Consider the following 72089-nt stretch of genomic DNA (forward strand, 5'->3'; position numbering starts at 1 on the left):
GTTGACACTGCAAGCGGCTCGCACTATGCTGAGCACCGATTGTGCTCGAGCAAATTGATGCTCACGTGAGTGGTTTACATACGTAAAGTACGCAAACTCCGAACCCTGTTTTCTTTTATTGTAAAGTCTGTATGATACAAACACTGGGTTTGCTCATATCTACTTTTGATGACTTCAGTCATGTGACCAAAGGTCTTTTTCATTGCAGAAGTTTAAGGCTATGTGTCCATGTTGCTTTTTACCTGCTTTTTCAACTGCAGCATTTAATGCCAAAATGGATGTGTTCTGCTTTTCAAGCAGTCTATGGGAATTTGGGTTTCTTGTGCACACTATGCTGTTCAAAAAGGTGCCTTTTTTGTGGCAGAAATTTTGGCAAAAACTCAGCTTTGCAGTTCAAAACTCAAATGGCAAAAACAATTGGCTGCAGTTTGAACAGCATAGTGTGCACAAGAAACCCAAATTCCCATAGACTGCTTGAAAAGCAGAACACATCCATTTTGGCATTAAATGCTGCAGTTGAAAAAGCAGGTAAAAAGCAACATGGACACATAGCCTAAAAGTTAAACAAGACATGCTGGTACGCAGGACTGGCAGTAGTGGACAGGGAATGCAAACTGGGCAATTTCCAGGACCCCCATTCTGCTAGGGACCCTAGCGTTTATATCCTAATGTCAGAAAGGTCCTGAAGCAGTATTATCACATGTGAATAGGTTGTCACCAAAAGGTCTCTTAGGCTATGTGCGCACTAGAAATAAGAATTATTCTTACTGTTAATTCGGTTTCTAGGACCTTCCACGACAGCATAGGAGGTTGTCTCTCCACACCCTAATTGGGACAGGAAGCACAAGAGGTTTAAAAGGACCCTCCCACCTCCCATAGCCAGTGTCTTACAAAGAACCCATAGCATATGAGAAGTACAAACACATCCAGGAATATCGAGGATAAGGGAGGAAATTACCTGCTGTCGTGGAAGGTCCTAGAAACCAAATTAACGGTAAGAATAATTCTTATTTCTCTAGTCCCTTCACAACCGCATAGGAGGAATACCAACAAATTGATACCTAGGGGGGGACCACAGCCTGCAGGACCTTCCTGCCAAAAGCCAAATCCCTGTTTGAATCCAGATCCAAACGATAATGCTTCATGAAAGTATGGAGGGAAGACCACGTAGCCGCCTTGCAGATCTGCTCAGGAGAAGCCCCTGCCCGTTCAGCCCAGGAGGCAGAGGTAGCCCTGGTGGAGTGCGCCGTGAATCCGGTAGGCGGAGAGAGATGCTGAGCGAGGTAGGCGTCTCTAGTGGCCCGCACAATCCAGTTGGCGACGGTACTCTTAGCCACCTTCCTGCCCTTATTTCGACTAAAGGGCTGGATGAATAGGTTATGATCAAGACGCCAAGGTGCAGTAACATCCAGGTAGTGCAACACTGTCCGACGAGCATCCAAAGAATGAAACACTTCCTCACCCGGAGTCCTAGGATGCTGACAGAAGGAAGGCAGGATGATGGACTGAGAACGGTGAAAATCCGAAACCTCCTTGGGAAGGAAGGAAGGAAGGGTCCAGCTGAAAGACAATGCTGTCATCTCTGACGGTCAGGTAAGGCTCCCGAATAGACAATGCTTGAAGTTCCCCGACTCTACGAGCAGACGTAATAGCCACAAGAAAGGCAGTCTTGTGACAAAGAGAACGGATGTTACAGGAGGATAGCGGCTCAAAGGGAGACTGAGACAGTCCGGTAAGGACCACATTGAGATCCCAGCGAGGCGTCAGGACCCTCTGACGCGGACAGAGTCTACTAGCGGACACAAAGAAACGGCGGATCCAGCGATGATCCGCCAGAGCCGTGTCAAAGACTGCACTGAGTGCCGAGACCTGAACCTTCAGGGTGCTAGGCCGAAGGCCCAGGTCTAATCCACTCTGGAGGAAGTCTAGAATCTGCGCAACGTTAGGCCGGAGCGGGTCAGGAGGCCGAGAACCACACCAGGAGGAAAATTTCATCCAGATATTATTGTAAATACTATTAGTCACTGGTTTACGGTTCTTCTGTAGAGTAGCCACAACCCTGTCAGAAAGTCCCTGGGCCCTCAGTGCCCGGGCCTCAGAAGCCAGGCAGCCAATTTGAGTTTCTGGGGATCCGGATGGAAAATCGGACCCTGGGATAGTAAACTGGGGTCGGAACCCAGGAGGACCGGTCCGTCTATCCCGAGCGTCAGGATCAGGCTGTACCAACTCCTCCGAGGCCACAGAGGGGCTACCAGGATAGTTGTGGCTCCGTCGTCTCTGATCTTCCTCAGGGTCCGTGCGAGAAGAGGAAGTGGGGGGGAAAGCGTAGGCGAGGCAAAAGGACCAATCGTGGCAGAAGGCGTCCACCCCCAATGCCTTGTCCCGAGGGTGCAGGGAGAAATATGTTGCGACCTTGCGATTTCCCGCCGAAGCAAAGAGGTCCACCTCTGGAGTACCCCACCTTGCCACCAGAGAGCATAACACCGCTTGATCCAGACTCCATTCCCCCGGATGAACATCCCGACGACTCAGGAAATTTGCCTGAAGGTTTAGGGAGCCCTTTAGATGTACTGCAGAAAGGGATAGCAGGGACTGTTCTGCCCAGTGGAAGATCCGGGAAAACACAGACTTCAGGGCGCCCGATCGTGTACTGCCCTGATGGCGAAGATGTGCCACTTTGGTGACATTGTCCGAGTAGACCAGGACATGAGAGTCCCGGACGAGATCCTGAGCCGCAAGGAGGGCTTCCCTGACCGCCCTGAGCTCCCGGTAGTTGGAGGATTGGGAGCTGACATAAGGACTCCAGACCCCCTGAAATGGGGAGTTTGCCACCATAGCACCCCATCCCCGCAGGCTGGCATCGGTTGTCAGTGTAACCAGGGGCGTCTGAGTCCAGGCAACCCCCACCTGCAGGTTGTTGGGCCGCAGCCACCAGAGAAGGGATGAGGAGACGGTCCCCGAGAGGCGAAACCGTCTGTTCAGGGAGGACGGGAGTCTGTCCCAATGCGCCAGGATATGATCCTGGAGACACAGAGAATGGGCCTGAGCCCACCTGACTGAGGGAATGCAGGACGTCATAGAACCCAGAGCCGACATAGCCGCCTGAAGGGTCGGGCGAGCCTGACGGCGAAGCTTGGAGATTTTGGCTAGCAGGGCCACTCTGTGGCCCTCCGGGAGAAAGGATGCCTGCCTGTCGGAGTCCAGCAGCACTCCGAGAAACTGCCGAGTGGAGGAGGGGTGCAACTGTGATTTTTTGAGATTGGGGATCCATCCCAAGGACCGAAGGATTCCTAAAGACTTCTCCACATGGCTCCGGAGGGTCTGAGCGGAGGGAGCCACGAGAAGAAAGTCGTCCAAATATGGAACCAGACAGATACCCTGCAATCGTATGAAGGCGACCACCTCTGCCATGATCTTTGAAAAGATCCTTGGAGCCGAGGAGATCCCGAAGGGAAGTACATTGAATTGGAAATGAAGCACTTCCTCCCCGTGTAGAACCGCAAACTTGAGGTATTGCCTGTGACACGGATGGATGGGCACATGGAAGTAGGCGCCCTTCAGATCTATGGAGGCCATCTGGTGGTGCAGACCTATCGGGGAATAGCCGATTTCACGGACTCCATCTTGAACCGCCGGTACCTGACCTGCCGCTTGAGACGCCGTAGATTGATGATAATCCGGACGTCGCCAGACGGCTTTCTGACAAGGAAGAGACGGGAGTAGTGGCCTATCCCTTCTTCCTGACTCGGGACTGGGGAAACGACCCCCGAGTGCAGTAGCTCCTGAATCTTTGCGTACAGTAGAGCCTGGGAACCCTGCGACGCCAGAGCCGTGACTCGGAGACCCGGAAGAGGGGGGGAGATGAATTCTATTAAGAGACCCTCTGAGACGATCTTCAGAACCCATTGGCAGGAGGTGATGGACCGCCACTGGGGAAGAAACGCCGAGAGTCGTCCCCCCCCCCACCCGAGCCGAGTCACTGCTTGTCCTGCTGAGGACGTTGTTGATGGGGAGGGATGAGGATGTTTCTCCCTCTACCCTTAGGATAGCTTCACCGGCCCGCCTTCCCTTTCCCTCTGGGATGGGAGGCCTGAGGCAGCGAGGGACGAAAGGACCGCTTCCTGGGGGGTCTAGGATCAGGCAAGGCCTTACGATCATTCGCCTTGTCCAGAATATCATCCAGGGCAGGCCCAAACACCAAATCCCCTTTAAACGGAAGGGAGCAAAGTCTCATTTTGGAGGTGGAGTCTCCACTCCAGGCCTTAAGCCAGAGGGCACGTCTGGCAGAGTTAGATAGAACCGAGGTCCTGGCCGCCAGGCGGACTGATTCCACCGAGGTATCTGCCAAAAAACCGGTAGCCTTCCTAAGTAAGGGAAGGGATTCCAGCAACTCATCCCGAGGGGTACCCTGGGAAATATAAGCCTCCAACTGGTCTAACCACCTAAGTAGGGACCGGGACACACAAGTGGAGGCAATGTTGGCCTGAATGGTAGAAGATGATGCCTCCCAGGATCGCTTCATGAGGCCCTCTACCTTCCTATCCATCTGATCTCTAAGTTGGGAAGTATCTTCAAAGGGAAGCGCCGTTTGTTTAGCTACCCTAGCCACCTGTACATCTACTTTGGGGACCTCCCAATGTAACCCAGAAGTTTCCAGAGGAAACCGGCGTCTGGGCTCACTCTGGAAACGCTTCTCAGGAAATTCCCATTCCCGAGAGACAATATCCAGAATATTGGCATGAACCGGAAACCCTAATTGTTTGACGGTTTTCAGGCCAGCAAACATTTCATCCTGGATAGAGGGAAGAGACTGCACTTCCTCTAACCCCATAGTACTCCGAACCGCCCCAATAAGATCCCCCCCCCCAAATCTTCTGAGGGAAAAAGGAAGGACTGGTCAGACCTCCCGGAGGAAGAACCTTCATCGGGACCCTCCGAGGCGGAATCAGCATCCTCATGATCAGACTGAGCTGACTAGAGTTTCCTTTTCTTTGGGGAAAAGGGGCCAGGAGCAGGGAGGGAGGCTAGTGAGGCCTGAATCTCCTGCTTCATCATGGACCGTAGTTCGTCTACCAGGGACGGTTGTTCAGCCCTATAATCTGGTCCGTACATTGTTGGCAAAGCTTCTTATCCCAGACTGCAGGTAGCTTTTTTACACAGACTGGACACTTTTTAATCTTTTCAGTCCATTCATAGCGGTCAGGCTTATCCGGTTTATCGGACTTCTCAGACCTCTCTGACTTCTCAGACTTTTCATTTTTGTCAAATTTCTTAGTGGCCTTGTCCTCCTGGAAAACACAGACCAGAAAGAGCCATAAATATCCGCCTGAGACCTATGCATGAGTGACCACCCCCCCTCCGTACTTACTGTGGCAGGGGGAACACTGGGCTCTGCAGATGCAGCTGCAGGGGAAGACATGTCAGGGAGCACAGCAGCAATCCTTACCGTGAATCTGAAGTCTTCAAGGCAGCCCTTATGCAGAAGGGCCTGCCCCCCCCCCCCCCCAGTGACAGGGAACGTTCCCCGCCTCCTGCATCCGGTCCCTGACAGGCCGTGTCAGCGTCGGCGTGTCCTCCACGCTGCCTCCGCGACTGGAAGTGCCCGTCCGGATGTTCGCTAGACCGGAAGTCCCGCCCGCGGTAGCACTTCCGGATCGCCCAGCAGCAAGCATGCAGGAAGCGGCCGGCGGCTCAGGGAGGACGCCGGCCGGGGAGCTACACAGCCTGCATCGCCTCAGAGGAGTTCCGGAAGGCTGGAGCAGCAGTCCCCCCACAGCGTGAGGGAACAGTAGGGGAAGAGCGGCGAAGGCCCGACCGATACTACCCGGCTTAAGGTAGGAACAAACAAAAAAAAAAAATATATACTGTAGTTCGCCGGCCACCACAGCATAAGAGAAAAAGAAAACCTCCCCATGCCCCATGGGGACAGGAAAGACACTGGCTATGGGAGGTGGGAGGGTCCTTTTTAAACCTCTTGTGCTTCCTGTCCCAATTAGGGCGTGGAGAGACAACCTCCTATGCTGTCGTGGAAGGGACTAGAGAAATGTGAAGTTTCTCAAGAAAATTTCTTGAGAAACTTCTGGGAGTGAAAGATTTCCGGCCCTCCGGAAAAAATCCGCACCAACTCCGCATGCGGATTTGCCGCGATTTTCCCACGGGTGGTTCCCTGCAGATTTTGCAGGCTGTACTGCTGAATTCCGCAGGGTACCTGCGGAAAAGAATTGACATGCTCATTTTCTCAAGAAATTTTCTCGAGAAATTCTTCTCAAGGAAATTTGAGAAAAATCCGCACAGCTATTTTTTTTTTTCTCATAGAATTTGCTGGGAAATGTCTGCACAAAGATTGCAGACATTTCTCAAGAAATTTCCGTGGGTAAAACGCACTAGTGCGCACAGAGCCTTAATTGCAGGAGTCTTTGGCTGAAGAGGAGGCAGGAATGTATGTGCAGGGATTAATACACACAGGGCTTGGAAGTTATGATTACGTTCCAGAATGTAATATGACTATATTTGATTAAATGTTATTATTATTTTACTCAAGAATACATGTTGTTCATGGAAAAAGACATCCCCTGAAAATAAGCCCTAGCCCATCTTTTGGAGCAAAAAGTAATATAAAACCCTCATAGTGTTAGGGAAACACTGTAGTTGTTCTGGCCATATCAATATAATCTTTTCGTGAAACCTTAATATCTGAAAAAGTGATACTTACAGCTCAGGCTATGTATTTACACACGACCGATGATATATTCTGCAACTGCCCCTATTAGGCTATGTGCGCACTGGGAAGAAGGGAATTTTGTTTACTTACCGTAAATTCCTTTTCTTCTAGCTCCAATTGGGAGACCCAGACACTTGGGTGTATAGCTTATGCCTCCGGAGGCCACACAAAGTATTACACTAAAAGTGTAAAGCCCCTCCCCTTCTGCCTATACACCCCCCGTGCATCACGGGCTCCTCAGTTTTGGTGCAAAAGCAAGAAGGAGGAAAAAATTATAAATTGGTTTAAAGTAAATTCAATCCGAAGGAATATCGGAGAACTGAAACCATTCAACATGAACAACATGTGTACACAAAGAACAACAGCCCGAAGGGAACAGGGGCGGGTGCTGGGTCTCCCAATTGGAGCTAGAAGAAAAGGAATTTACGGTAAGTAAACAAAATTCCCTTCTTCTTTGTCGCTCCATTGGGAGACCCAGACACTTGGGACGTCCAAAAGCAGTCCCTGGGTGGGTAAATAATACCTCATAATAGAGCCGTAAACGGCTCCGTCCTACAGGTGGGCAACCGCCGCCTGAAGGACTCGCCTACCTAGGCTGGCATCTGTCGAAGCATAGGTATGCACCTGATAGTGTTTCGTGAAAGTGTGCAGGATCGACCAGGTAGCCGCCTGACACACCTGCTGAGCCGTAGCCTGGTGCCGCAAGGCCCAGGACGCCCCCATGGCCCTGGTAGAATGGGCCTTCAGCCCTGAGGGAACCGGAAGCCCCGAGGAACGATAAGCTTCGAGAATTGGTTCCTTGATCCACCGAGCCAGGGTTGATTTAGAAGCCTGTGACCCTTTACGCTGGCCAGCGACAAGGACAAAGAGTGCATCCGAGCGGCGCAGGGGCACCGTACGAGAAATGTAGAATCTGAGTGCTCTCACCAGATCTAACAAGTGCAAATCCTTTTCACATTGGTGAACTGGATGAGGACAAAAAGAGGGTAAGGAGATATCCTGATTGAGATGAAAGGGGGATACCACCTTAGGGAGAAATTCCGGAACCGGACGCAGAACCACCTTGTCCTGGTGAAACACCAGGAAAGGGGCTTTGCACGACAACGCTGCTAGCTCAGACACTCTCCGAAGTGAAGTGACTGCTACTAGGAAGACCACTTTCTGCGAAAGGCGTGAGCGAGAAATATCCCTCATTGGCTCGAACGGTGGTTTCTGAAGAGCCATCAGTACTCTGTTCAGATCCCAGGGTTCTAACGGACGCCTGTAAGGAGGGACGATGTGACAAACCCCCTGCAGGAACGTACGTGCGTACCTGTGGAAGTCTGGCTAGGCGCTTCTGAAAAAACACAGAGAGCGCAGAGACTTGTCCCTTAAGGGAGCCGAGCGACAAACCCTTTTCCAATCCGGATTGAAGGAAGGACAGAAAAGTGGGCAAGGTAAATGGCCAGGGAGAAAAACCCTGAGCAGAGCACCACGACAGGAATATCTTCCACGTCCTGTGGTAGATCTTGGCGGACGTTGGTTTCCTAGCCTGTCTCATAGTGGCAATGACCTCTTGGGATAACCCTGAAGACGCTAGGATCCAGGACTCAATGGCCACACAGTCAGGTTGAGGGCCGCAGAATTCAGATGGAAAAACGGCCCTTGAGACAGCAAGTCTGGTCGGTCTGGTAGTGTCCACGGTTGGCCGACCGTGAGATGCCACAGATCCGGGTACCACGACCTCGGCCAGTCTGGAGCGACGAGGATGGCGCGGCGGCAGTCGGCCCTGATCTTGCGTAACACTCTGGGCAACAGTGCCAGAGGAGGAAACACATAAGGGAGTTGAAACTGCGACCAATCCTGAACTAAGGCGTCTGCCGCCAGAGCTCTGTGATCTTGAGACCGTGCCATGAATGCCGGGACCTTGTTGTTGTGCCGGGACGCCATTAGGTCAACGTCCGGCATGCCCCAGCGGTAACAGATCTCCTGAAACACGTCCGGGTGAAGGGACCATTCCCCTGCGTCCATGCCCTGGCGACTGAGAAAGTCTGCTTCCCAGTTTTCTACGCCCGGGATGTGAACTGCGGATATGGTGGAGGCTGTGGCTTCCACCCACAGCCGAATCCGCCGGACTTCCTGGAAGGCTTGCCGACTGCGTGTCCCGCCTTGGTGGTTGATGTATGCCACCGCTGTGGAGTTGTCCGACTGAATTCGGATCTGTTTGCCTTCCAGCCACGGCTGGAACGCCTTTAGGGCAGGATACACTGCCCTTATCTCCAGAACATTGATCTGAAGGGAGGACTCTGTCTGAGTCCAAGTACCCTGAGCCCTGTGGTGGAGAAAGACCGCTCCCCACCCTGACAGGCTCGCGTCCGTCGTGACCACCGCCCAGGATGGGGGCAGGAAGGATTTCCCCTTCGACAGAGAAGTGGGGAGAAGCCACCACTGAAGGGAAGCCTTGGCTGCCCTTGAAAGGGAGACGTTCCTGTCGAGGGACGTCGACTTCCTGTCCCATTTGCGGAGAATGTCCCATTGAAGTTGGCGCAGGTGAAACTGCGCAAAAGGAACTGCCTCCATTGCTGCTACCATCTTCCCTAGGAAGTGCATGAGGCGCCTCAGGGGGTGTGACTGTCCTTGAAGGAGAGATTGCACCCCTGTCTGTAGTGAACGCTGTTTGTTCAGCGGAAGCTTCACTATCGCTGAGAGAGTATGAAACTCCATGCCAAGATATGTCAGTGATTGGGCCGGTGTCAGATTTGACTTTGGAAAATTGATGATCCACCCGAAACTCTGGAGAGTCTCCAGAGCAATGTTCAGGCTGTGTTGGCATGCCCCTTGAGAGGGTGCCTTGACAAGCAGATCGTCTAAGTAAGGGATCACCGAGTGTCCCTGAGAGTGTAGGATTGCCACCACTGTTGCCATAACCTTGGTGAAGACCCGTGGGGCTGTCGCCAGGCCAAAAGGCAGTGCCACGAACTGAAGGTGTTCGTCCCCTATGGCGAAACGCAGGAAGCCCTGATGCTCTGGTGCAATCGGTACGCGGAGATAAGCATCTTTGATGTCGATTGATGCCAGGAAATCTCCTTGGGACATTGAGGCGATGACGGAGCGGAGCGATTCCATCCGGAACCGCCTGGTTTTCACATGCTTGTTGAGCAGTTTTAGGTCCAGAACAGGACGGAAGGATCCGTCCTTTTTTGGCACCACGAACAAGTTGGAGTAAAAACCGTGACTCCGTTGCTGAAGAGGAACAGGGATCACCACTCCTTCCGCCTTCAGAGTGCACACCGCCTGCAGAAGAGCATCGGCTCTTTCGGGGGGCGGAGATGTTCTGAAGAAACGAGTTGGAGGACGACAGCTGAACTCTATCCTGTAACCTTGAGATAGAATGTCTCTCACCCATCGGTCTTTTACCTGTGGCAGCCAGCAAAAGCGGGAGAGCCTGCCACCGACCGAGGATGCGGTTTGAGGAGGCCGAAAGTCATGAGGAGGCCGCTTTGGGAGCGGTTCCTCCAGCGATCTTTTTAGGATCTGATCTTTCTGAGGCCTTTTGGACGAGGAGAATTGAGACCTGCCCGCGGTCCGAAAGGACCGAAACCTCGATTGTACCTTCCGTGGTTGAGGTCTGTTTGGTTTGGACTGGGGTAAGGATGAGTCCTTTCCCTTGGATTGTTTAATGATTTCATCCAATCGCTCACCAAACAAGCGGTCGCCAGACAATGGCAAACCGGTTAAGAACTTTTTGGAAGCAGAGTCTGCCTTCCATTCACGTAGCCACATGGCCCTGCGGACTACCACCGAATTGGCGGATGCTACCGCCGTACGGCTCGTAGAGTCCAGGATAGCATTAATGGCGTAGGACGCAAACGCCGACGCCTGAGTGGTTAAGGACACCACTTGCGGGGCAGATGTACGTGTGACTGTATTAATCTGCGCCTGACAAGCTGAGATAGCTTGGAGTGCCCATACGGCTGCGAATGCTGGAGCAAAAGACGCGCCGATAGCTTCATAGATGGATTTCAACCATAGTTCCATCTGTCTGTCAGTGGCATCTTTGAGTGAAGCCCCATCTTCCACTGCAACTATGGATCTAGCCGCCAGTCTGGAGATTGGAGGATCCACCTTAGGACACTGGGTCCAGCCCTTGACAACATCAGGGGGGAAGGGATAACGTGTATCCTTAAGGCGCTTGGAAAAACGCTTGTCTGGACAGTCTCGGTTTTTCTGGACTGCCTCTCTGAAGTCAGAGTGATCCAGAAACGTACTCAATGTACGCTTGGGAAATCTGAAACGGAATTTCTCCTGAGAAGCTGACTCCTCAATTGTAGGAGCAGGGGGAGAAATATCCAACACCTGATTGATGGTCGCTATAAGGTCATTCACTACAGCGTCACCTTCAGGTGTATCAAGGTTGAGAGCGGCTTCAGGATCAGAATCCTGATCTGTTACCTCCGCTTCATCCTCCAGAGAGTCCTCATGCTGAGACCCTGAACAGTGTGATGAGGTGGAGGGAATTTCCCAGCGAGCCCGCTTGGGCGGCCTGGGACTGCGGTCCGTGTCAAAAACCTCACCCTGGGACCTATGGGTCACCCCAGGGGCACTTTGCTGATCCAATTGAGGGGGACCAGGGGTCAAAGATTGAACAGTGCCCGGGGCCTGAATCACCGGTCTGGACTGTAAGGCTTCTAGTATTTTAGCAGACCATTTATCCATACTCTCAGACAGTTTGTCAGCAAAAGCTGCAAACTCCGTCCCTGTCACCTGGATAGCAGTGGTAGCAGGTGGTTCCACCTGGGCCACCAGTAGCAGAGGCTCCGGCTGAGTAAGTGCCACAGGGGCCGAGCATTGCACACAATGAGGGTCAGTGGAACCTGCCGGTAGTATGGCTGCACATGAGGTACAGGCTGCAAAGTACGCCTGTGCTTTGGCACCCTTGCTTTTTGCGGACGACATGCTGTTGTCTCCTCTGAGAACAATCCAGGAGGGTATATAGCCAAAAATCAACAGAGCGACCGTACAGTGCAAATGTATAGCCTATAAGCCTAATATATATATATATATATATATATATATATATATATATATATATATATATATATATATATATATATATATACACTTCGGTACTCAGTGGGGCCAGCACCACAGGTGCTGCTTACCGACCGCTCAGAGCGGTAATGTGATCACCAGATTCCCTGCCTGGGTCTCCCTGTGTTGTCTCTCCTCTCCAGCGTCTGAATCGCTGACAGGAATGGCTGCCGGCGTTCTGTGGGGAGGAGGGGACCGTGGGCGTGCCCAAGAAAGTGCGGGAATCTAGTGCCCCAGTATACTGAGTGAGGGGGGAGGAGGATACTAATGTATGCTCCAGCCCTCAGTGCTGACGATCTGTGCAGCGTCCCGCCCTTCCCCTGACTGGCAGGCCTGTGGGCGGGAATATGCGATACTAGGCCGCAGAAGCCGGGGACTAAAGTTATAAGCGTGGCCGGCAATAAGCGCGGTCGCGCGGTAGTCCCCGGCGCACTAACACACCCAGCAGTGCTGCAATGTGTATGGCACAAGCGCTCCATGCGCGGTCCTTACGGGGACACAGAGTACCTCACAGTAGCAGGGCCTTGTCCCTGACGATACCCAGCTCCTATCCAGCAGATTCCCAGGGGCTGCGGAGGGAGCACGGTCCCAGTGCCTGGAGACCGATCAGGATCCCACTTCACCCAGAGCCCATTAAGGGATGGGGAAGGAAAACAGCATGTGGCTCCTGCCTGTGTACCCGCAATGGGTACCTCAACCTTAACAACACCGCCGACAAAGTGGGGTGAGAAGGGAGCATGCTGGGGGCCCTGTTATGGGCCCTCTTTTCTTCCATCCGACCTAGTCAGCAGCTGCTGCTGACTAAGCTGTGGAGCTATGCGTGGATGTCAGCCTCCTTCGCACAAAGCATAAAAACTGAGGAGCCCGTGATGCACGGGGGGTGTATAGGCAGAAGGGGAGGGGCTTTACACTTTTAGTGTAATACTTTGTGTGGCCTCCGGAGGCATAGCTATACACCCAAGTGTCTGGGTCTCCCAATGGAGCGACAAAGAAATGAAATTTCCTTGCGTAAATTCCGCAGGCTCTCAAAGATGTTATCACCTGCGGAAAAAATCCGCACCAAATTCCGCACCAAAATCCACATGCGGATTGTCGCGTTTTGTTGCGGATTTGGTGCGGTTTTTCCACAAGCTGTTCCCTGCGTGATTTTTACATTAGATTAGGGAAAACCTGCAGCTACCTGCGGAAAAGAAGTGACATGCACTTGTTTTTGCTGAGGGATTTCCGCAGCAAAACATGCAGCTGTCAAATTCCACCCAGTGCGCACAGGATTTTTTTTTCTCCATAGGATTTGCTGGTTATTCACTGCAGAGATGTTATGAACATTTTCTGCAGCGAAACAAGCAGCAAATCCGTGGCAAAATCCGGTAAGTGCGCACATAGCCTTAAAGTTAAGCATTGCTTACCCGTCCATGTGTTTTGCTGCCAAATCACCCAATTTCTGCATCAATATTCCACAGGTCTCACCCCACCTATAGGAAAATATTTCTGAAGGTTATGTGCACACTGCCTGAAGCAGTACTACTACCCATATCCTCCTCTGTACTTTCCACTATAGTGGTGAGCAGCTTTCTACTGTGTTTTGCTAAAAAGACCATGTCTTTATATATTTTTTTTTTGCCCTGAAAAAAGCAAATGCCCCAAGGCTGGCTTCTTAGTGAAACATGGTTGGGGGAGAGCCCCCTCCCCCCCTAACTTTTCCCTTCCCAGGAGAATCTTACTTACCAGACCCTGGGTGTCTGCATCACTCCCAGCTTCTCCTAAGATAGTCAGAGGCGCTCCCAGCAGGTATGCTGCACATGTTCCTTCACCGCTTCTGGCAAATGTTCTCATACAGATCACACACTTGCCACATATGACTATACAGATTGCTTCTACCCACTAGGGGAACCTGATATGCAGTGCAGTGGAGCTTGAGGACCTGCTGAGGAACCTCTGTGTATGCACTGCAGGTCCTCCTGTTCGATGTCTGGTGAGCATGATTGCTGGGTTATCTTCTTTCTTGAGGGTGTCTGTTTTCTATAATGAAGTGTCCTGCAGTATTCAACTTTTTGCTCCATGGACATGTATTTGAACTAGAGCTTATTTTTGGGGTAAGGCTTATTTAAAGAGAACCGTTCAGGTCCTATATGCATTCTAACCTAGAAGCAGGGTGATGTGTGGTCTAGTAACCCCTTCCTACCCATCCCTGTGTTGTAATATTGTGTAATATGAATGTATAAAAATGTTATGGGTTACGTATATAAAAGAGCAGAGGCTCTAGCCCCCTGGCTGCCCCATCGCCCTGTGGGTGTCATACTATGGATTTACATGAGTGATGTCCCCGTCGCTCCTTGAGATCCCACGCGTATGCACTTATTCCTGCAACTTTATTATCCGGGTGCTTGCTTCTCAGCTTCAGACACGCACTGCACATGCTCAGAAGACTCCTGTGGTTCGGGTCATGCACTGTCTCAGCTGTTTACTTGCCGACTTCAGGAGGTGGCTCTGCACATGACTGGAACCGCAGGAGTCTGAGCATTTGCAGAGCACCTCTGAAGCAGATTAGCAAGCACCCAGATAAGAAGGCTGCGGGATCTCATGGAGCTACAGGAACGTCGCTCATATAAATCCATGGTATCACGCCACAGGACGATGCGACGCCCATGAGGATAGAGCCTCTGCTCTTTTACATACGGAACACAAAACATTTTTATTCATTCATATTACACAATTACAACACAGGGATGTGTAGGAAGGGGTTACTAGGCCACACATCACCCTGCCTCTAGGTTAGAACACATAAGGGACCTGACAGGTTCCCTTTAAGCCTTATGCCTAAAATTCCTGTTTATTTTCAGGGAATAAGGTAGGTGAGGCTACGTGATAAATGAGCATGCTGCTTCTAGCAACCGATTCATGGTTTACCAATCCCAAAGTCAATAAAATGAACCTGTCTGATGCATGCTGCCCCAATCATGGTCAGCATCTATCTGGACAGGTATGCTGGCCTCTGAATCGCTGCAGCATTTGTGGTAACACTTCTATAGCTGCAGGGGCCTGAGGAGTGTTTCTAGTCTTACAGCCAGTTGCTATTTAGATGTATGTTTTTCCTCAAACATTGAAGTATTAGAATACTTGTCTGTGACCATACAACCAAGTGACTATACATTCTGGCTATGAGTTAGCAGCATGTATAAGCTGAGACATTCCCTTGAAAAGTAGTGGAACTTTAAGCAGATTCTGGGCAAAATGTACCATATTTTTCATTTTATAAGATGCACCAGATAAGACTCGCCCCAAGTTTAGAGAGAGAAAAGGTAAAAAAAAAACAAACAAAAAACAGTTTTATAATCTGGTGGTGTCATACCAGGGGGGCAGTAGCTGTGGTAGAGGTCACAGGAGGCAGCGGCGGTGCAAAGGGGGTGGGGGCAGATATTTCCTGGGGTAGCTGGTGTTACTCTGTACCTGGGCAGCGGCTCTGGCAGGCTTCAAAGAGACAGCGGTTGGAGTCGGCACGTGTGCTGATGAGAGCTCAAGCTGAGAGCTCCATCTTCACATGCGCCAACTCTGGGCACCATTATTTGGAAGACCTCACTGCTGAGATCTTCAGAAGGGCTTGTACCTCACTGCCCGCTCGCTGCTATCCCTCTTCACCGCCTCCTGGTAAGCTACATTCGTATTTTAAAGACACAGCTCTCATTTTCCTCCCAAATTCTTGGGAGGAAAAGTGCATTTTACAATCCAAAAACTACGAGACTTGAAAAGTCGTGCATATACACCAAGAGGGAATGGTTTCTCAATGCATTTGGGATGTTAAAGAAAATCTACAACTTCAGTTGAATGTAAACTTTGGAATTATAAACCAAAAAAAAAAAAGTGCATTGTCAGACTGTATGCCACACACATACACGTCTAGGAAATATTAAGCCAGTCATGCAATCTTATAGTCCTGTCAATCCTATGCTGGAGGAAAAAAAATTATATATATATTTATATATATTACACACACACACACACACACACACACACATTCTGCTATTGAATGGGTTTGTGCAGGATTAGAAAGATTTCCCACCCTAGGAACAGTGCATCTGTTCATAAAATGTGTTAGATACTTGTTTTCCAGGATTGAGAATAATAGCAAAGATCAGTATTATGAGAGATCCTGCACCACAGCCCTCTGCTGAGGCTGCTGGAAGTACAGTGCACACTGGGGTATCACTTCAGATATTGCAGCTCAACTCATTTACATCAATAGAAGTTCAACTGCAACACCGGTGAGGGGGTCACTACACAGGGTAATGGTCCAAGCATATAATGTGAAGAACCAGGTATGTTAGATTCCAGCACCTGAACATTATCTCCCTGAAGCTAAACCACCGACATTTGGTGGCTGTTTAAAGCACACCAGTCGCCAGGATTTTCCTACATAATCTAAAGCCAGTGCTATAATGCTGATTCTATACATGCCTTTGTCAGCTAGGATGTATAGGTTTTGATACACAAGCAAGTAAAGTTTGTAAAATGTACAGCTTTTTCAATGACAGCAGCTGCCGATCAGCCAATAGCTGGGTTGGGTATTCATAGGTGATTGCCTGTCTATCCATCCACCCAGTTAGAACGATTCTATAATATAATTAGCATAAATAACAGGGAGGATTGAAAGGCAGAGGGGCAGGAATCATTAGGAATACCCACCCCAGCTATCAGCTGATCGGTCGCTACTGCTAATCAAAAAGCTATACATTTTACAAGCTTTACTTGCTTGAACTTTAGTTGCTAGCTGACAATTAAAGGTATGTATAGAATCAGCCTAATAGTCCCAGTATATAGCACTGGCACTAGGTTATAATCGGAAGCTCCTATTGATTGGTGCGCTTTAAGAGTAAAGGCTGCTTTACACGCTGCGACATCGCTAGCGATCGCACCCGCCCCCATCGTTTGTGCGTCACTGGCAAATCGCTGCCCGTGGCAAACAGACTTCCCTTAATAGCGACGTCGCTGTGGCCGGCAAACTACCTCTTTTTAAAGGGGGTGGTTCGTGTGGAGTCATAGTGACGTCAATCGGCGGAGGACGTAGGAACGCTGTGGTTAGTCGTTCCCGGGGTGTCACACGTAGCGATGTGTGCTGTCTCAGAAATTACGAACAACCTGCGTCCAAAAGCAGCAACGAGATTTTGAACATGAATGACGTGTCAACAATCAGCGATTTGGTGAATATTTCTGATAGTTAGCGGTCGCTCGTAGGTGTCACACGCAACGATGTCGCTAACGACGCCGGATGTGCGTCACGAATTCAGTGACCCCCGACGACATCTCGTTAGAAAAGTCGTTGCGTGTAAAGCGGTCTTAACTGGTTTTAATTCCCATTTCATAAATCAAATCCCCCCAATAACATCTTATCAGTAAAATTTGCTTCTTTCTCTGTCCCCTCTTCCATCATCAGTAACACCTACCATCTCCATGAGAGTCTTCACTGAATACAGATTTTACCTGTAGCTTTGTAACTCAGAATTGATCCTCTGATAAAAGTGAAGAGACAAGAACACCCAGAAACGGTTGATTAGTCAACTCTATTGTGAGAAGTTAACAGCTTACCTTAAAATATTAAAAAAAAATAAAAAAAATTAAGTACTCTCCTATAAAATAAAATAAAAAAAAAAAAAAAAAAAAAAAGTCACAAAACTGAAGCATTCAGATTTCTTAAAGAAAGTGTACGGATTTACAAAATGTGTATTTGCATGAAAACTCCATGCCAACCATTTACATTAAAGTAGGGGGTAATACAAACAGGATATATTACAAATGTAGCAATAACTTATTCTCAAACCATGCACAACATGCAATAAAAAATACACTAAGATACACAAGCTTTTACACTTTCCAAACAGGAATATAATGGGAACCAAAAGATATTCTGAAAATCTCTAAAACTTGAGGCATTGGTAGAAGTTCTCAATTCTGTCTCTTCCAATGTTAAGACGTTCACAAAGGAGAAGAACCAACGATGGTAAGTGAGGGCTTAGGAGTCGTTCCAGCTTTGCTCTACAATTGCTGATACCCTCTTTTCATATTCTCGTTTGTTTTCCTGATAAAGTTGTGCTGCTTGACTGTTTGCGGGACTGTTGGGGTTTGGTTCATCAAGTAGAGACTTAAAAGGGGAAAGACAAACAAAAAAAAAAGTTTTATATATTGCCAAAGTAGAAAAATAATAAACGTGGAGTTTTCACGCTCTAGTCTTTCAGATTTCTTTAGACAAATGACCATTTAGTTAATAGAATAGATGTGTCCTTAAAGGGAACCAAACATCAGGATTTTGGTATAAAAAGGTAAAGCCAGTGCAATACTGGCACTATCAAGCAGATTATCTACATACCATTAGTGGGCAACTCGGATGTTTAGGCTATGAAATCCAAGTTTATGAAGTTTAAAAATTAATCATGTTTTTGATTGACAGTAGCACGTCTCCAGATAACCCGCCCAGATATTATGCACATGATTCCCGTCCCACCCCCATCCCCCCGCCACCACCACCGCCTGTTCCTCCCTCTCTGGCTGTAAGCAAATTTCTCTATTCAGTAACACATCGTTGGAGTTGGCGCCTGCGCATAGCGCTCATCTCCAGCGCCATGTTTTTGAAGCCCGCATTACCTAGTCTTGTGCCTGAGAGGTTGGCACATGCGCCCTCGCTTCCTCAGATCTTGTTGTGACCGCGGGAGCACGCGCGGTCACAACAGGACTGGAGAACAGCTGATCTTACCGATTAGCTGCAGCTACAATATCGTCTGTTGCAGCTAATCCGTAACATCAACTGTTTTCCAGTCCTGTTGTGACCACGCGCAGTTCCGGTCACAACAAGATCTGAAGAAGCGAGGGCGCATGCGCCAACCTCTCAGGCACAAGACTAGGTAATGCGGGCTTCAAAAACATGGCGCCAGAGATAAGCGGTATGCGCAGGCGCCAACTCAGACACTGTTACTGAATAGAGAAATTTGCATACAGCCAGAGAGAGGGAGGAACAGGGGGCGCGGGAATCATGTGCATAACCCGTCCGGATATTATCTGGAGACGTGCAACTGTCAATCAAAAACATGATGAATTTTTAAACTTCATGAAGTTGGATTTCACAGCCTAAACATCCGAGCTGCCCCCTAATGGTATGTAGATAATCTGCTTGATAGTGCCAGTACTGCACTGGCTGCACCTTTTATACCAAAATCCTGCTGTTTGGTTCCCTTTAAGAGTAGGTTGCTCTCGCATTGGTGACAAATCCACTTCAAAGCATCTGTTCTGTGAAGCTTTATTAAATATATATGGTCATAATACTGGAGCTACTCAGACATTGAACAACTACATTGTGTGCAAATAGTCCTGCTAGAAACTTCATAACTCCACAAAGCTGGATCCAAATAGAAACAAGGAAGCCATATCATCCATCACAAATGCCCATGTTATCAGTCTCCTGTCCCCCACCACCACTCCAAAAAGCAACTGAATTGTAGGATATATACTTTGCGACATTTGAAGGGTTTTGGTGACACTTTCATGACTTGGGCCCAAAGTTTTTCCACAAAGAAAATTTGCCAAAGCTGTTCAAAGTGGGCAGAGGTGAGATGAGGCATAAAGAAGACATAAAGAAGACTGCCCAATGCATTACTCAATGGTTGTGGTGTAACTTATGCCAGAAATGTTACCAAGTCTAACAAGGTGCACAGAAGTTGGAAGATAGGGGCATCTTACTCCTACTACATGCCCATCACCAAGAGTGGGGTACAAAACATCAGTGTTAATGAATCAGGCCCTTTTTAACTTGATATCACAATGCCAGCCAATTAGAGCATGTAGATTGACCTTTATGCTAAAGCCACACAGAAACGCACTGTAGGCCTACCTCCCACACATGTACAGTGGGGGGGGGGGGTATTTATTTAGTCAGCCACCAATTAAGTTCTCCCACTTAAGATGAGAAAGGTCTGTAATTGACATCATAGGTAGACCACAACTACCTTGTCTGATTTTTCAAGATTTTATTTGAAAAATATTGTGGAAAATAAGTATTTAGTCACCTAAAAACATGCAAGAGATCTGGCTCTCCCAGACCTGTAACTTCTTTAAAAAACTCCTCTGTCCTCCACTCATTACCTGTAGTAATGATACCCGTTTGAACTTATCAGTATAAAAGACACATGTCCACAACCTCAAACAGTCACACTCCACTATGGTGAAGACCAAAGAGCTGTCGAGGGACACCAGAAACAATTGTAGCCGTGCACCAGGCTGGGAAGAAGGAATCTGCAAGAGGCAAGCAGCTTGGTGTGATGAATAATAAGAAAATAGAAGACATCCAAGACCACTGAATCTCCCTCGACCTGGGTCTCCAGGCAAGATCTCACCCTGTGGGGGTCAAAATGATCACAAGAACAGTGAACCAAAACCCGGGAACCACACGAGGGGACCTAGTGAATGACCTGCATAGAGCTGGGACCACCATAACAAAGGCTACTATCAGTAACACACTACGCTGCCAGGGACTCAGGTCCTGCAGTGCCAGACGTGTTTCCCCTGCTTAAGCCAGTACATGTCTGGGCTTGTATGAGGTTTGCTAAAGAGCATTTGGATTATCAAGAAGAGTATTGGGAGAATGTCATATGGTCTGATAAAGAGAAAAAAAAAAAAAAATAGAACCGTTTGGTAGAAACACAACTCATCGTGTTTGGAGGAGACAGAGTGATGAGTTGCATCTAACAAAAAAAAAAAACACCATACCTACTGTGAAGCATGGGGGTGGCAACATCATGCTTTGGAGCAGTTTTTCTGCAAAGGGAGCAGGGACGACTGATCGTGTACATTAAAGAATGAATGGAGCCATGTATTGTGAGATTTTGAATACAAACCTCCTTCCATCAGCAAGGGCATTGAAAATGAAATGTGGCTGGATCTTTCAGCATGATAATGATCCCAAGCACACCACCTGGGCAACGAAGGAGTGGCTTAGTAAGAAGCATACGAAGCTCCTGGAGTGGCCTAGCCATTGACATGAACTTTAGTTAGTTATTGACCAAATACTTATTTTCCACCATAATTTGAAGAAAAGAAAAAAAAAAAATCTTGCCAAATCAGACAAGGTGATTTTCTGGATTTGTTTTCTCATTTGGTCTCTCATAGTTATGGTCTACCTATGATGTCAATTACAGACCTCATCTTTTTAAGTGGGAGAACTTGCACAATTGGTGGATGACTAAATACATTTTTTCCCCACTGTATATATGAGTAACACAGTTTATGAAACTAGGCCCTCACTAGTGGAACGCTGCGGGTCTCACCTGAATGGATGTTAATATGGAAGAGACATCGTAAGTTGGGCTCCAGCGGTTCTGAAGGATGTCTAAACATATGCTGCCATCAGCATAAACTGCAAGAGAAACAAGCAAATCCTGCATTTATCCATTTAGATGCTAAAAATGAAGAGGTGAGAAATGCAGACATAGAAACGCATTTATCAACTTAAGAAAAATATCATCGAAAGTTATGAAACTTTAGCAGACAGTTCTTTATAAGTTTCCTCTTTATTCCTGTATACAAAAAAAAAAAAAATGCATGTAAGTGGCTTCCAAACACCTATCCTTCAGAAAATTCTATTTGCCTACCTTCAGCTGAATTGATATCACAATGCAGTTCTGTGGAGTACGGATGCTGGCAGTGAAGGGGTCAGAACCTGTGTCCTCTGAGAACAAGGTGCTTAAAGAAGTAAACCCAATACAGCCGTTAGTTATCGTACTGGAGATAAGGAGATAGAGCTGTGGGTGAGTTCAGCCGAATAGCAACATGACAAGAGCGATGGCTGAGCTGATTAACTCGGGACAGAATACTGCGGGAGAGAACACTCAGGAGGAGGGGACTGGTGCGTGCCTTTCACTGCAAGCATCTGTCCTCCAAATAAGCACATTCTGATATCAACGCAGCTGAAGGCTGGAAAGACTGGTTTGAAAGCCTCTTACATGCATTTTTTTCCCCCCTATTGAAATGATCTTGGGGAAAAGAAGGGAATTTTGTTTACTTACCGTAAATTCCTTTTCTTCTAGCTCCAATTGGGAGACCCAGACAATTGGGGTGTATAGCTTCTGCCTCCGGAGGCCACACAAAGTATTACACTTAAAGTGTAAACTCCTCCCCTTCTGCCTATACACCCCCCGTGCATCACGGGCTCCTCAGTTTTGGTGCAAAAGCAAGAAGGAGCAAACTTATAAATTGGTCTAAAGTAAATTCAATCCGAAGGAAGTTCGGAAAACTTAAAACCATTCAACATGAACAACATGTGTACACAAATAACAACAGCCCGAAGGGAACAGGGGCGGGTGCTGGGTCTCCCAATTGGAGCTAGAAGAAAAGGAATTTACGGTAAGTAAACAAAATTCCCTTCTTTGTCGCTCCATTGGGAGACCCAGACAATTGGGACGTCCAAAAGCAGTCCCTGGGTGGGTAAAATAATACCTCGTAATAGAGCCGTAAAATGGCCCCTACCTACAGGTGGGCAACCGCCGCCTGAAGGACTCGCCTACCTAGGCTGGCATCTGCCGAAGCATAGGTATGCACCTGATAGTGTTTCGTGAAAGTGTGCAGGCTCGACCAGGTAGCCGCCTGACACACCTGCTGAGCCGTAGCCTGGTGCCGCAAAGCCCAGGACGCACCCACGGCTCTGGTAGAATGGGCCTTCAGCCCTGAGGGAACCGGAAGCCCAGAAGATCGGTAAGCTTCGAGAATTGGTTCCTTGATCCACCGAGCCAGGGTTGATTTGGAAGCCTGTGACCCTTTACGCTGGCCAGCGACAAGGACAAAGAGTGCATCCGAGCGGCGCAGGGGCGCCGTACGAGAAATGTAGAATCTGAGTGCTCTCACCAGATCTAACAAGTGCAAATCCTTTTCACATTGGTGAACTGGATGAGGACAAAAAGAGGGTAAGGAGATATCCTGATTGAGATGAAAGGGGGATACCACCTTAGGGAGAAATCCCGGAACCGGACGCAGAACCACCTTGTCCTGGTGAAACACCAGGAAAGGGGCTTTGCATGACAGCGCTGCTAGCTCAGACACTCTCCGAAGTGATGTGACTGCTACTAGGAAGACCACTTTCTGCGAAAGGCGTGAAAGAGAAATATCCTTCATTGGCTCGAAAGGTGGTTTCTGAAGAGCCATCAGCACCCTGTTCAGATCCCAGGGTTCTAACGGACGCTTGTAAGGAGGGACTATGTGACAAACCCCCTGCAGGAACGTGCGTACCTGTGGAAGTCTGGCTAGGCGCCTCTGAAAAAACACAGAGAGCGCTGAGACTTGTCCCTTAAGGGAGCCGAGCGACAAACCCTTTTCCAATCCGGATTGAAGGAAGGAAAGGAAAGTGGGCAAGGCAAATGGCCAGGGAGTAAAACCCTGATCAGAGCACCAGGATAAGAATATCCTCCACGTCCTGTGGTAGATCTTGGCGGACGTTGGTTTCCTAGCCTGTCTCATAGTGGCAATGACCTCTTGAGATAACCCTGAAGACGCTAGGATCCAGGACTCAATGGCCACACAGTCAGGTTGAGGGCCGCAGAATTCAGATGGAAAAACGGCCCTTGAGACAGCAAGTCTGGTCGATCTGGTAGTGCCCACGGTTGGCCCACCGTGAGATGCCACAGATCCGGGTACCACGACCTCCTCGGCCAGTCTGGAGCGACGAGGATGGCGCGGCGGCAGTCGGACCTGATCTTGCGTAACACTCTGGGCAACAGTGCCAGAGGAGGAAACACATAAGGGAGTTGAAACTGCGACCAATCCTGAACTAAGGCGTCTGCCGCCAGAGCTCTGTGATCTTGAGACCGTGCCATGAATGCCGGGACCTTGTTGTTGTGCCGGGACGCCATTAGGTCGACATCCGGCCTCCCCCAGCGGCAACAGATCTCTTGAAACACGTCCGGGTGAAGGGACCATTCCCCTGCGTCCATGCCCTGGCGACTGAGAAAGTCTGCTTCCCAGTTTTCTACGCCCGGGATGTGAACTGCGGATATGGTGGAGGCTGTGGCTTCCACCCATAGCAGAATCCGCCGGACTTCCTGGAAGGCTTGCCGACTGCGTGTTCCGCCTTGGTGGTTGATGTATGCCACCGCGGTGGAGTTGTCCGACTAAATTCGGATCTGCTTGCCTTCCAGCCACGGCTGGAACGCCTTTAGGGCAAGATACACTGCCCTTCTCTCCAGAACATTGATCTGAAGGGAGGACTCTGGCTGAGTCCAGGTACCCTGAGCCCTGTGGTGGAGAAAAACCGCTCCCCACCCTGAAAGACTCGCGTCCGTCGTGACCACCGCCCAGGATGGTGGTAGGAAGGATTTCCCCTTCGACAATGAAGTGGGAAGAAGCCACCACCGAAGGGAGCTTTTGGCTGCCTGAGAAAGGGAGACGTTCCTGTCGAGGGACGCCGACTTCCTGTCCCATTTGCGGAGAATGTCCCATTGAAGTGGACGCAGATGAAACTGCGCAAAAGGAACTGCCTCCATTGCTGCCACCATCTTCCCTAGGAAGTGCATGAGGCGCCTGACGTTGAAGGAGAGATTGCACCCCTGTCTGTAGTGAACGCTGTTTGTCCAGCGGAAGCTTCACTATCGCTGAGAGAGTATGAAACTCCATGCCAAGATATGTCAGTGATTGGGCCGGTGTCAAATTTGACTTTGGGAAATTGATGATCCACCCGAATCTCTGGAGAGTCTCCAGAGCAATGTTCAGGCTGTGTTGGCATGCCCCCCGAGAGGGTGCCTTGACAAGCAGATCGTCTAAGTAAGGGATCACCGAGTGTCCCTGAGAGTGTAGGATTGCTACTACTGTTGCCATGACCTTGGTGAAGACCCGTGGGGCTGTTGCCAGGCCGAAAGGCAGTGCCACGAACTGAAGGTGCTCGTCCCCTATGGCGAAACGCAGGAAGCGCTGATGCTCTGGAGCAATCGGTACGTGGAGATAAGCATCTTTGATGTCGATTGATGCTAGGAAATCTCCTTGGGACATTGAGGCGATGACGGAGCGGAGCGATTCCATCCGGAACCGCCTGGTTCTTACGTGTTTGTTGAGCAGTTTTAGGTCCAGAACAGGACAGAAAGATCCGTCCTTTTTTGGCACCACGAACAAGTTGGAGTAAAAACCGTGACCCTGCTGCTGAAGAGGAACAGGGATCACCACTCCTTCTGCCTTCAGAGTGCTCACCGCCTGAAGAAGAGCATCGGCTCGCTCGGGGGGCGGAGATGTTCTGAAGAATCGAGTCGGAGGACGAGAGCTGAACTCTATCCTGTAACCGTGAGACAGAATGTCTCTCACCCAACGGTCCTGTACCTGTGGTAGCCAGGCGTCGCAAAAGCGGGAGAGCCTGCCACCGACCGAGGATGCGGTGTGGAGAGGCCGAAAGTCATGAGGAGGCCGCTTTGGGAGCGGTTCCTCCGGCGGTCTTTTTAGGACGTGACTTAGACCGCCCAGAATCGGAGACCTTCTGACCCTTCTGTGGCCTGTTGGACGAGGCGAATTGAGACCTGCCCGCGGGCCGAAAGGACCGAAACCTCGATTGTCCCTTTCGTTGTTGAGGTCTGTTTGGTTTGGACTGGGGTAAGGAAGAGTCCTTTCCCTTGGATTGTTTAATGATTTCATCCAATCGCTCACCAAACAGGCGGTCGCTAGAAAATGGCAGACCGGTTAAGAACTTTTTGGAAGCAGAGTCTGCCTTCCATTCTCGTAGCCACATGGCCCTGCGGACTGCTACCGAATTGGCGGACGCTACCGCCGTACGGCTCGCAGAGTCCAGGACAGCATTAATGGCGTAGGACGCAAACGCCGACGCCTGAGAGGTTAAGGACACCACCTGCGGAGCAGAGGCACGTGTGACTGCATTAATCTGCGAGTGACACGCTGAGATAGCTTGGAGTGCCCATACGGCTGCGAATGCCGGAGCAAAGGACGCGCCGATAGCTTCATAGATGGATTTCAACCAGAGCTCCATCTGTCTGTCAGTGGCATCTTTGAGTGAAGCCCCATCTTCCACGGCAACTATGGATCTAGCCGCCAGCCTGGAGACTGGAGGATCCACCTTGGGACACTGAGCCCAACCCTTGATAACATCAGGGGGAAAGGGATAACGTGTGTCCTTAAGGCGCTTAGAAAAGCGCTTATCTGGACAAGCTCGGTGTTTCTGGACTGCCTCTCTGAAGTCAGAGTGATCCAGAAACGTACTCATTGTACGCTTGGGAAATCTGAAACGGAATTTCTCCTGCTGAGAAGCTGACTCCTCAATTGGAGGAGCTGGGGGAGAAAGATCCAACACCTGATTGATGGTCGCTATAAGGTCATTCACTATGGCGTCTCCTTCAGGTGTATCTAGGTTGAGAGCGGCCTCAGGATCAGAATCCTGATCTGCCACCTCCGCTTCATCCTCCAAAGAGTCCTCCTGCCGAGACCCTGAGCAGTGTGATGAAGTCGAAAGAATTTCCCAGCGAGCCCGCTTAGGCGGTCTGGGACTGCGGTCCGTGTCAGAGACCTCACCCTGGGACCTATGAGTCACCCCAGGAGCACTTTGCTGCTCCAACCGAGGGGGGCCTGGGGTCAATGATTCAACAGTGCCCGGGGCCTGTGTTACCGGTCTGGACTGCAAGGCTTCTAGTATCTTAGCAGACCATTTATCCATACTCTCAGAGAGTTTGTCAGCAAATACTGCAAACTCCGTCCCTGTCACCTGGACAGTGGAAGCAGGTGGTTCCACTTGGGCCACCAGTAGCAGTGCGGACGACATGCTGTTGTCTCCTCTGAGTACAATCCAGGAGGGTATATAGCCAAAAATCAACAGTGCGATCTACAGTGTAAATGTATAGCATATAAGCATATATATATATATATACACTTCGGCACTCAGTGGGGCCAGCACCTAGAAACAGGTGCTGCTTACCGACCGCCAAAAGCGGTTGTGTGATCACCAGATTCCCTGCCTGGGCCTCCCAGAGCCGTGTTGTCTCTCCTCTCCAGCTTCAGATGTGCTGACAGGAATGGCTGCCGGCGTTCTGTGAGCAGGAGGGGGCCGTGGGCGTGCCCTAGAAAGTGCGGGAATCTGGTGCCCCACGGTGCTCAGTGAGGGGGGAGGAGGATACAAAGTATGCTCCAGCCCTCAGCGCTGACGTCCTGTGCAGCGTCCCGCCCTTACCCTGACTGGCAGGCCCGGGGGCGGGAATATGCGGTACTAGGCCGCAAAAGCCGGGGACTAAAGTTATAAGTGCGGCCGGCAAATAAGCGCGGCCAGCGCGGTAGTCCCCGGCGCACTAACACACCCAGCAGCTGCTGCAGCGTGTATGACACAAGCGCTCTATGCGCGGTCCCCAAGGGGACACAGAGTACCTCACAGTAGCAGGGCCTTGTCCCTGACGATACCCGGCTCCTGTCCAGCAGATTCCCCAGGGGCTGCGGAGGGAGCACGGTCCCAGTGCCTGGAGACCGATTAGGATCCCACTTCACCGAGAGCCCTTAAGGGATGGGGAAGGAAAACAGCATGTGGCTCCTGCCTATGTACCCGCAATGGGTACCTCAACCTTAACAACACCGCCGACCAGAGTGGGGTGAGAAGGGAGCATGCCGGGGGCCCTGTTATGGGCCCTCTTTTCTTCCATCCGATATAGTCAGCAGCTGCTGCTGACTAATTTGTGGAGCTATGCGTGGATGTGTGCCTCCTTCGCACAAAGCATAAAAACTGAGGAGCCCGTGATGCACGGGGGGTGTATAGGCAGTAGGGGAGGGGCTTTACACTTTAAGTGTAATACTTTGTGTGGCCTCCGGAGGCAGAAGCTATACACCCCAATTGTCTGGGTCTCCCAATGGAGCGACAAAGAAATATATATCATACATACACATATACATACATACATACATACATACATACACCTAAGCTTTGCATGTGATGCAAAAAAAATGAAAAATGCCTTGAAAATCTTAACTGCTCCTCCCGATGGCTGCTATTGTATCCCACCACAAATCAGCCTAGTGAGCATGTAATTCTAGAACCATACGGTGCAGTCATCCCAGCTTGTGGGGAAAACTTAATAAAATTAAAAAAAAAAAAAAAAAAAAGGAAAGTCACAGGATGGTGACTTTGTGCTCTATAAAGTAGGTCAGTAATTACCATTAATACATTATTGCTCTAAAATATAAAGTAGGAATAGCACTTTACTACCGCCACTCACCATTAGGATGAAACATTTTTGAGGCAAATCTAACAGTTGGAGGTTTATTTGGATATTCTTCAGAAAATTCTATCAAGAGTTTAAATGTACCTTAAGACAACAAGAAATAGAAAAAAGAAGCCATTCAGTACAATTAGTCTTCAATACAAATCCCACACACACAGTACAACAGATTATACCTGGGGCAAAGAAAACCAGGGGTCACAAAATCCAATGAGTTTTAGATTTTTCATTATTTTGTTTTCTATAAACCTCAGTTACATTTCTGCTACAACCATTACATCAATATACAATGAGTATGGATACAGGATTCCACAGATTGGAGATGGATTTCAGCCTTTGCAAAACAAAGTAATATAGAAACCATGGTTTTATGCTGTTTTGGTGCGGTTTTCTGCCAGGAGATGCAAATTTGGTTCAGAAATGTGGGGCAGACATTTCTCCTGCCAGAAAACCACACCGAGACAAAATCAAAACCAAAGTTTTTGTGCCATTTTTTGCCAGGAAACGCAGATTGGGTGCTGCAATTTATACACAAAATTCCTGCACCAAATCTGCATCAAAACCACATTGCATTTAGATGCGTTTTTTTAGCCAGAAGATGCAGATTTGGTGTAGAAATGTGAGGTTTAAATTTCAGCACCAAATCTGCATCTCTTGGCAAAAACAAAAAAAACGCGTGGTCTCATTTGACTCAATGAGGCTGTCTGAGGTGAGTTCACCTGAAGTCACAGGTAAGGGACCGTGAGAACCTCCAGCGGTGACTGCTGGTAAACTCAGTGATGTCACTGCTCACAGCTGCAGCTCCAATAGTGTGTCTAAAGCAGGTGGTCACATTTTCTAATGATCATCGAGGGACTTCATATGGACTATGTTGGATTTGCAAGTGTGTTATTGGGGTTAATAAAAGGAATGAAAGAGGGTGTGTATTTTATTTCAAATAAAATAGTTTTTTTGGTGTTTGTTTCCTTTTCACTTACAGGATTAGTAATTGGGGTGTGTGGGTGTGTGTGTGTGTGTGTGTGTGTGTGTGTGTGTGTGTGTGTGTGTGTGTGTGTGTGGGGGGGGGGGTGTCTCAGACTCTTCCGCCTACCATTAGCAATATAGGGCTTGATGGCAACTGTCATTAACCCGTTATATTAACTTGATTGCCCTGGTGCGGCAGCAATCGGGATGAGCTGGGTAAAGCATCAACATTTTCACATCTAATGGGATGTAACAATTCTGGGCAGCTGCGGGCTGGCATTTTTAGACAGGAGGAACACGGTATGTATAAGTATTCTGCTTATACGATCATTTAACTTCCATTCGCAGCCCCCTAGCACTTACTACAGTCATTTTATAGCCCCAATTGGCTCGTCCCTATTGGACTTGTATGGGGTTTGTTGTTCGGGGTAAAGATCGGCGTCAAGTTCGCTCGCCGATCCAGTTTTGTTTTTTCCCCCTCATGCTGGTTCGGCGAACCCGTTTATCCATGGGTTCGCTCATCACTAACATTAGATAGTTTTATGGTTACATTTACATCTATAATGGTAACGAGCATCTATATTTATCAGATATTTATCTCACTTAGCAGGCATCACATCTGTTAATAGTCTGTGGGTATCTACAGTGCCTTGCGAAAGTATTCGGCCCCTTTGAATTTTTCAACCTTTTCCCACATTTCAGGCTTCAAACATAAAAGATAAAAAAAAATTTAAAATGTTCTGGTGAAGAATCAACAACAAGTGGGACACAATTGTGAAGGTGAACGATATTTATTGCTTATTTTATACTTTTATAAAAAAAAATAAAAAACTGAAAATTGGGGCGTGCAATATTATTCATCCCCTTTAAGTTAATACTTTGTAGCGCCACCTTTTGCTGCGATTACAGCTGCAGTCACTTGGGGTTTGTCTCTATCAGTTTTGCACATCGAGAGGCTGAAATTCTTGCCCATTCTTCCTTTGCAAACAGCTGGAGCTGAGTGAGGTTGGATGGAGAGAGTTTGTGAACAGCAGTTTTCAGCTCTTTCCACAGATTCTCCATTGGATTCAGGTCTGGACTTTGACTTGGCCATTCTAACACCTGGATATGTTTATTTGTGAACCATTCCATTGTAGATTTTGCTTTATGTTTGGGATCATTGTCTTGTTGGAAGACAAATCTCCGTCCCAGTCTCAGGTCTTTTGCAGACTCCAACAGGTTTTCTTCAAGAATGGTCCTCTATTTGGCTCCATCCATCTTCCCATCAATTTTAACCATCTTCCCTGTCCCTGCTGAAGAAAAGCAGGCCCAAACCATGATGCTGCCACCACTATGTTTGACAGTGGGGATGGTGTGTTCAGGGTGATGAGCTGTGTTGCTTTTGCGCCAAACATATAGTTTGTGGTTTCATCATAGCATCTTCTTCCATATGTTTGGTGTGTCTCCCAGGTGGCTTGTGGCAAACTTTAAAGAACACTTTTTATGGATATCTTTGAGAAATGGCTTTCTTCTTGCCAGTCTTTTTTAAAGGCCAGATTTGTGCAGTGTATGACTGATTGTTGTCCTATGGACAGACTCTCCCACCTCAGCTGTAGATCTCTGCAGTTCATCCAGAGGTATCATGGGCCTCTTGTCTGCATCTCTGATCAGTCTTTTCCTTGTTTGAGATGACATTTTTGAGGGACGGCCGGGTCTTGGTAGATTTGCAGTGGTATGATACTCCTTCCATTTCAATATGATCGCTTGCACAGTGCTTCTTGGGATGTTTAAAGATTTGGAAATCTTTTTTCAACCAAATCCGGCTTTAAACTTCTCCACAACAGTATCATAGACCTGTTGTGTTCCTTGGTCTTCATGATGCTCTCTGTGCTTTAAACAGAACACTGAGACTATCACAGAGCAGGTGCATTTATACGGAGACTTGATTACACACAGGAGGCTTATATTTATCATCATCAGTCATTTAGGACAACATTGGATCATTCAGAGATCCTCAATGAACGTCTGGAGTGAGTTTGCTGCACTGAAAGGAAAGGGAATGAATAATATTGCACGCCGCAATTTTCAGTTATTTTTTACAAAAATTTAAAATTAGCAATAAATATCGTTCACCTTCACAATTGTGTCCCACTTGTTGATTCTTTACCATAACATTAAAATCTTTATCTTTAAATTTGAAGCCTGAAATGTGGGAAAAGGTTGAAAAATTCAAGGGAGGCCAAATACGTTCGCAAGGCAGTGTGTGTGTGTGTAATTATATATACACTAGAAGGTGGCCCGATTCTACGCATAGGGTATTCTAGAATTTACGTATTGTGTAGTCAATGTATGATTTTTGTTATATTATATATATATATATATATATATATATATATATATATATATATATATATATATATATATATATATATATATATATATATATATATATATATATATATATATATATATATATATATATATATATATATGTTGTGTGTAGTTACCAAGTGTTTGTGTAGGGCGCTGTACATGTTCTGGGTGTTGTCTGGGTGTGGCGGGGGGGTGAAAGCGGTGTTTGTGTGTTGCGTTGTTTGTGGAGCGCTGTGTGTCTGTAGCGGTGTGTGTGTGTTGCGCGGTTTGTGTGGGGTGTGTGTGTTTTGGGGGAGGTATGTTTTGTGCAGTGTGTGTGTTGTGCGGTATGTGCCGCGGTGTTGTGTGTGTGCGGCGTTGTCTGTGTGTGTGGGATGTGTAGGGCGGTGTTTGTGGTTCCCTGTGTGTGTGTGTGTGTGTGTGTGTGTGTTGGGCGGGGGAGGTGTGCACCCCCCATAGTGCTCCATCCCCCATGCTGCACACCCCCCATCGTGCTCCATCCCCCATGCTGCGCACCCCCCATCGGGCTCCATCCCCCATGCTGCGCACCCCCCATCGTGCTCCATCCCCCATGCTGCGCACCCCCCAAACGTGCTCCATCCCCCATGCTGCGCACCCCCCAAACGTGCTCCATCCCCCATGCTGCGCACTCCCAAACGTGCTCCATCCCCCATGCTGCGCACTCCCAAACGTGCTCCATCCCCCATGCTGCGCACTCCCAAACGTGCTCCATCCCCCATGCTGCGCACTCCCAAACGTGCTCCATCCCCCATGCTGCACACTCCCAAACGTGCTCCATCCCCCATGCTGCACACTCCCAAACGTGCTCCATCCCCCATGCTGCACACTCCCAAACGTGCTCCATCCCCATGCTGCACACCCCCCATCGTGCTCCACAGTCACACATCAGACAGTATACACGCACACATCCTATCGCATACACGCACACACACACTGACGATATCGCACATACGCGCTCACACTCACAACATCCGGAGATACCACATGCTTCTGGCCATGTGATCCTCTGGCAGGTCCTGGAAGGTCACTGCACGCACAGTATCGCCGCCGAGAAGCAAGCGATATCACGGGATGTTGTGAGTGTGTGGATGCGATCTGAAGGGTGTGTGTGAGGTGTGTGTGTGTGTGTGTGTCTGTTCTTATGTGTGTGTGTGTGTGTGTGTGTGTGTGTGTGTGTGTGTGTGTGTGTGTGTGTGTGTGTGTGTGTGTGTGTGTGTGTGTTCCACCGCTGCAGGACCTTGATGCGCTCACCTGGGAGCCGGTGTACGCTGGTAACCATGCTACACAATATTACATGGTTACCAGCGTACCCCGCCCCCCGCGAGCCCACACCAGCGTACGCCGGCAACCCCAGCAATGCGAGAGTATGTGTCGGCTGTCCCAATAGGAGCTAGAAGAAAAGGAATTTACGGTAAACAAAATTCCCTTCTTTGTCGCTCCATTGGGAGACCCAGACAATTGGGATGTCCAAAAGCAGTCCCTGGGTTGGTAAAAGAATACCTCGATAAAAAGAGCCGAAAAAACGGCCCTCTCTTACAGGTGAGCAACCGCCTCCTGAAGGACTCGCCTACCTAGGCTGGCATCTGCCACAGCATAGGCATGAACCTGATAGTGTTTCGTGAAAGTGTGCAGACTCGACCAGGTAGTGCTGACACACCTGCTGAGCCGTAGCCTGGTGACGCAATGCCCAGGATGCCCCTGCGGCTCTGGTAGAATGGGCTTTCAGCTCTAAAGGAATCGGAAGCCCAGAAGAACAGTAGGCTTCAAGGATCAGTTCCTTGATCCACCAAGCCAAGGTTGACTTGGAAGCCTGCGACCCCTTACGCTGGCCAGTGACCAGGACAAAGAGCGCATCAGAACGGCGCGGGGGCGCAGTGTGCGAAAAGAAGAGCCGGAGTGCTCTCCCGAGATCTAACAAGTGCAATCCTTTTCACAATTGTGAACTGGATGAGAGCCAAAAGAAGGTAAGGAGATATCCTGATTGAGAAGAAAAGGGGGATACCACCTTAAGTAGACATTCCGGGACCGGACGCAGAACCACCTCATCCTGGCGAAACACCAGGAAGGGGGCTTTGCATGGCAGCGCTGCTAGCTCAGACACTCTCCGAAGTGATGTGCCTGCCACTAGGAAGACCACCTTCTGCGAAAGGTGTGATAGAGATAACTCTGAGAACGCTAAGAGCCAGGACTCAATGGCCACCCAGTCAGGTTGAAGACCGCAGAATTCAGATGGAAAATGGCCCTTGGGACAGCAAGTCTGGTCGGTCCGGGAGTGCACACGGTCGACCCACCGTGAGGTGCCACAGATCCAGGTATCACGACCTCCTCGGCCAGTCTGGAGCGACGAGGATGGCGCGGCGGCAGTCGGACCCGATCTTGAGTAACACTCTGGGCAGCAGCGCCAGAGGAGGAAATACATAAGGCAGTCGAAATTGCGACCAGTCCTGAACTGATGCGTCCGCCGCCAGCGCTCTGTGCTGGTGGTTGATGTACGCGACCGCCGTGGCGTCGTCCGACTGTATCCGGATCTGCCTGCCGTCCAGCCACCGCTGGAACGACTTTAGGGCTAGCTACACTGCCCTTATCTCCAGAACATTGATCTGAAGGGAGGACTCTGTCAGAGTCCAGGTTCCCTGAGCCCTGTGGTGGAGGAAGACCGCTGTCCACCCTGACAGACTCTCGTACGTCGTGACCATAGCCCAGGATGGGAGCAGGAAGGATTTTTCTTTTGACCAAGAAGTGGGAAGAAGCCACCCCTGAAGAGAGGCTTTGTCTGCCAGTGAAAGAGAGACATTCCTGTCTAGGGACGTCGACCTCCTGTTCCATTTGCGGAGAATGTGCCCTTGGAGTGGACGCAGATGAAACTGCGCAAAGGGAACTGCCTCCATTGCTGCCACCATCTTCCCTAGGAAGCGCGTGAGGCGCCTCAAGGGGTGAGACTGGGCCCCAAGGAGAAAGTGCACCCCTGTCTGCAGCGAACGCTGTTTGTCCAGCGGTAGCTTCACTATCTCTGAGGGAGAATGCAACTCCATCCCGAGGTAAGTCAGTGATTGGGTCGGTGTCAATTTTTACTTTGGGAAATTGATGATCCACCCGAACCTCTGGAGAGTCTCCAGAGCAATGTTCAGGCTGTGTTGACATGCCACCCGGGAGGGTGCCTTGACTTAGGAGATCGTCTAAGTAAGGGATCACCGAGTGTCCCTGAGAGTGTAGGCCCATCGCCACTGATGCCATGACCTTGGTGAAGACCCGTGGGACTGTCGCCAGGCCGAAAGGCAGAGTCACGAGCTGAAAGTGTTCGACCCGGAGGCGAAACACCGGAAGCGTTGATGCTCTGGTGTAATCGGCACATGGAGATAAGCATCCCTGATGTCGATTGATGCTAGGAAGACTCCCTGGGATATCGAAGCGATGACTGAGCGGAGAGATTCCATCCGAGACGTCTGGTTCTCACGTGTCTGTTGAGCAGAATGAGGCCCGGAACGGACCGGAATGATCCGTCCTTTTTTGGTACCCCGAACAAGTTGGAGTAAAGACCGCGACCACGTTCTTGAAGCGGAACGGGGATCACAACTCCATCTGCAGAAACGAGTCGGAGGACGAGAGCTGAGCTCTATCCTGTAACCGTGAGACGGAATGTCTCACCCATTGGTTTTTCATCCAATTTCTCGTTAAACAGACGGTCGCCAGAAAATGGCAAACCGGTTAAGAACTTCTTGGAAGCAGAGTCTGCCTTCCATTCGCGTAGCCACATGGTCCTGCGGACTGCCACCGAATTGGCGGATGCTACTGCTGTACGGCTCGCAGAGTCCAGGACGACGTTCATGGCGTAGGACGAAAAAGCCGACGCCTGAGAAGTCAAAGACACAACCTGCGGGGCAGAGGTACGTGCGACCGCATTAGTCTCAGACAGACAAGCTGAGATAGCTTGGAGTGCCCACACGACTGCGAAGGCCGGAGCAAAAGACGCGCCTATGGCTTCCTAGATGGATTTCATCATGAGCTCTATTTGCCTGTCAGTGGCATCCTTGAGCGATGAACCATCTGCCCCTAATACTACGGATCTAGCCGCCAGTCTGGAGACTGGAGGATCCACCTTGGGACACTGAGCCCAACCCTTAACTACGTCAGGGGGGGGAAGGGTAACGTGTGTAATTAAGGCGCTTAGTAAAGCGCTTGTCCGGAAATGCTCTGTGCTTCTGGACAGCATCTCTGAAGTTAGAGTGATCGAAAAACGCACTCCGTGTACGTTTGGGAAACCTAAACTGGTGTTTCTCCTACTGTGAAGCCGACTCCTCTATAGGTGGAGTTGGGGGAGAAGGACTAGCACCTGGTAGAAGGACGTTATAAGGTCATTTACTATGGCGTCCCCTTCAGGTGTATCCAGATTGAGAGCAACGTCAGGATCAGAGCCCTGAGCTGCGACCTCCGCTTCATCCTCCAGAGAGTCCTCATGCTGAGACCCCGAACCGCGTGATGAAGTCGGGGAAGGTTCCCAGCAAGCCCGCTTAGCCTGTCTGAGGCTGCGGTCCGTGTCGGAGTTCTCACCGTGGGATCTGGGTGCCACCCCAGGAGCCCTTTGCTGTACCAACCGAGAGGGGCCTGGGGGCGATGAACTCACAGTGCCCTGGCCCTGTGTTACCGGTCTGGACTGCAAAGCTTCTAGTATCTTAGCAGACCATCTGTCCATAGACTGAGCCATGGAATGTGAAGCGACTCAGTTTCTCAGTCAAAATTGTAAACTCTGTCCCTTCCATCTGTGCAGTGGAAACCGGCGGTACCACCTGAGCCGAGGGTCCCACCAGTGCCGGAGGCTCCGGCTGAGTGAGTGCCACAGGGGCCGAGCATTGTCACAATGAGGGTAGGTGGAACCTGCAGGTAACATAGCCGCACAAGAGGTACAGGTTGCAAAATAAGCCTGTGCCTTGGCCCCCTTGCTTTCTGCGGACGACATGCTGTTGTCTCCTCTTAGAGATATAGCCAAAAGCAAATAATGCTGCCGAATAGAGAAAATGTATAATATAAATTATATATATACATATATACATATATATATACATATATACATATATACATATATACATATATACATATATACATATATACATATATACATATATACATATATACATATATATATATACATATATATATATATATATATATATATATATATATATATATATATATATATATATATATATATATATATATATATATATATATATTAATATATATATATATATATATATATTACACACATACATATATACATACATACATATATACATACATACATATATATATACACATATACATATATATACATATATATACACATATATACACATATATATATACATATATACACATATATATACACATATATACACATATATACACACACATATATATATATATAATACATACATACATACATACATACATACATACATACATACATACATACATACATACATACATACACTTCGGCACCCAAGGGGGGCCAGCACCTGACAACTGGTGTGGCTTACCAACCGCCCCAAGCGGTGGTGTGTCCACCAGATTCCCTGCCTGGGACTCCCAGAGCTGCAGAGCTCATTCTGAAATCCCCCACCGGCAGAAGTGATTATAACAATGGCTGCCAGCGTTCTGAGGGGAGGAGGGAGCCGTGGAAGTGCCTAATAAAGTGCGGGCACCTGGTGCCCCACAATGCTCAGTGAGGGGGGAGGAGGATACCAAGTGTGCTCCAGCCCTCACTGCCGACATCCAGTCGGCCGTCCCGCCCTCACCCCTGACTGGCAGGCCCGGGGGCGGGAGTACATGGTACTAGGCCGCAAAAGCCGGGGACTAAAGTTAAAAACGCGGCCGGCAAACAGGCGCGGTCGGCGCGGTAGTCCCGGTCTCACAAACCACACAGCAGCCGCTGCGGCGTCTGTAACACAGGCGCTGCATGCACCGTCCCTAAGGGGACACAGAGTACCGCATGGATGCAGGGCCCTGTCCCTGATGATATCCAGCCTCCTGTCCGTCAGATTCCCCCAGGGGCTGCGGAGGGAGCCCGGTCCCAGTGAACGGCGACCGGTTAGGATCCCACTTCTCCCAGAGCCTCTAAGGGATGGGGAAGGAAAACGGCATGTGGGCTCCAGCCTCTGTACCCGCAATGGGTACCTCAACCTTAACAACACCGCCGACTCAGTGGGGTGAGAAGGGAGCATGCCGGGGGCCCTGTGGGGGGCCCTCTTTTCTTCCATCCGATATAATCAGCAGCTGCTGCTGACTAAAATGTGGAGCTTGTGTGCATGTGTGCCTCCTTCAACACAAAGCATAAAAACTGATGGGCCCGTGATGCACGGGAGGGTGTATAGGCAGAGGGGAGGAGTTACACTTTTTAAAGTGTAATACTTTGTGTGGCCTCCAGAGGCAGTAGCTATACACCCAATTGTCTGGGTCTCCCGATGGAGCGACAAAGAAAAAGGATTTTTCGGTGTCTGTGTTTTTTTCACTTTACTTACGGGTTGATCATGTCAGCTGTCACAGACGCTGCCATGATCAAGCCTGGAGTTAATGGCGGTGGTCCCCCACCATCATTAACCCCTTGTATTACCTTGCTGCCACTGCTACACGGTGGCAAGAAGAGCCGAGGACACTCCGGTGCTGCCGCATAATGCATGCGACAGTGCCGGGGCAGCTGCGGCTGATATTCTCGGCTGCCAGAGGGGGAGTGAGGCGGGGGACATTAACCCTGCCCCTCTCCCTCCCCAGCCTGAGAATACCGGGCCGCCGCTGTGTGCTTACCTCGGCTGGAAGGTAAATATGCAGCGGAGCCCACGTTCTTTTTTTTCTATATTTCCGTTTTCTTTCTATGTGTGGTCTATGTGTCTGTGTTCTATGTGTGTTCTATACTCTTATATATAGTATGTATTTTTGGCTTGCACTCATATATATATATTAGTGCTCACTTCAGTTATCTTATTCAGTTATATGTAGTTTTTTTTCTGAATGTGAACACAGCTCCGCCCCTTTCGGCCATGTTTTTTCCATCTCCTATATAAGAAAGTCCTTAGTTACCCCTCTCCACCCATAGCAGTTTTTAATTGCAATGAGATGACACACAGTTAGGGTCACAGAGCTAGGGACCCCAATATAGAGATATGCCTTGACGAGGCTTTGGGGCTCAGTTACATTGATCAATGCGATTGCTAAATATCTCCTTTTTCCTAATATTCATAGCAGGTATGCAATTCATTATTCACATGTTCAAATTAGCAAGTAGCATTTTTCATTGTATATTCCAATATTTGTCCATATGCTTGAGGCATTATACCATTATCTAAGTTTGATGTGCAGCCTTATTCTTATATATAGTATGTATTTTTGGCTTGCACTCATATATATATATTAGTGCTCACTTCAGTTATCTTATTCAGTTATATGTAGTTTTTTTTTCTGAATGTGAACACAGCTCCGCCCCTTTCGGCCATGTTTTTTCCATCTCCTATATAAGAAAGTCCTTAGTTACCCCTCTCCACCCATAGCAGTTTTTAATTGCAATGAGATGACACACAGTTAGGGTCACAGAGCTAGGGACCCCAATATAGAGATATGCCTTGACGAGGCTTTGGGGCTCAGTTACATTGATCAATGCGATTGCTAAATATCTCCTTTTTCCTAATATTCATAGCAGGTATGCAATTCATTATTCACATGTTCAAATTAGCAAGTAGCATTTTTCATTGTATATTCCAATATTTGTCCATATGCTTGAGGCATTATACCATTATCTAAGTTTGATGTGCAGCCTTATTCTTATATATAGTATGTATTTTTGGCTTGCACTCATATATATATATTAGTGCTCACTTCAGTTATCTTATTCAGTTATATGTAGTTTTTTTTCTGAATGTGAACACAGCTCCGCCCCTTTCGGCCATGTTTTTTCCATCTCCTATATAAGAAAGTCCTTAGTTACCCCTCTCCACCCATAGCAGTTTTTAATTGCAATGAGATGACACACAGTTAGGGTCACAGAGCTAGGGACCCCAATATAGAGATATGCCTTGACGAGGCTTTGGGGCTCAGTTACATTGATCAATGCGATTGCTAAATATCTCCTTTTTCCTAATATTCATAGCAGGTATGCAATTCATTATTCACATGTTCAAATTAGCAAGTAGCATTTTTCATTGTATATTCCAATATTTGTCCATATGCTTGAGGCATTATACCATTATCTAAGTTTGATGTGCAGCCTTATTCTTATATATAGTATGTATTTTTGGCTTGCACTCATATATATATATTAGTGCTCACTTCAGTTATCTTATTCAGTTATATGTAGTTTTTTTTCTGAATGTGAACACAGCTCCGCCCCTTTCGGCCATGTTTTTTCCATCTCCTATATAAGAAAGTCCTTAGTTACCCCTCTCCACCCATAGCAGTTTTTAATTGCAATGAGATGACACACAGTTAGGGTCACAGAGCTAGGGACCCCAATATAGAGATATGCCTTGACGAGGCTTTGGGGATCAGTTACATTGATCAATGCGATTGCTAAATATCTCCTTTTTCCTAATATTCATAGCAGGTATGCAATTCATTATTCACATGTTCAAATTAGCAAGTAGCATTTTTCATTGTATATTCCAATATTTGTCCATATGCTTGAGGCATTATACCATTATCTAAGTTTGATGTGCAGCCTTATTCTTATATATAATGTGTGTTCTAGGTCTGTGTCTATGTGTTCTATGTCTGTGTGTGTGTTTACTCTCTGCACGGCTTCCTCTTCCTGTAATGACATCACTTCCCTGCAAACCACAGACAAGCGATGTACATTACCGGAGGTAAACCGCGAAATACCGCAGGGAATTACGCAGGAAAACGCAGTGAACCGCACAGAATTTGCTGCCTGCGTTATTCCCTGCGGGATTTCATGATTAACATTGGAGTCAATGGAGTGAAATCCCGCAGCGATGTGCGGAAAAGAAGTGACATGCACTTGTTTTTGCTGCGGGATTCCCGCAGCAAAACATGCAGCTGTCAAATTCCGCCCAGTGCGCACAGGATTTTTTTTCTCCATAGGATTTGCTGGTGATTCACTGCAGAGATGTTATGAACATTTTCTGCAGCGAAACATGCAGCAAATCCGCGGAAAATCCGCGGCAAAATCCGGTAAGTGCGCACATAGCCTTAAGACTATTCTGTGTAAGTGGAGACTGAGACTGCGGATTATACTGTTTATTTCCAGCGATTGTCCTATGACAGGTGGACTAATCTGATGGAATTTTGTATTACTATTAGGGCTGCCTTTATGTTATGACTTTTGTGCCCCTTCTGATATCTTTTATTGGAAGCGTGCTATATCAGTACATGAAGGCAGCAACATTCACAACATATTACTGAAGGTCAGGACACAGACGGCCAGGAACCAGTCGTGCCACAGAGCACCAGGGAGGAGTAGTGTTAAATCTATTCAGACCAAGTTTAGCTAAAAGAAAAGGAATATTGAGATTAGAAGAAAAAAAATTAAAAAATAAAAAAAAATAAAAAATAAGTTTGTTTTTACAAAATCTTTTTTCCAGCTGAGACTTGGATGACCACCATACAATGTGATTGCCATCATGCATGAATTTTCAGGTTCAGCCAACATCTAAATGGGTTTTGCACAAATCATTCACATGGTGCAGAAACCAATCCATCCTGTAGTTTCAGACAGATCTGAAATCACAAGAATGCCTGGCAGAAATCCGGCCCACGTGAGCAAGATCCAATAACACCAAGGTGCCTACTAATGGATCAGCATTTCTGGACAATTCTAGGTGTAGTTATAGCCTCTGCGGCACATTTTGGGGAGCATTACACAGCATGCACACAGGATACAAACGTCTCAGGATTATGCAATAAATAACACTTACCATCCTCAAATGGTGTTCCTTCTGGCCTGAAAGAACATGACACCAGCTTAGTCACACCCAAAACTTGGTAGAATACAATGAACATAGAAAATAGTTCTGCTATATTTTCTAAGCGCACTAAAGGTGCACCCTGTAATCACTTTGCAGGTACATTAGCCACTAAAGACTTCTATGACTACAGACTGCATGGTTACAGGAAACAATCCCTGTAGCTTGATCAAACCATGACACTCCTTATCGCCGATATTTCTTGCCAATATCGCATGTATGGTGGCAGAATGTAAGTAACAAGTTACTGTATTTTTCTGATTATAAGACGCACTTTTCCTCCTAAAAAGTTGGGAGGAAAATGAGGGGTGCATCTTATAATCCTAAAGTAGCTTACCAGGAGGTGGAGAATGGGCGCTGTGCTGGCTACAGTGGGGGCTGTGCAGAGCCGGGCTTCAAATAACGGTGCCCGGAGACATTGCATGTGCAAATGGAGCTCTCGGCTCAAGATCTCACCTGCACATGTGCCGCCTCCGGCCCATTGATCTCCCAACAGCAGACTCAAGAAAAATTGCGTCTGGTAGTGGCGCATGCGCAGATGAGATCTCGACTGTATATTGAGCCGAGAGCTCAATCTGCGCACTCGCCGACTCCAGGCGCCATTTCTCTAATTCTCTAAAGGCCACACCGCTGACAGAACATCTGACACCCGCCGCACCGCCCTGCTCCACACAGCCAGCATGGCGCCCTACTTTAGCACACCGCAGCATTGCCCTACTCCTCCCCCACCACTACCTCCAGTAAGACCCCACTGGAGTATAAGATCGACCTTTATTTGTTTTCTCCCTCTTTAAATTTGGGGTGAGTCTTATAAAACAAAAAATACGGTACTTTATTGGAAATTCTGTATTATACACTGAATACTGAAATTGATACAAGGAAAAGTCAAGGATTTATTAAAAATCACAGATTTGATGGACAGCTTACTAAAATGTAAAATATCATACACGCACTTACACGCCTTGGCTGCCATCATTGATGATATTAATGGTTGCTGAATGCACTTTAGAAAATCATCAAGATCCGCTTCTAGCAGTGTCTTTTGTAATTGCCGACCTAGGATGTCTCAGATGTATACAAAACAGGAGAAAAGTCTGAAGACGTTAGGCCAAGTAGGTAGATCACAGTAGCACGTGTGATATGCTCATCAAGAACATCCCTTTTGATCCTGTGATGGCCATAATTCCATGACTTTTCCATCTTGTTGTTTTCAGAGGGTACATTTAAAAAAGGGACTTTACAGGGGTGTCTGTAATATGCGGAGACATAGGTAATCTCTATCTATATATCCAATAAATGGGATGAAATATTTGTTTTCACTGAAGACTCTGCTGTTCAGCGATCACAGATATTACACCCTTGATTGAACGCACAGTGAGTGTGCTAGAATTGGCGACAATGTGGATGTATTATAACGAGTTCATGGGAATTTTTCAAAGTGTATCAACCTTTGCTTCAGTTTGATGTCCATCATTTGCGAAAACTGTATTTATTATTCCAATTGAATAAAATGTTAACTTTAAAAAGGGAACCTGTCACCTGATTTGGCGACTAAAAGCTGTGGCCACCACCACCGGGCTCATAAATACACATTCTAACATCCTGTATATAAGAGCCCAGGCCGCTGTGTAGAACATAAAAATCACTTTATAATACTTACCTAAACAGTCGCTGCGGTGCAGATGGGTGTCTCCATTCTCCAGGTCTGGCGCCTCCTCTTACGGCCATCTTTGGCCTCCTTCTTCTGATGCCTGGGTGCATGACGCGTCCTACGTCATCCACACAGGCGGGGATTGAGGTCCTGCGAAGCAAACTACAGTACTTTAATCTGCTCTACTCAGGGCAGATCAAAGTGCACCTGCTCAGGACCTCAATGCTGGTGAGTGTGGATGACGTAGGATGCCTCATGCACCCTGGCTTCAGAAGAAGGATGGCAAAGATGTCTGGAAGAGGGAGCGCTGGTACTGGAGAATGGAGACACCCATTCGACTACACCGACCGTTTAGGTGAGTATTATAAAGTGATTTTTACTTTCTCCACAACGGCCTGGATTCTTATATACAGCATGTTAGAATGTGTATATAAGAGCCCACTGGTGGTGGCCACAGCTTATAGTCCCCAAATCTGGTGACAGGTTCCCTTTAAATCCTTGGAGATATGTATTTTTGCCTATGTGTCCACACTGTACACCCTGTATATTAGACAGTCTGATGTCCATATTAGTCACAGGTTTTTCTTTTTAATATTTTCTAATTCGTTTAAAAACAAAAAAAAAAAATAAAAAAATTGATTTCTATAGTTACCCAAATATAACTGCATTCCAGACCATAATATTGTTCTCAGACGGTGCGCCACTGACTCCAACAGGGGGATCTTCCTGTAACCTAAGAATTGGATATAAAATACCGAGGGTAAGATATCTGGATCCACATACAAGCCGTTGATATATTATATGACGCGTATGAACAGTAACATTTCCAGAGAGTTATACCTCATAGGAGAAAGTAAACCTATACAGTGCTAATTAAATACCCAACTTAAAGGGAACCAACCAGCAGGATTTCCATATATAAAGTAAAGCCAGTGCTATACAGGAGCTAGGATGCTGGATAGAAGCAAAGCTTCTGTTCTGAGATTGGAGGTTTTATTTCAGAGATATGTGCAAGTAAAGTTCCAGCAATGCACTGCTACTTGATTGACAGGTGCAACAGGGGCAGGAATATGGGGGTCAGGTTTTGCTATCTATTCCCGCTCGTCTGCCTGGTGTTCCTCCCCGTTGCAATCACAGACCTAATTCTGGCGCCTACTCATTAGCATTTATCAGTATTTTGCAGCAAACTCTTCACTGGGATGGGGTCGGAGTCAGCGCATAGCACCATCTCCAGCACCATCTTTGTGATGACTGTCTTCCTTCATTGGACTGATGGTTGCACGATGTGAGGGTGGTGCATGTGCCCTTGCATCCTCATTGTGACCGCGGGACCATGCACGGTCACAACAGAAGTGGAGACCACCCCCAAAATCAACTCACCGGTCTCCTCTAAAGCATGCGGCTCATCTTCTAGGTGCGGTCTCTGGTCACGTGCGGGGAGCTGATCTGGGGGGCGTGAGATCTCCACTTCTGTTATGATTGTGCGCCCTCCCACAGTCATAAGGAGAGCTGAGGATGTGAGGGTGCAAGCGCCACCATCGCAGCCCGCATCCACCAGTCCAATGAAGGAAGACAAGAGTTTTCGCAAAGATGGCACCAGAGATGGCGCTATGTGCAGGCGCCAATGCCATCCTAGAGAAGAGTTTGCTGAAATACTGATAAATTTAAGTCTATGACTGTGACAGGGGAAGGAAGGCCAGGCAAGTAGACAGGGGCGGGAATAGATGGCAAGACCTGATCCCCATATTCCCACCCCGTTGCACCTGTCAATCAAATACAGCAATGCACTAACTTAACTTGCAGATATTACTGTAATAAAACATCCAATCTCAAAACTGAAGGCATGGTTACATTCAGCATCCTAGTGCCAGTATGGCACTGGCTTTACTGTATATAGGAAAATTCTGCTGGTTGGTTCCCTTTAATAACGAACTCTTAGCAGTTGCGCAACTTGTGAAACCATCATATATCGCAGCATATAAACTCATCAGTGTTCACCAGATTGATACCACATGTGATTTACAATTTAGATGCTGATCTATGACGGAAACCTTCACCGCACGCAATGGAGAATATGAAATCAGAGACGCACAAGGGAAAGTATACACCCATACTTTACAGGGCTGTAAATGACAAGATGTGGCTGGACTAACACAAGGCTCATTTTATTCAACCACTTACGTCACCGCTCATCGCCCTGATGAAACGCTCGAAAAATTCTTACAATGAACATATGCATGGCTATGGAAAATCCGCTCACTGTTCAGAAGTCCAGTCCTAGGAGAGTCTTAATTGCACCAGATTTAACCGGCATGCGGTTAACAGAAGTGACCATTCTTCATCAGTCTTCTGCTCAGAAGACATTGCACTTTGCAATTCTAGTCAATGAGAAAGGTCAAAATGATGGACGGGCATCTTTTTGAGCGCTCTCAGGTAACATCCAAACTGCTGCAAAAAAAAAACAAAACAAAACAAACAAACAAACCATATGCTGCGATTTAATAAAGTCACCTCGTATGTTAAATTACATACATGCAGAGTTTTTTTCTGCAGGGTATGGATGACTTTTTTAATCTGATCCAAATTGACTACAAATATTTTCTACCTGCAAGTCCGGACAAAAAAAAAAACAAAAAATCTTCAGCCTATACGTGAGAGCAAGATTCCTTTTCATGTATTTTCAGAAAGAAAAAAAAAAAATAAAATTATATATATATATATATATATATATATATATATATATATATATATATATATATATATATATATATATATATATATATATATATATATATATATATATATATATATATATATATATATATAAATATTATATATATTACACATACATATTTTGTTATAAATTATAAATATATAATGTTATTATTTATTGGGGGGGGGGATTGTGTGCTAAAACTGCAGTGCAAAATACTGGAATGATAAAAAATAAAACCACTGAAAAGCAACAAGTACAACAACACCCTCAGGTTCCACAGCTCCGAAGTCCAGGAAAAGATCAGGATTAGGACTTAATTTGACATTTTTTCTATCATGTATGGAAAGAAACATAACGAAAACTCTTTTCATCAGTATGTGGATATAGAATATTCAGCCACTCTTATTGGGAGAGTCTGGTTTTAGCCAGTGTGGCATCTGTTTTTCTGGCATATTAAAGAAAAAAAGGGAAAAAAAAAAGTTTAAGGGTCTGTGCGCACGTTGCGTTTTTTCATGCGTTTACTGCAGTGTAAACGCATGCGTTCTGCGTTCCCAGCAAAGTCTATGACAATTAAGCAAATTCCATGCACACGTTGCAATTTAAAACGCAGCGTTTTGGATGCCAAATTTTTGACAAAAATCGATGCGTTCTAAAAAGCAACATGTCACTTATTTTGTGCGTTTTGGATGGGTGTCCCTCTGTTTGTGGGGAAGCAAGCATCCAGAACGCATCCATTCTGCATTCAAAATGCATCCAAAACGCAGCATTTTGCTACGCACATGCAATGACAAAATGCTATGTTTTATTTGTCAGGCCAGAACGCAACATACGTACTTATCCTAAGCTTCTCCTACCAACTGCAGGTTTATGTTTAACGTGTCTTCAGCAGCACGCAGCTCTCCAGCCTCTTCACTTCCTTGCTGGCGGGGGAGGGCAGGGACTTCTCCTCGAGTGACAGCTCTGGCCAGGATCCTGCTGAGCTTATCTTTATATGCAGGAGACTAAATGCTGAGCAGATGATGAGAACAAGCATCACTGAATGTCGGGAGTCCAGGTCCAATAGATATATTGGCATGGAGGACAGGTGACCTGCAAAGGATGTGCTGGGAGGTCAATCGATCGAAACAGGACACAATAGAGGGAGTGATGACTAAAACAGGGTTGATTTAACTTGAAGGAGGTTGTATAACTCTTTCTGCGCACGCCACTTTTTGGCGTTAGTTAGAACCAAATTCTAGGGTCTAGCACCTGCAGGAGATGCATCTGATGACCCCAGGTTCCTAAACTTCAATTACTTTTTGGGGAAAAAAAATTTAAAGATACAGAAAACTAGACGAGTCAGTCAGCCCAAGATGCAACACTCTATATACAGTTAGGTCCAGAAATATTTGGACAGTGACACAAGTTTTGTTATTTTAGCTGTTTACAAAAACAATGTTCAGAAATTATATATATATATATATATATATATATATATATATATATATATATATATATATATATATAATTATATATATATATATTATGGGCTGAAAGTGCACACTCCCAGCTGCAATATGAGAGTTTTCACATCCAAATCGGAGAAAGGGTTTAGGAATCATAGCTCTAATGCATAGCCTCCTCTTTTTCAAGGGACCAAAAGTAATTGGACAAGGGATTCTAAGGGCTGCAATTAACTCTGAAGGCGTCTCCCTCGTTAACCTGTAATCAATGAAGTAGTTAAAAGGTCTGGGGTTGATTACAGGTGTGTGGTTTTGCATTTGGAAGCTGTTGCTGTGACCAGACAACATGCGGTCTAAGGAACTCTCAATTGAGGTGAAGCAGAACATCCTGAGGCTGAAAAAAAAAGAAAAAATCCATCAGAGAGATAGAAGGCCTGGCAAAGCATTAAGAAGGAGGAAACCCAGCGTTTGGTGATGTCCATGGGTTCCAGACTTAAGGCAGTGATTGCCTCCAAAGGATTCGCAACAAAATATTGAAAATAAAAATATTTTGTTTGGGTTTGGTTTATTTGTCCAATTACTTTTGACCTCCTAAAATGTGGAGTGTTTGTAAAGAAATGTGTACAATTCCTACAATTTCTATCAGATATTTTTGTTCAAACCTTCAAATTAAACGTTACAATCTGCACTTGAATTCTGTTGTAGAGGTTTCATTTCAAATCCAATGTGGTGGCATGCAGAGCCCAACTCGCGAAAATTGTGTCACTGTCCAAATATTTCTGGACCTAACTGTACACTATGGGTGTGAGAACGTTGCCCGTATATCGCCTTACAGCCACTTTAGAAGCAAAGACCATCAGCCCCTCAATGTGATGCAACTTATGGGGAACCGGACTGAACTATAATATACTTACAGGGCTGCATTTGTCTTTAAAACTTCATTACAGACAACCCCGTTGTGTGGCATGGGGTTCACAGAATATAGAGTTTCTCACTTTACATATGCATTAAAAGAAATTTGATAAATGTCTAGGCTGGTCGGTAGGTATGCACCACACGGACCAGTCCTGCTCCATCTGCCGATAGCACAACAACAGTAGCTTCATAAAGTGACCATCACTATACACAAGGACTGCACAACCCACAGCCCCCGATGCTGATCTATGCGGCCCCCCAACCATCTCATCATAGATATGCTTGTCCGTGTTTGGTGGCTTATAACATGTATATTTCTTGCCATAGAGAAGAGGTTGGATAAAGAAGTACCCATCATTCATGATGTGTCCCTCTCTGGAACCCCCAAATAGTCGGCGTGTAAGGGTCTCGTGGGTAGCACTCCAAAAAAGAAAAAAAGTAGATGGGGAGAGAGAATGTTTTAAGGCATTTTTATTACTTTTCGCAAAGTAAAAAGTGTACATAGACTAAGGGTAATAAGTCTTTAAAAATATGGGACAGCCAATATGATGTCATGTCTTTGGAAGCTTCTGATAGGTTTATTGGCAACATCTGAGTTAATTAGAGACACACATATGGATGCATTTTAATGCACACCTGAAACACACTGCTTCTTTGTGTAGCATCATGGGAAAGTAAAAAAAATTAGCCAAAATCTCAGGAAGAAAATTGTGGACTTGTACAAGTCTGGTTCATCCTTGGTTGCACTTTCCAGATACCTGAAGGTGCCTCGTACAAACAATTATATGCAAGTATAAGGAAATGGGTTCTGTGTACTAGAGATGAATGTGCTTTTGTCAGACATGCATATCAACCGAAGAACAAAAGACCTTGTGAAGATGCTGGTGGAAGCTGGTAAGATTGTGCCATTATTCATAGTGAAACGAGTACTGTATCAACATCGGCTGGAAGGTGACTGCGCCAGGAACAAGCCATTACTCCAAAAGAAACAAAAAAAAAAAAAAGATTAATGTTTGCAAATGCACACAGGAATAAAGACCTTAATTTTTGAAGACTTGTCCTGTGGTCTGACGAAACTAACTGTTTGGACATAATGACCATTATGTTTGGAGGAAAAAAAGTGAGAAGATTTGAAGCCTAAGATCACCATCCCGACTGTAAGACATAGCGGTGGCAGCATCACGTTGTAGGGTTGTTTTGCTGCAGGAGGGACTGGGGCACTTCACTATATAGATGTCATCATGAGGAAAGAAGATTATGTGGCAATACTGAAACAACATCTCAAGACATCAACTAGAACTTGCTTGGGTGGAAATGGATAATGACCCGAAGCATTCTGCCAATCTGGTTACAAAGTGGCTTAAGAATAACACAGTCAATGTTTTGGAGTGGCCATCACAAGCCCTGATCTCAATCCTATTGAAAATTTATTGGCAAAGCTGAAAAGGCCGATGCGAGCAAGGCGACCTACAAATATGGCTCAGTTACACCAGTTCTGTCAGAAGGAATGGGCCCAAATTCCTACCAACTATTGTGAGAAGCTTGTGGAAGGATAGCCAAAATATTTGACCCAAGTCATACAGTGTAAGGGCAATGGTACCAAATACTAATGAAATGTATGGAAACTTTTGACTTTGCAGAAAGTAATAAAAATGCCTTAAAACATTCTCTCTCGTTATTCTGGTATTTATTTGGCAAATATAAATAATTTTCGTTCCTAATTGACCTAAAACAGGAAAGATTTATTCTGATTTTATGTCAGACAGTGAATGGAAACGTCTGGTTTCAGCAGTATACACTTGTTGGACCACGTTAAATAATGTGGTCACTTGTGCACATCAGTGTCGGTGCACTTGTAGGCGTCAGGACACATACAGCTCTATAACGTGTATCTGCATGCAGGGAGCTGACGTGTCCAATCGTTGAGGGACTGTGCCGGAAGAAAGGGGACAATAACTGCAGCGTTACCATGTGTATGTGCATGCAGGGTGACGTGTCCAGGGGCTCAAGCTCTGGGGGACCTGTACCCCTACATGTGCCTGCATGACAAGTGCCCTTTGTACCCACAGCACAGCTCTGTAATTACACAATACCCAGCACATAACTGGTCTCACACTGGTTTTCTAGGAACTGCCGCTCACAGATTTATGTTGAGCTGACTCATGAGCGGGGATCACACCCTCGCCCCGTACTGTAGCAGCCTGTTTATATACGAGGCCTTTTTTGGCTCATCAGCATGTTTAGTGCTTTGTATAGATTACCGTGCACTCATCCAGACTCAGACTTTAGGGGCTTTTCCAGCGTCAGAAAATTCCTGTCCTCAGTCACTGTTTGTTTTGTTTTACTCACCGAGTCTAGGGAGTCTCCACCGCTGCGCCCGATATTAGATACTGTCTGCAGCATTGACACCAAATAGATGGCGCTGCAGCCAATCAATAAACTCACCGGCTCCGGGTACTCGGTCATTGAGAACACTGACAGCCGTGGTGTTGACACGATATCCGCGCTGCAGTCAACAGCGGGCACCAGGAACACAGGGAGGTTTCTCAATACAGAACACGCTTTAAAAGGGAACCTGTCACCAGTTTTTTGCCTTATAAACTGCGGCCACCACCGGGCTCTTGTATACACAGTCTAACATCCTGTATAAAAGAGCCCAGACCACTGTGTACAACAGAGCTGTGGAGTCGGTAAGCCAAACCTTCCACTCCGACTCCTCAATTTCTCTTGCTCCGACTCCTACATATATTGCTTATAGTTAGGTGAAAAATTTATTGTAGTGCATGAACATGTGTATGTGAATATCAGACATTTAATATTTTTTATGATACAATAATCAAGATATTTGGATAGAACATAAAATATATTTATTGGATACAACTTTAGAACACAAAAAACTAATAAATTGTAAATATGTAATACACTATGTAATATACAGTAGATTACATATATATCTTGTGTGTGTATATATATATTATATATAATCTACTGTATATTACATAGTGTATTACATATTTACAATTTATTAGTTTTTTGTGTTCTAAAGTTGTATTCCAATAAATATTTTATGTTCTATCCAAATATCTTGATTATTGTATCATAAAGATAATTAAATGTCTGATGTTCACATTGTACTACAATACATTTTTCACTTAAATATAAGCATTATACTAAATATTATTTAGTAAAATATTCAGCACATTCTGCATTGCACTACTGTCCCCAATTTATTATATATTTTAGGAGTCTGAGTTGGTGCATTTTATACTGACTCCGACTCCACCAACATGACTCCACGACTCCGACTCCACAGCCCTGGTGTACAACATAAAAGCCACTTTATAATACTCACCTAAACGGTCGCTGTGGTGAATGTGGCTCAGATGGGTGTCTCCGTTGTCCGGTGCCGCCTCTTTCGGCCATCTTCGCCCTTCTTCTGAAGCCGCGGTGCATGACGCGTCTTCGTCATCCACACTCGCCGGTCCTGCGCAGGCGCACTACAATACTTTGATCTGCCGTGCTCAGGACCTGAATGCCGGCGAGTGTGGATGACGTCGGTCGCATCATGCATCGCGGCTTCAGGAGGACAACAGAGGCGGCGACAAAGATGGAAGAAAGAGGCGGCACCAACACTGGAAGACAAAGACACCCATCTGAGCCACATCCACCGCAGCGACCGGTTTAAGTGACTATTATAAAGTATATTCTACACTCTATACAGCAGGTTAGAATGTGTACATAAAAGCCCACTGGTGGTTGCCGCAGCTTATAGGGCAAAAAACTGGTGACCGGTTCCCTTGAAATTGAATATATATATATATATATATATATATATATATATATATATATATATATATATATATATATATATATATATATATATATATATATATATATATATATATATATATATATATATATATATATATATATATATATATATATATATATATATATATATATATATATATATATATATATATATATTTGGAAATAGCAGGTGGCAATGTGCCACCATAGTGTCAGACTATGGCGGCACATTGCCACCTGCTATTTCCAAATGTGTTCCATTTCCGCAATGCGACTTCAATATAAGGTGAATGTGACCCACGGCAAAATCAAAGCACTAAAATAGACTTATCGGAGAATTGCTGTAACAAGAAACATTTCACTCCACCCAAGAGTCGTCCGCACAGGACTGAGCCACTCTCCACAACAGGAAATCCACACCAAACTGTGCAGCAGATATAAGAGATTCAAAAGGGTGAAACTTCTCACTGTCCCCAGCATGAAACGGACGTGCAGCGACTCCAACTCCACAACACCGGTGGATTCATGAGATCTTCCCAACAATGCTGTAATACGCAGTGACTTGTCCCCCCAGAAAAATACACTGTGGATCCAACCAAGGGGATCAGACCCTAAGGCCATGTGCCCACGGGATATGGTACCGGAGGACTTTTCTGCAGGTGTTTCCACAGGTTCACGCAGCAACTCCCCGGAATCCAAAGCTATCCATTGCTGCGGTTTATCTGTGGAATTGTTGCGGTAAACCTGCAGAAACAGTGTGGATTTCCCTCCCTGTATGTCCATAGTGGAAAGGCAAGAATTCCGCAGATATTTCCGCATGAATAAGTTACATGCAGTTACCTGCGGCTGCGGGAAATCCACAGCATTTTCCGCAGCCGTACATACCGCAGCATTGATACAGCACTCCCCAAATCCCATAGAATAGCATGGGGAGTGTCTGGACGTGCGTAAACCTGCGGATTTATCTGGAAAATCTGCAGGTTTTCCGCAGCAAATTCCACAGTAACTTTCTCCTGTGAGCACATGGCCTAAAGCTGTGCCCACAATGAGTTGTACATTTCCACTAAAGTGGATTCATAGAAGTCACCTGCTCGCTGCACTTCTTTTTTTACGCTGTAACCTGAGCTGCGGGTCCCCAGTCTGCAGCACGTCAGTTTCCTCTGCAGGTACGCTGAATTTTATGTGCACATTTTTCCCACAGACTTACATTAGATGTGAAAAAAGCAGGTGAAAATAAAAACAAAAAAAAAAAACCAAAAAACTTTTTAGTGCATTTCCAGTGTGGAAACGTGTAAAAAAAAAAATGCGTGTAATCCACACATATGTGCATCAAAGCCAAATACCAGGAAGTATCAAAAATAAAGCAGCTTAAGGCTAGTTTCACACTTGCATTGGACGGCTTCCGTAGCATTGCGTTGTGTGACGGATGCAACGGATGTGTTGCATATAGTGGCACAACGGATGCTACGGATCGTACAAAACAGCGGAAGGCTTTTTTTTTAATTTTTATTCTTTACAGTTTTACCGGCAGCAGACTATTGTGAATGATCAGCTGATCGCTCTCAATAGCCGGCGGCCGGGCGCTCAGCTGAGCGCTGTCACTTGCCGGACGGCCGGGCGCTCAGCTGAGCGCTGTCACTTGCCGGACGGCCGGGCGCTCAGCTGAGCACTGTCACTTGCCGGACGGCCGGGCATGCCGGCGGGTGCTCAGCTGAGCGCTGTCACTTGCCGGACGGCCGGGCATGTCAGTGGGCGGGCGCTCAGCTGAACGTTCGGCCACCGCAAAACAAAATAAAGTTTGTGATTTAAAAAAAAAAAAAACAAAAAAAAAACGCATGCGCAGTGAAATTCTACGGATTGCGCTGCTCAAAAAAAAACGTTACATGCTGCGTTTCTTCCACCCGACGCAGCGTCAAAATAACAACGCTGCGTCGTCCAGCGGATGCAGCGCAGACACTTGCGTTACAGTGCGTTGTCCATACGCACTGTAACGCAAGTCTATGGAGAATAGCGCAGTGCGTTAACGGACTGCGCTATTCTCAATAGTGACAGACTGCGCTGAACGCAAGTGTGAAAGTACCCTTATTTAAAGCCTGACATATCAAAAAGAGAAAAACTGCAGCGTCCGGAACAGATGTAAAAGAAGCGCTCTCAAAAACGCAATGACAAAGTAACAATACTTATATAATAGGTTCGGAAATTCTGCAACATCAAAAACGCACCAAGAGCTGATCCGAGAATGGAGCCTAAAGGCCGCTTTACACGCTGCGATATAGTGACCGATATCGCTAGCGTGGGTACCCGCCCCCATCGGTTGTGCGACATGGGCAAATCGCTACCCGTGGCGCACAACATCGCGCGTACCCGTCACACGGACTTACCTGCCTAGCGACGTTGCTGTGATCGGGGAACCGCCTCCTTTCTAAGGGGGCAGTTCGTTCAGAGTCACCGAACCGCCGCCCAATTGAAGCAGGGGGCGGAGATGAGCGGGACGTAACATCCCGCCCACCTCCTTCCTTCCGCATTGCCGGCGGCTGCAGGTAGGGTGAGGTTCCTCGTTCCTGCGGTGTCACATATAGCGATGTGTGCTGCCGCAGGAGCGATGAACTACTTCGTACACCGAGCAACAGCGATATTCGAGAATAGGGAGGGAGGGGGGGATGTCACCGATTAGCGATTTTGACCCTTTTTGTGACGATTCAAAATCGCTCATAGGTGTCACATGCAAAGACATCGCTAAAGCGGCCGGATGTGCGGCACCAATTCCATGACCCCAACGAGATCGCTTGAGCGATGTCGCAGCGTGTAAAGCGGCCTTTAGGCTATGTTCACACCTTGAGCTTTTCGATGCAGCCAAACCCTGCTCTCTTGGCAGTAAATAAAGCTCCTTCCATAAAGCAGGGTTTGCACCATTTTTTGGTTTGTCATTTGTCTACAGTGCATGTTTAAAGGGAACTTGTCACCAGATTTGGGGCCTATAAGCTGCGGCCACCACCACTGGGCTCTTATATACACATTCTAACATGCTGTATATAAGAGCCCAGGCCGCTGTGTAGAACGTAAAAATCACTTAATACTGACCTAAATGGTCGCTGCAGTGGAGTTGGGTCATATGGGGGTCTTCATTCTCCGGTGCCGGCGCCTCAATTTTCAGCCATCTTTGTCCTCCTTATTCTGAAGCCTGGGTGCATGATGTGTCCTATGTCATATACACACACACACCGGCATTGAGGTCCAGCGCAGGCGCACTTTAATCTCCCCTGAGCAGGGCAGATCAGAGTATTGCAGTGCGCCTGCGCGGGACCGGCAAGTGTGTATGACGTAGGACGCATCATGCACACAGGAGTCAGAAGGGAGGACAAAGATGGCCGAAAGAGGAGGTGCCGGCACCGGAGATGTCCATATGGCCCAACTCCACCGCAGTGGCTGTTTAAGTGATTTTTACACTCTACACAGCAGCCTGGGCTCTTATACACAGCATGTTAGAATGTGTATATAAGAGCCCACTGGTGGTGGCCGCAGCTTATAGGCCCCAAATCTGGTGACAGGTTCCCTTTAAAGGGAACCTGTCAGGTGCAATATGCACCCAGAACCACAAGCAGTTCTGGGTGTATATTGCTAATCCCCCTAACCGTCCCTGTATACACTAGCATAGATAAAGAGATCTTTAGAAAAAGCATTTCTAAAGATCTCTTTATGATATGCTAATGAGGCCAGGGACTAGTCACAAGGGCAATAGTTCCTGCACTCATTCCACCCTCTTAGCATGTTAGCACGCCCACAGGGGCTATTCAATGCAACATCACCAGCTGTGACGCGCTACCTCTGTCCGGTGATCCAAAGTCCCCGACACTTCCGGTCATGCGCACTAGACCTCTCTGAAGCCGGGACACGCACAGTTGTAGTTCTGCACCACTAGTTGTGTAGCATAGACAGTGAGACCAGGGTACACAACTTAGCCATAAGGCAACATTGGGCACCATCACCTCTTTGGGGAATGGTCACTTTCCCGCCGTTATCTCACCCGAAGGTATGTTATCACATTCTGAGTGCTTTAACGGCCCCATTCAAGTGAATGTGATGGACTTTCAGTTGTGGAAATTTCTACAAGATTGTGGTATTTCAACCTAAATGCCTTGTGCAGCACAGACAGGGCACATCCATGGTTCTGGTCTGCAGATTTTCCACACCTCATTGATGTCTATGGGGAATATCCACAATCCAATTGTCACGTTGCGGAAGTCACACACACCATGGACACCAGAATTCTAGAAATCCCATCCACTTTGCTGGAACTGTAAGATGCTGAGGGGGTTTTACGCAATAAAAAGCCGCACCAAGAACTCATGGTGGGAACTGAGCCCAAGAAAGCAGCCGAGGTCCACACAAAAAGCCCACGTGGGGGGCAGAGGTCACGGGACCTGAAGCGTTAATGATGGGCAGTGTGGCCAGCTGTCACATTACTGAGGCATGATGGGAGTTGTAGTCTAGCAACATCTGGAAAGTCCTGGGGTGAGATCAGAGCACAACTAGGGGCACAAAGGGCACAGGAGGTCTCCAGCAACACAGGGACCTCACATCCGGGGGTGCTGCTTATGGAGGGGCATTACTGGCTGGGGGTGCGCCCCTATAATAAGCCGGGGGGCAGCCAGCAGGGCACAGCACAGGTGGAGGGTCCCAGCTCTGCCCCACTCACCTCTTGAAGTCCCTCATGAGCCTCCTCCTGGCAGGGGTGGACATGGCCTTCTCTCAGGCGGACGGAGGACCGGTCGGAGGAGCGGGTGTGGGGAGCCTGGGCCCGGCCACCGCCGCCGCTGCTCGCTCTCTGTAGCCCTGGCACAAACAAGCTCCGATGACGTTTCACGGCGCCCCAAAAAGGGCAGAACAGAACGTTCCACGGAGCGCACCACTCGTGCAGTAACAGAGGGGTGCCCAAACTTCTCCCACTCCTTCCCAGTCTGAGGAGAGCGTGGATTACACTGCTGGAAACAGAAATAATCTTATTATTTAATTCTGGACGTAATATAGACGGCGTTCTACCATACCCAGGAGACTAATAAGCATGTGACTAGTACACCCCTCCTGTGAGATCACTTGGAACATTCCAAGAGTGACAACCGAAAAGTTCCTGGAGAAAGGTTGCGTCAGATCATGTGATCCGTGACGCTCTGTGTACATAGCGTGTCACTGAGTGTGTCACAGCCAAAATGGGGTCACTGCTGTCCCGGAAGCGTGCGATTTAAAGGGCTGCTCCACAAGTAACACCCACGTGATCCATCTACATGGGGAACACCACTTTACACTTACTGGGAGCCCCAAAACTACTGAGCTGTAGCCCACAGAGGAACATGTTGCTGGGAGTCCATGGGCAATGTCTGCTTATAGGGTGGGCATACACACTACCCTACTTATAGAGTGGGCATACCGACTGCCCTACCTATAGGGTGGGCATACAGACTACCCTACTTACAGGGTGGGCATACAGACTGCCCTACTTATAGAGTGGGCATACAGACTGCCCTACTTATAGGGTGGGTATACAGACTGCCCTACTTATAGGGTGGGCATACACACTGCCCTACTTATAGGGTGGGCATACACACTGCCCTACTTATAGAGTGGGCATACACACTGCCCTACTTATAGGGTGGGTATAAACACTGCCCTAATTAAAGGGTGGGCATACACACTGCCCTACTTATAGGGTGGGCATACACACTGCCCTACTTATAGGGTGGGCATACACACTGCCCTACTTATAGGGTGGGTATAAACACTGCCCTAATTAAAGGGTGGGCATACACACTGCCCTACTTATAGGGTGGGCATACAAACTACCCTACTTATAGGGTTGGTATACAGACTGCCCTACTTAAAGGGTGGGCATACAAACTGCCCTACTTAAAGGGTGGGCATACAAACTGCCCTACTTAAAGGGTGGGCATACAAACTGCCCTTATAGGGTGGGTATACAGACTGCCCTACTTAAAGGGTGGGTATACAGACTGCCCTACTTATAGGGTGGGTATACACACTGCCCTACTTAAAGGGTGGGCATACACACTGCCCTACTTATAGGGTGGGTATACAGACTGCCCTAATTAAAGGGTGGGCATACACACTGCCCTACTTATAGGGTGGGCATACAAACTACCCTACTTATAGGGTTGGTATACAGACTGCCCTACTTAAAGGGTGGGCATACAAACTGCCCTACTTAAAGGGTGGGCATACACACTGCCCTACTTATAGGGTGGGCATACAAACTACCCTACTTATAGGGTTGGTATACACACTGCCCTACTTATAGGGTGGGTATACAGACTGCCCTACTTATAGGGTGGGTATACACACTGCCCTACTTAAAGGGTGGGCATACACACTGCCCTACTTATAGGGTGGGTATACAGACTGCCCTAATTATAGGGTGGGTATATACACTGCCCTACTTATAGGGTGGGCATACACACTGCCCTACTTATAGGGTGGGTATACAGACTGCCCTACTTAAAGGGTGGGCATACAAACTGCCCTACTTAAAGGGTGGGCATACACACTGCCCTACTTATAGGGTGGGCATACAAACTACCCTACTTATAGGGTTGGTATACACACTGCCCTACTTATAGGGTGGGTATACAGACTGCCCTACTTATAGGGTGGGTATACACACTGCCCTACTTAAAGGGTGGGCATACACACTGCCCTACTTATAGGGTGGGTATACAGACTGCCCTAATTATAGGGTGGGTATATACACTGCCCTACTTATAGGGTGGGCATACACACTGCCCTACTTATAGGGTGGGTATACAGACTGCCCTACTTATAGGGTGGGCATACACACTACCCTACTTAGAGGGTGGGCATACACACTGCCCTACTTAGAGGGTGGGTATACACACTGCCCTACTTATAGGGTGGGTATAAACACTGCCCTAATTAAAGGGTGGGCATACACACTGCCCTACTTATAGGGTGGGCATACAAACTACCCTACTTATAGGGTTGGTATACAGACTGCCCTACTTAAAGGGTGGGCATACAAACTGCCCTACTTAAAGGGTGGGCATACAAACTGCCCTACTTAAAGGGTGGGCATACAAACTGCCCTACTTATAGGGTGGGTATACAGACTGCCCTACTTAAAGGGTGGGCATACACACTGCCCTACTTATAGGGTGGGTATACAGACTGCCCTACTTATAGGGTGGGTATACACACTGCCCTACTTAAAGGGTGGGCATACACACTGCCCTACTTATAGGGTGGGTATACAGACTGCCCTAATTATAGGGTGGGTATATACACTGCCCTACGTATAGGGTGGGCATACACACTGCCCTACTTATAGGGTGGGTATACAGACTGCCCTACTTATAGGGTGGGCATACACACTACCCTACTTAGAGGGTGGGCATACACACTACCCTACTTAGAGGGTGGGTATACACACTGCCCTACTTATAGGGTGGGTATACACACTGCCCTACTTATAGGGTGGGTATACAGACTGCCCTACTTATAGGGTGGGCATACACACTGCCCTACTTATAGGGTGGGTATACACACTGCCCTACTTAGAGGGTGGGTATACACACTGCCCTACTTATAGGGTGGGTATACACACTGCCCTACTTATAGGGTGGGCATACACACTGCCCTAATTAAAGGGTGGGCATACAAACTGCCCTACTTATAGGGTGGGCATACAAACTGCCCTACTTATAGGGTGGGCATACACACTGCCCTACTTATAGGGTGGGTATACACACTGCCCTACTTATAGGGTGGGTATACACACTGCCTTAATTAAAGGGTGGGCATACACACTGCCCTACTTATAGTGTGGGCATACACACTGCCCTACTTATAGGGTGGGCATACACACTGCCCTACTTATAGGGTGGGCATACACACTGCCCTACTTATAGGGTGGGCATTCACACTGCCCTACTTATAGGGTGGGCATACACACTGCCCTACTTATAGGGTGGGCATACACACTGCCCTACTTATAGGGTGGGCATACACACTGCCCTACTTATAGGGTGGGCATACGCAGGTGCTCTGTAATGCCACCCATCCTGGCCAGACCAGCTAATGTATGTGACTGGCAGATTTTTCTCATGGAGTTCTCTGAAGGCCCTGATACACATTCGGCTACCGTCAGCCAACACTGACTGCTTTAGCCAACACTGACTGCTTTGGCCAACAGTCTGTGTATGGGGATACCCGGCAGATGATATTGGGGCGATAGGGTTCCAGCATGCTCAATTCCTGACTGCAGATCTTTCCATTCTCTAAGAATGACCACCACCAATAACTGTCTGGAGCCGTCAGTGAGCTCAGCCGAGCGAGCGCTCCTATGTATGGGAGAGCTGGGTGTGATCGGCCGCACCATGGCTTGGCCATCAGTTATCTACAGTGTATGGGGTGTTAGCAGTATGATTCACTGTCAGTACTATTACATCGATACCAAACGTATAGTTTTTTTGTATTTAAATCGTGAAAAAAAATCAGAAATTTTGGGGAAAAAATCTTGCCTCTATCACGACTTTCCAAGAGTTGTAAATTTTTAATTTTTTGTGATCTGGAGCTGTGTGAGGGTTTGTTTTTTTTTCCACTCAAGCAGATGTTTTTATTGACATTATTTTGGGGTATATGCGATGTTTTGATCGCCTGGTCTTACATTTTTTTCTGTTATGGCAGGGGAGAAACTGCAATTCTGGCTTTTGGATATTTTTTCTCATTACGCTATTTAATTGATTATATATTTTGATAGATCGGACATATCTGAACGCAACAATACCAGATATGTTGTTTTATTTTTGATGAGGCAAAAGGGAGGTGATTTTAACTTTATTTTTTTATTTTTTTTATATTTCTAAAAACATTTTTTTTACTAGTCTCTTTTAGGTGACTTGAAGGCATCAGCATCAGCACGACTCTATATTGCAGAAATCACGATCTCCTATGAACGTCAGCTCGCTGCCAGCATCTCAGGAGGATCATCATGACAGACACAGGGGTCATCAGCTAATACCTGGATGTTAAGACAACCCATCGGCACCCCGCGATAACGTCACGTGATCACAATTAGGAGTGGGGAATGACGTGCTGGAGGGTGTTAAATCTCGCTGTCAGAGATAGACAGGGGGATTTAACTAATTGACAGCTGCTGACGGATCTCCGATCCACTAGCGGCTGTTAGAGGCACATGATAGCTGCTCAGATCAGCCAATATGTGCAGGGAAAGATGTGGGCTTGGGGTGTGAACCTACATCAAAGGCAGGGATACAACATATGACAGTCATAGTACGTCATGGGTCATTAAGGGGTTAAAGCCATTAATAACCAATTTAGAAGGTACAGATACTGGAACGTGTGCCTTGCTGTTGATATGCTCACCTTCTTTGGTAATGTACCGTTATTTCCTTCCGGTTTATCGTTTGTAATTAAATAGCACATGAGTCCCTGTTCAGACAGATGGGCTTAGTACACAGACAGACGTGTGTATTATTATTGCTCTATCTCTGCAGTCGGTCAACTCCTGAATGTTGTCAAAACTGACAAACATGTTAAGACCCCATTGTGTCTCCCAAAAGCTCTCCCTTATGCCTCCTTCACACGTCACTGATTCCGGTACATATGACATCCATTTTCATACGTACCGGAGACACGGACATACGCAGACCCATTAAAATCAATGGGTCTGTTCACACACGAGTCTTTCCACAAGGACCGTGTGTCCGTATGGAGCACATGCATGTCTGTGTGTTCCGCATGGAGACAAGTCTGCTTTTCTCTGGCAGCACTGGTATCTCATGGACCACACACTGATGTGATCTGTGTGACATGTACCGGAGAAAATAAAAGGAATTTCTATATTCACCTGTCTCCAGCAATGCTGTCTTTGACGCTGATGTGACTTGCTTTCAGGCCTGCTCATTATGCTCACGAATATTCACTGCACCGAAGACCAGAAGCAGCTGCGTGGGAAACATCAGCATCGGGCACAGCAGCACCGGGGACAGGTGAGTAAAATGTTCCTGCTCTCCGTGTGGTATCACGGATAGCACACGGTGAACACTAATGTGCCAAAATCACGGCACACGGATGGGCCATACGCACCTTCAACACGGCCATGCAAAACACAAACGTTATTCATGAAGGTGGGAAATGGACCTTAAAAGGGGTTTCCATTACAGTACATGTTGCTGAATTTCCCCTTCTCAGGAAAAACACTGACCAAATCCTCGATGAGTAAAGCCTGCATTAGGCTACTTTCACACATCCGGTTTTTGCAGTGCGGCTAAATCCGGCTCTAAAACCTATGCAACGGATGCAGCGGAAAAAAACGCATCCTTTGCATAAGTTTTTACATGCGGCCAGTCCGGTTTTTTCACATGATCGGACCTCAGTCGCAGTGACACTCGCATGACACTCGGTTCCTGCTGTGCTGCCAGCGTAAGCTGAGTGTCATGCGACGATCGCAGCAGTCCCCCGTGCGGCCCCGGACTTAGACGATTATAATACGTTGTCCTGAGTTCTCTATATGACTAAAATGTCAGGCATGATACTGTGGTAGAATTATGAGGATCCCTGAATGTGGGACTGAATTATTTGTGAGTGACAGACGTATTGAGGACTAGTTCTGATGGATCATCATTCTTGGTGTCTGCGTTGTGTGAACTCAGAAGATGAAATGTCATGGAAGGATTTGTAGTCCTCATCCAGCCAATATATTCAGACCTGGAAACATAGCCAGAGAGGGAAGACCTATTGCAGTTAATTGTCAAACTGTGTCCCCTACAGGATGTGGAAGAGGAACTCCTTGTTTGAGTAGCTATAACCTGACATTACGCCCCGGTCTTGGTAACCCCACCTCTTATATCCTAGACGTAATCTGTATGACTCAGAGGAAGTGGATGAACATTTTGTAGAAAAAGGGGAAGCAATTGCAATATCTATTGGTAGTATAGTTTTTGATTGTTATTTTTGTGGTTGTGTATTGTATGGGCACAAAGGGATGGTCACCTGGTGCTGATGCTTCCGGGAAATTCTTCTCGCAAGAAAAGTGGTTCTGGGAGTTGTCCTCTCTTGAGAGCAAAGTAAGTGCTGGGAGGAGAAACATTAGAGCCTTTTGCAGTTAAAGAGAATCTGTAACCATATTTTTGCTCCCTCATCTGAAAGCAGTATAATGTAGAGACAGAGACCCTGATTCCAGCGGTGTGTCACTTATTGAGCTGTTTGCGGTCATTTTGATAAAATTAATGTTTTTTCTGCTGCAGATCTAGCAGTTATACAGAGCTCATGAATATGCTGGACTACCTGGCAGCTCGACAAATAGTCCTGTAATGATAATCTACTGCTGATTATTCAGTGATTTTATCAAAACTACTCTGAGCAGCTCAGTAAGTGACACATCACTGGAATCAGGATCTCTGCCCCTTACATTATGCTGCTCTCAGATTAGGTGGCAAAAACCTGGTGATAGAGTCCCTTTAAGACTGTAGCCCATTTTAGTTATTTGGATAGCTACGTTTATTGAAGTTGTAACTGTAGGGAAGTAATCTCGGAGATACCACCCTTGTTTTTTCATATGGTACAGTAGAAATAAAAAAAAAAGGAGACGTGCATCTGGAATTGAGAAGGATGGCTGAAAGATAAGAACAAAGTTGAACAGGCTAGGATGTGGTTAGAAATATGTGAGAAATGCCAGGCGTACCACTGACTGGCAGTGACCTCTGGAGTCTCGTTCTGAGAAAGATCTCAGAACGATGCTCCATAGGAAACAATGGACATCGTAGAACATTACTCTTCAGATTACATAGAAATTTTCAGGATTTATTTGAATTAATAAATTGGTGAACGATGGCATGTGGGAAAGTCTTTATTGAAATAAGCTTTTTTTGACCCCGTGTCTGTGTGGTTTTTAACTCTATACTAAGTGGTTTTATAATGGAGGTGTCTGACAGACACCTCTCCATTAGTAACCTTTGGGCTTGATGTCAGATTTCAATTCACAGCTGATATCAACCCCATAAGTATTACCCTGATTGCCAATGCACCAGGACTAATGGAAATAGCTGGGTAAAGCGCCAGAATTGGAGCATTTTATGGATTCGTCACTTCTGGGGCAGCTGAGGGCTGCTATTTTTAGGGTTTGAAGGGCGCAATAACCTGGGCCTTCCCACCATGATAATACTAGCTTTAGCTGTTTGTTTTACCTTAGGTGGTTATAAAAAATAAGGGGGACCCCACGCCATTTTTTAAAAAATTATTTAAATAAATAATTTTTAAAAACAGTGTGGGATCTCCTCTCTTTTTGACAATCTGCCAAGGTAAAGCAGACAGCTGAGGGTTGCAGCCCTCAGCACACCAGTGGGCGGGACCAGGCGGAAGGAAAACGCCCACCTAGGGGTCTAGAGAACCTGGGGCGGGAAAAGAGTGAGTTTTCAAGTGGGAGTTTTAAGTGGAGGTTGGAGTTGACAGTTGGAGTAGGAGAAAGTGAAGTTCAAGTGAAAGCCAGAGAGGAGAGGCGTCGGGGTTGGAGCCCCGGCGTGCTGGCTAGGTGGCAGACGGTGGTCCGTGTCTGTCAGGAGACGGGAAGACGGCTGCCAGAGATCTGAGATGGACCGGGACAGGGTAGGAGCCCGCCGGTACTGATACCAGAGAACCGACCTGGAAACCGTGCACAGAGGGGGTACCTGGACCCTGAAGCAAGGACCGAAACAAACGGCTTTGTTAATTAACCAGTTGAGGACAGGACTACAGGTCCTGTCCCACCCAAAGTCCCAAAAGAGCAGACCGGCAGCCCACCGCGGGGGAAAGGGCATCTGCCAGGGCCCCATAGATCCCGAGGGTCAGCGTCTGCGGGCAAGGCTCCGACCCGTAGTTCTGGGAGCGGACTCCCGTGTTCTATACCAAGAAGTCCAAGGAGAACTAAAAATAGTGCAGAGGAAAGTGGCACAGACCATCACCCCGGGTGAGGGACCAGAATACACCCGGCTGTGGAGCTCCGGCCACTGGCACCTTGGTTTACCACAGGACTCGTGTGATTTCTTTGACTGTGAGTACACTAACATCCCCCGGTTCAACCGGGCGCGCTGGCCCCTGCAGCAACCATCCTCAGCACAGAGACACCGGGCCCCGGGGTATCCACCCCTACCCACGGAGGGTTAGAAACAACTAGCTGCCATTCCAACGCCCCGGGTGCTCCCCAATAGCAGCGGTGGTCCCCCAAATTACCACACACCGTGGGTGGCGTCACGGACAATATAGCAAATCCCACATACAAATATCCTCCCTTTTTATTCGAAGTGTCCACGAGACCTCTGGGTCCGGAGACCCCTCGAGCCATACACCGTAGATCTGGATCCGAGCAGCCCAGCTGCTGGCGTGGAGCGGCACACATGCATATGGTCATAGTTAGTTAGTTAGCTACATGTGGTCATAATCATGGACACCTAAGGTCCTGCAATGCCCTGAACATGAGTTAAGTGACCATGGGCGTACCCAGGATCAAAACTAGGGGGGGCAAGCCATGGTCGTTCAGGTTGTAAAATATTAGATTAGAAAAGGTGAATGAAACGAAAATTTTAAGAGAATTAAATGTAATTATAGCAGTGCTTTATTAGTTATTACAATTATTTGCTTGCAAATAAATTTAGATTTTTATTCTGATTACATGTCTTATACTAATATAATTTTTCTTTGGTTTGAATAAAACTTGTTCAAAACTTTTGTTTCAATCCAGTCCCGATTTTCCTTGAAGAATTTCCGATGGACGCTCATCAAGCACAACCCAGTCAGTCTGTCCTCTCCCATTGTACTTCTGAGCCTGGGCAATATGTTTTCTCACCACAATCAAATCCATATTTTTACCTTGTAGAACGTTCACAATGGGTTCCAATTAGGGCTCCCATATTCAGCCCCTCCATCATATACAACAGACCCCCAGACTGTCTGATTTAATATTTACATTTTTTTTTACTTGTGGCAGCAGCTCAGCCTCCCAGCAGTCTCCCCAGCTTGTGAATGTGCCGGCCGCTCTGCACCGCAGGACTCGACACAACGGGGGCGCAGAGTGATGATGTCAATGTCATCACTCCAGTCCAGTCCCCGCTGTGCTGATTTGCAGTGCAGAGCGGCCGGCAGCCACTGAGGACGGGATTTTACAGCTCCTACTAGGAGCGGCTGCGGGAGCAGCGGTCAGCCTGCCCTGTGGTACTAGTGGGTGGCGGGTGCTGATGCACCATGCCGCCCTGTCCTCTCCTCACCACCCGCGCTGCTTGACGCACCCGCTACCTGACAGAGACAGGTCATAATAGGTGCCCCCCCGCCCCTCGCTGGGTACGCCCATGTAAGCGACCTATTACATATTGGGATAGGATCTTGGGAATGGGAATACCCCTTTACGTTAAGCCTTCGAGGTCCACATTCCGAGGACTGGAAAAGATGCGGGGGCTCTTCTGTGACCCAAAATAGTTATTTTTAGAAGATATTTAATGGAATTTGAATAATGGAGAATAGTGAGCTGTTGTTTACAGATACAACCAAAACTTGTAAATGACTTTACCCATTTAATTATCCTTTTGAGTCTTAAGGCTGCTTTACACGGTACGACCGATTGTGCAATTTCACAATCGATCGTACCCACCCCCGTCCTTTTTGCGTCACGGGCAAATCGCTGCCCGTGGCGCACAAAGTCGGTAGCCCCCGTCACACGTACTTACCTCTCGTGCGACCACGCTGTGGGCGGCGAACGTCCACTTCCTGGAGTGGGAGGAAAGTTCGGCGACACAGCGACGTCACACGGCCGCCGGCCAATGGAAGCGGAGGGGCGGAGATGAGCGGGACGTAAACATCCCGCCCACCTCCTTCCTTCACATAGCCGGCTGCGGCCGCGTGACGCAGGTGAGCTGCTGTTTATCGTTCCCGGGGTGTCACACGGAGCGGCGTGTGCTACCACGGAAATGATGAACAACTAAATTAAACGATATTATGAAACCTAGCGAGCAGTAGACGACTCACGATTTATGAGGGATACTGCGTCGCTAGGAGGTGTCACACAGGCCGGCATCGCCAGCGATGCCGGATGTGCGTCACAAAAACCGTGACCCCGACAATCTATCGCACGATAGATTGTCTGGTGTAAAGCAGCCTTTAGACGTGCAGACAAAATGAAGTCAGTTTCCAAAACTATCAAACTTGGTGCACCAGACCTCCAATGCAGAGAATTTTGGCTTATATACATTGTTTTGAGAGGCCCTTTGACATCATACTTTGCATACTGACAAAGGATTTTATATATATATATATATATATATATATATATATACTGTATATATATATATATATATATATATATATATATATATATATATATATATATATATATATACAGTATGTGGTCACCAGGCCTATAAATTGCTTTCCTCAGGTGTAGAAGGGACTTGCATCTTAGCAGGCATTACGCCTACTACCTTCATACTTCTCCATGGTGACCTAGATATAAATTTAGTCTTCAAACATTCCCTATATAAATGGGCTACGGATAACCACCGCAGATCAAATGGTAGACCTCATAGTGGAAATAGATAGAGAATAAGACAATTAGTAGTATATTTATTTATCCTTTCATTATGCAAGTGTGGCATAAACTGATTGAATAGACTGACTATCTAGATAACCAGATATTGAAAATATTGGGGATAGTAAACCAGACCAAAACAGTGTAGGCCCAGATCATCACGGTGGTTACATACAATACTGTATTATTAGACTCCTTGACTGCTAAGGAAAGAGGGATGTGTCAGAGAAAAGGCCCTACCTGTTGCCACTACATAGACCCTACAGGGAATTTTCAAGGAAAGGCCAAGGTGAGTGGCTTATGGCCATCCAACAATTCTGTGAGATGAGAGCTGAAAGAGGTGTTTGTAATGACACATACAGTTAGGTCCAGAAATATTTGGACAGTGACACAAGTTTTGTTATTTTAGCTGTTTACAAAAACATGTTCAGAAATACAATTATATATATAATATGGGCTGAAAGTGCACACTCCCAGCTGCAATATGAGAATTTTCACATCCAAATCGGAGAAAGGGTTTAGGAATCATAGCTCTGTAATGCATAGCCTCCTCTTTGTCAAGGGACCAAAAGTAATTGGACAAGGGACTCTAAGGGCTGCAATTAACTCTGAAGGCGTCTCCCTCGTTTACCTGTAATCAGTGAAGTAGTTAAAAGGTCTGGGGTTGATTACAGGTGTGTGGTTTTGCATTTGGAAGCTGTTGCTGTGACCAGACAACATGCGGTCTAAGGAACTCTCAATTGAGGTGAAGCAGAACATCCTGAGGCTGAAAAAAAAGAAAAAATCCATCAGAGAGATAGCAGACATGCTTGGAGTAGCAAAATCAACAGTCGGGTACATTCTGAGAAAAAGGAATTGACTGGTGAGCTTGGGAACTCAAAAAGGCCTGGGTGTCCACTGATGACAACAGTGGTGGATGATCGCCGCATACTTTCTTTGGTGAAGAAGAACCCGTTCACAACATCAACTGAAGTCCAGAACACTCTCAGTGAAGTAGGTGTATCTGTCTCTAAGTCAACAGTAAAGAGAAGACTCCATGAAAGTAAATACAAAGGGTTCACATCTAGATGCAAACCATTCATCAATTTCAAAAATAGACAGGCCAGAGTTAAATTTGCTGAAAAACACCTCATGAAGCCAGCTCAGTTCTGGAAAAGTATTCTATGGACAGATGAGACAAAGATCAACCTGTACCAGAATGATGGGAAGAAAAAAGTTTGGAGAAGAAAGGGAACGGCACATGATCCAAGGCACACCACATCCTCTGTAAAACATGGTGGAGGCAACATGATGGCATGGGCATGCAAGGCTTTCAATAGCACTGGGTCACTTGTGTTTATTGATGACATAACAGCAGACAAGAGTAGCCGGATGAATTCTGAAGTGTACCGGGATATACTTTCAGCCCAGATTCAGCCAAATGCCGCAAAGTTGATTGGACGGCGCTTCATAGTACAGATGGACAATGACCCCAAGCATACAGCCAAAGCTACCCAGGAGTTCATGAGTGCAAAAAAGTGGAACATTCTGCAATGGCCAAGTCAATCACCAGATCTTAACCCAATTGAGCATGCATTTCACTTGCTCAAATCCAGACTTAAGACGGAAAGACCCACAAACAAGCAAGACCTGAAGGCTGCGGCTGTAAAGGCCTGGCAAAGCATTAAGAAGGAGGAAACCCAGCGTTTGGTAATGTCCATGGGTTCCAGACTTAAGGCAGTGATTGCCTCCAAAGGATTCGCAACAAAATATTGAAAATAAAAATATTTTGTTTGGGTTTGGTTTATTTGTCCAATTACTTTTGACCTCCTAAAATGTGGAGTGTTTGTAAAGAAATGTGTACAATTCCTACAATTTCTATCAGATATTTTTGTTCAAACCTTCAAATTAAACGTTACAATCTGCACTTGAATTCTGTTGTAGAGATTTCATTTCAAATCCAATGTGGTGGCATGCAGAGCCCAACTCGCGAAAATTGTGTCACTGTCCAAATATTTCTGGACCTAACTGTAGCTCTGCTTTACTCTACACGGTAGATGCTGGCAGTAATATAAGTGAGGAGAGCCAAGCTGTGGGTCATCAGAAGCAAATAAAGAGGAAGGGCTAGCTCAACACGACAGCCTGTAGTCTGAAAGACTGAAAGAAGAAACAATGGATCTGACCCCACAGAGGTAAAATGTAAAATTTTATTAGATCATCATAAAATTATACTCAACATCCACAAAGTGTCCATATAGCAAACACCAATGTATTTCTGATTCGTATAGTACTTTTCGTAGTGTGTCATTACATGTCTCACACAGAGAAACCCTGGTCTAACCTTCTCTGGGTCGTATTCTTTTTTTTTTCTCCCCCAGAAATGAGAGCTAATGCCCCCTTGGTTTAGTATAAATTAGAATCTAAACTTTACAAACCAATATCTCAACAACAGAGATGAGAAATAAAATTGTGTTTTATTCAATTGTGAAGCCACTATTATATGGTGGGGCCAGGTTAACATGCTCCACCTGGTATAAGGTCCTCTTTAATATTCTGTCGGTCAAAAGCTATATCTCCATGACCTCCCCCAATGCATATTGGATGTCTGTTTGGCAATAGCTATCTCTCCATGACCTCACCCAATACATATTGGATGACTGTTGGTCAATTGCTATCTCTCCATTACCTCCTCCAATAAATATAGATGACAGTCGGCCAATAGCTATGTCTCCATTACCTCCCCCAATGCATATTGGATGACTGTAGGCCAATAGCTATGTCTCCATGACCTCCACTAATACACATTGGATGACTGTAGGCCAATAGCTATCTCTCCATTACCTCCCCCAATACATATTTGATGACTGTAGGCCAATAGCTATCTCTCCATTACCTCCCCCAATGCATATTGGATGACTGTAGGCCAATAGCTACAGTTAGGTCCAGAAATATTTGGACAGTGACACAATTTTCACGAGTTGGGCTCTGCATGCCACCACATTGGATTTGAAATGAAACCTCTACAACAGAATTCAAGTGCAGATTGTAACGTTTAATTTGAAGGTTTGAACAAAAATATCTGATAGAAATTGTAGGAATTGTACACATTTCTTTACAAACACTCCACATTTTAGGAGGTCAAAAGTAATTGGACAAATAAACCAAACCCAAACAAAATATTTTTATTTTCAATATTTTGTTGCGAATCCTTTGGAGGCAATCACTGCCTTAAGTCTGGAACCCATGGACATCACCAAACGCTGGGTTTCCTCCTTCTTAATGCTTTGCCAGGCCTTTACAGCCGCAGCCTTCAGGTCTTGCTTGTTTGTGGGTCTTTCCGTCTTAAGTCTGGATTTGAGCAAGTGAAATGCATGCTCAATTGGGTTAAGATCTGGTGATTGACTTGGCCATTGCAGAATGTTCCACTTTTTTGCACTCATGAACTCCTGGGTAGCTTTGGCTGTATGCTTGGGGTCATTGTCCATCTGTACTATGAAGCGCCGTCCGATCAACTTTGCGGCATTTGGCTGAATCTGGGCTGAAAGTATATCCCGGTACACTTCAGAATTCATCCGGCTACTCTTGTCTGCTGTTATGTCATCAATAAACACAAGTGACCCAGTGCCATTGAAAGCCATGCATGCCCATGCCATCACGTTGCCTCCACCATGTTTTACAGAGGATGTGGTGTGCCTTGGATCATGTGCCGTTCCCTTTCTTCTCCAAACTTTTTTCTTCCCATCATTCTGGTACAGGTTGATCTTTGTCTCATCTGTCCATAGAATACTTTTCCAGAACTGAGCTGGCTTCATGAGGTGTTTTTCAGCAAATTTAACTCTGGCCTGTCTATTTTTGGAATTGATGAATGGTTTGCATCTAGATGTGAACCCTTTGTATTTACTTTCATGGAGTCTTCTCTTTACTGTTGACTTAGAGACAGATACACCTACTTCACTGAGAGTGTTCTGGACTTCAGTTGATGTTGTGAACGGGTTCTTCTTCACCAAAGAAAGTATGCGGCGATCATCCACCACTGTTGTCATCCGTGGACGCCCAGGCCTTTTTGAGTTCCCAAGCTCACCAGTCAATTCCTTTTTTCTCAGAATGTACCCGACTGTTGATTTTGCTACTCCAAGCATGTCTGCTATCTCTCTGATGGATTTTTTCTTTTTTTTCAGCCTCAGGATGTTCTGCTTCACCTCAATTGAGAGTTCCTTAGACCGCATGTTGTCTGGTCACAGCAACAGCTTCCAAATGCAAAACCACACACTTGTAATCAACCCCAGACCTTTTAACTACTTCATTGATTACAGGTTAACGAGGGAGACGCCTTCAGAGTTAATTGCAGCCCTTAGAGTCCCTTGTCCAATTACTTTTGGTCCCTTTAAAAAGAGGAGGCTATGCATTACAGAGCTATGATTCCTAAACCCTTTCTCCGATTTGGATGTGAAAACTCTCATATTGCAGCTGGGAGTGTGCACTTTCAGCCCATATTATATATATAATTGTATTTCTTAACATGTTTTTGTAAACAGCTAAAATAACAAAACTTGTGTCACTGTCCAAATATTTCTGGACCTAACTGTATCTCTCCATTACCTCCCCCAATGCATATTGGATGACTGTAGGCCAATAGCTATGTCTCCATGACCTCTCCCAATACATATTGGAT

At 46.8% G+C, this 72089-nt stretch overlaps 1 protein-coding gene across 1 annotated transcript; it reads right to left on the bottom strand.

Annotated features, from left to right (window-relative positions):
- Nucleotides 1-17459: 17459 nt before the first annotated feature.
- On the bottom strand, nt 17460-56787 carry UBE2B (ubiquitin conjugating enzyme E2 B). The gene is made up of 6 exons (XM_075344473.1): nt 56537-56787; nt 43610-43690; nt 41259-41284; nt 28003-28092; nt 21097-21185; nt 17460-17924 (listed from the first exon to the last, which is right to left on the bottom strand). The coding sequence occupies exons 1-6, from the start codon at nt 56578-56580 to the stop codon at nt 17796-17798; spliced, it is 459 nt and encodes a 152-aa protein (XP_075200588.1). The 5' UTR covers nt 56581-56787; the 3' UTR covers nt 17460-17795.
- Between the last annotated feature and the right edge of the window lie 15302 nt (nt 56788-72089).

The sequence above is a fragment of the Anomaloglossus baeobatrachus genome, chromosome 4 (assembly GCF_048569485.1).
Source record: "Anomaloglossus baeobatrachus isolate aAnoBae1 chromosome 4, aAnoBae1.hap1, whole genome shotgun sequence".
Lineage (NCBI taxonomy): Eukaryota > Metazoa > Chordata > Amphibia > Anura > Aromobatidae > Anomaloglossus > Anomaloglossus baeobatrachus.

Bases quoted from the DNA above. Each gene is read 5' to 3' on its own strand.
- UBE2B (XM_075344473.1), bottom strand. From the start codon at position 56,580: ATGTCCACCCCTGCCAGGAGGAGGCTCATGAGGGACTTCAAGAG. The intron at 28,093-41,258 runs GTAAGTGTTATT...TGTTGTCTTAAG, and splicing joins AGGAACACCATTTGAGGATG to GTACATTTAAACTCTTGATA. The intron at 21,186-28,002 runs GTGAGTGGCGGT...TTTCTCTTGCAG, and splicing joins AAAAATGTTTCATCCTAATG to TTTATGCTGATGGCAGCATA.